This window comes from Cornus florida, unplaced genomic scaffold (genome assembly GCF_030987335.1).
Source record: "Cornus florida cultivar Cherokee Brave unplaced genomic scaffold, ASM3098733v1 CherokeeBrave_3.0.0_Hap2_Chr09, whole genome shotgun sequence".
Taxonomy (NCBI): domain Eukaryota; kingdom Viridiplantae; phylum Streptophyta; class Magnoliopsida; order Cornales; family Cornaceae; genus Cornus; species Cornus florida.
Genome location: NW_026775579.1, coordinates 1,634,880 through 1,706,968, shown reverse-complemented (window position 1 = coordinate 1,706,968; position 72,089 = coordinate 1,634,880). Strand labels below are relative to the sequence as shown.

The 72,089-nt window shown below is 37.5% G+C and overlaps 1 long non-coding RNA gene across 1 annotated transcript; it reads left to right on the top strand.

The window, feature by feature from the left end:
- Positions 1-41,233: 41,233 nt before the first annotated feature.
- Positions 41,234-47,346, top strand: LOC132273221 (uncharacterized). The gene is made up of 2 exons (XR_009470052.1): positions 41,234-41,349; positions 47,121-47,346. It is a non-coding gene; the product is annotated as an uncharacterized LOC132273221 (long non-coding RNA).
- Positions 47,347-72,089: the final 24,743 nt, after the last annotated feature.

Below are 72,089 nucleotides of genomic sequence, written 5' to 3'. Positions count from 1 at the left end.
TGTAATCCAATGCTCAAAAGTAATCAAGTGAACATACATCAAATCCGAATCCATGATTTAAATATAGAAACAACTTCCAAAATGCAATTAAATCCATGGAATAATAAAGTAGAATTTAATTAAACATAAATAGTAAAATTCTCTAAATTCCAAGTTAATGCAAATAACCTCAATTTAATATATATTGAAAGACATGTCATGGTCATCATATATATAACATCAAATGACAAGTTAAGTGATTAAAACACTTAAAATAAAATTAATCAAGCTAATTAATTAATTTCCTCTAGATTTTTAAATAATTCCAAATGCCCTCAATTTAATCTATGTTAAACAACATGCCAACACCTATTTAAATACCACATTACAACTTGATTTAATGCTTGATACAACCATGTGAGTTAAACTTTCACTAAAGATAAATATTAAATAAAAGTTGTAATTCTTAATCAAATGATCCAAATTTAATATATGTTAACCAACATATCTAAGCATAATTTCCTAGCATGTTACAATTCAAATCAAAGTTATATATCATCACAAATTTTAAATCTTATACAAAGAAATAAAAATTACTAACTTTCTAGATTTGATACAAGACATACATATATGTCGTATAATCATGGCAAACACACAATACAACACACAAATAATCCTAAAACATTCCCTACCTCAATTGGAATGAAAATCCCAATTACCACCAAAATGAAATCGCCCCAAATTTTCGGTCCGCAAAACAGATTTTTCAGCTTGCTACCTTCAACTTGTAAAATTCATAAAAAATTCAATTCTAACCCAAATTGAATGAATCAAAAGCCCAATGAAAGCTTAAACACTGTAATTTGATAATATCAATTTATTTTAGCAAAATATTTTCCCAATTGAAACAGTTTTGGCCCACAACTTTGAAATAAATTCTGCCCAGAAAACACATCTTCAGCCTGTAGCTTCCAACTTTGAAAATTCATGAAAAATTCATTTGACATCCAAATTGGGCAAACCTAATTTATTTTGGAGGTAAACATATGATAGTGTAAAACTGGAAATTTACGCCATGATCCAATGTCAAAAGGTTAGTGAAATAAATTATCTAAAAATATGTTTTCCAGCTGCAATAAAAACATGGACAGCAGATAGTTTCGGATTTAAAAAAAAAAATTAGAAATGCTCTAAAATCGTTAAAAAATTCCAAGTAGTGTAAAACCCACGGGGAAAGTTTTAGTAAAAATTTCAGCTGAAAAGGAAAAGCTTCAAATTTCCAGCAACTAGCTTGCAACTTCAAAAATTCATAACTAATTCATTTTAAATCCAAATTACATGAAACCAAAACTAAATGAAAGCTAATTGAGTATATTTTCATATTCTATATTTAATTTGACAAGATTAATTTCAAGTTAAAACATTTTAAGGGCAAAATACAAGTCCTTCTCTTTCATGCATGTAAAACACTCAATAATGACATAAAAATACTTCAAAATAATAGATCAATACATCATTAGAGAATTGAATCTCTAGATACCAAAGCAAAACTAGGAGTTAGGCTAGATCCTTCAAGGATTTTGAAGAGGAGGATGAGGGGAACAAAAAGTATTCCAAGCTTTTTGGTCTAAAGTAAGTGAAAGTGCCTCAAAGATCAAGGTCAATGCCTAAGGCTTCAAGCTTCATCCATGGAGCCTAGGGTTTTCTTGTAAGGAAGAGAATGAAATAATGTGGTTAAGTGTGAGTGAAGGAAATAGAAATCCTCCACTCACTATGTGCTCTTACACCATGGTCAACACACACATCTATGGTCAATTGCACAAAAACCCTCCTTTAAAACCATAATCCTAAAGTGGCCCAAAAATATTTGCAAGACTAAATTGTGAACCTACACTTGTCACCAATCCATGGCTCCTTCTTAGGCTTAATCCCACACCTACACTTGTCAACCATCCAAGCCAACAAGTGCACCAATCCTAGGCCAACAATTGGGTGAATCCTCACCCTCCAAATGTCATCATCCAATGTATTAAAGTGTTTCCACACAAATGTCAACAAGTGGACCAATGAGAGCACTTTTCAAAAATTACAAAAAGATCCTTTTTGAAAATATCCTCCAAATTTAATTACAAAATGGTCTCCAAGATGAAAAATAATTACTTTATTTAATTACACTAAAGCCCCACAAGTTAAGAATAATTACACTACAGTATGCATTAATGTCCCTATATGAATGAAGTAAGCAATCAACATGCTTTTCTAGAAAAGTAAAAATACCACTATCATGGAAATCAAATATCATGAATGCATGCAAAAATCGGAATCAAATCCGAGCATAAAAAGTGAGGTTGTGCAAGGAAAAAGGATAAACGAGAAAAAGACAAAATGTGAATAGTGTTCAGAAAAATAAAATATGGAAATGACACAATCCCCAAAGGAAGTTGCTAATCTAAGGAAAAGAGTCTCGGAAATCAGTCCAGAGCATTCGAGACAACATCAAGTGATGAAAAATCGAGCCCAAAAAGGAAAAGACAACGGAAAAAAAATATCCATTAAAATCTGAGAAAAAGAAAAGGAAGAAAAATGACTAGGTCATTACAACCTTCCTACCATAAAGTTATTTTGTCCTCGAAATCTAGCCCCAATAAAACAAAAAGGCGAAACCAGGATAACTACGGAGGACATCTCTGAGTATCCCTCACAACATGCTACGAAAGCAATCCCAAAACTGAAGACAACGTACAAACCCATGTCATTTGCACCCACGTGCTCACGACAGGACAACCCCTCAAAAGAAAAGTGATCACATGGCCACACCACAAGTTAAAACTCACACACAGAACTTAAGGCCAGACGAGGGAACGGAAGACAACAATCGAAAGCACCCTTCCTGATGAACCATCATAAGGAACCAAAAACAACCACCAACAAAACTCCAAGATATCCATGAATCAAATCAAAGTACTAAACAAAGACGACATGGTAGTATGAATAGCGACTAAAACCCGCCCACGACGTACTCAAATGTGTGGTAGCAATGACAATTCCTAGTAACCGCCCACACTTACTCGTCATTAAGGTAGCATCGACGGCAACTAGAACCCGCCCATAGCACACAACTTGTACGGTAGCATGACAGTATAAGGCACCAATTCATAACCTGCCCTACAAGGTCTACCCATGAAACCTCTCGATACAAATGACTTTAATGTCAAAAATGATCATTACCAAAAGCACTACAGAAACCAACATTTTGTGAGAGTTGAGATATGGTCCAAAGATGTCCGGCCGGACCATCCTGGCCAATCCCAAAACTTTGACAACAATTCTATAGGTACCGCTATGCTTAAAGCCTTAAATCCTCAATACAAAAGGACCAACAATTTTAAAATCTCAAAACACTACTATCAACAACATTAATTACAAATCCAAAGTCTGACAAGCAAAACAACATCTCCAAAATCCCAAATATCATCCTATAATAGATCAACTATAAGACTACTCACCGTAATCAAACATCGTATCAAAATCCCTATCACGGATAACTAGATCCTCGAAATACAAGTCCACAAAGTGGCACACACATCAAAATCTTGACAACCAAGGTCATAGAACAAGTCTTTCAAAATCGTACTTGACAACACCAAGCTAAATCAAAATTCCTCAATTTCGATCCATCTATAAACAACCACTAGAACTACGATTCCTTAAGGCCATGCCTAGTCATAACTAGGACGAGAAAACTCCACAAGCAAGCCATATCCAACAACGATCCTCCAAAACTCCTCCTAAGAGTCAACCACATCCAGGCCTCCAAAACTGGAACAAGTCTCCAAAAGACATTCTCAAAAGAGCATCGAGCTCACCTCATGAATCAAACAATCCTCAAAGATATGGACATAAGTGTTCGTAAAATGATCTCACACCAATCAACTAACTTGAGCACCACAACCGTCAACAACCACGGCAGGAACTCCCCAAGGGAAGACACAAAAGAAAGGGGACCACCAGTCCTAAAAAGGACAACACCACGACTCCATCTCTGAAATGAAAGGCAACAAAGTCAACGACTTCACCCCTTACATGGAAGTAAGTCGATCAAAATCTATCAAATCCTCACCAAGGACTCAAGACAACAACGATGATCCTCATGAACCCACCAACCCCAAAACAGTGCACAACACAACGGAGGGAAGAGACTCACTCCTTGTGAAATCCCTAACACGAACAAGCAAAAAACCATTGTAGAAACCCGCATACAGACTACGTGCGACCAAGGGAAACGAATGGGAAAACCAAACCTGAAAGTCATGCATATGACAAGGAATGCAACTACCAAAAAGAAAATCTACTTACATAGATGAAAATCAAAAGCACATGTTGCACGTCTCCACATAGACAAAAAAGCATGTCATTAAAGCGCAGTAACAACATGGCATCTCGAAGCATATAAGAAAGGCATGCTATTGCCACATAACAAGAAGGCAAATGTGGATAGACCTCCACCTACTCATGCATCACAATATCATAAATCATACTACTAACATGGTAGTAAATGAAACTGCAGAAAATAAAAGTGATGCAACAATGAACCCTATGGATATTGTGTCCTAGAGTGCCTAGGTAAAAAAGAAGGACCAGTCCTAGCCATACATTGACTCCAAAAACCAATGCAATAATAACCTGTCTCAAAACAAACGTGAGCCCTTACCACAATGGTAAGACTCTTACAATCTATCTCTGAATCTAAGGGTGACACTACAAGTGACACTAACAATGCAATACTCTCTCTACCCGAAGTATCTATCAATTGACTTGACCCTAAAAACATCATCGCGCAAGGAGAACTCAAAGGAAATGGCAACTCTATCCATACAATCAGACAACCAAATCGATCACTACGACTGATCCCCAAAACAACCATCATCATTATCGATCAAAAGGACTACACTTGTCAGAACAAAACCCAACGCTGATTCCATCCGAACTGCACTCGTAGCTTGCCAGTACGGTAGCATGACAGTGCCATGCACCCGCCCACAACGTACCCGCCTACGAAAATTGCAATCTCAGAGGAACCTTCCAAAACAACTAAGGATCCCAAAAGGTCCAAAACCTAACCATGGCATAAAATCAAAAAATCCAATACTACAGTTGTGCTTAATGGCTCACCCTACGAGAGCCTAAACAAAAGGTGTCTCTCCACCTACCTCAAAACCAACTTTAGGTCAACAACAACCTAAACTACAGTACAACCTTGACTACAATCACCATCAACGTCAACTCGAGCCTCAATGAACAATCTCGTGTCATGCCAAATATACAACACAATTATGCATATACAAATCTGATCTAGAATACATCATATGTCATGCTCTTTACATAATAATTAAATCATGCTAAACAAACGACATACCACATGTAGCACGTAAACACATAAACATGTTATCAAACCAAAACATATTATCATGAAGCATATAAACACATAGAGCATGGCAACATAAGCATGATATGCACCCAAAACCCGTCGTCCAAGGTATTCAAACCTAGGAGCTTGGATACCACCTGTAACAACCTGGATTTCTCAACCCGGTGCGTTAGTGATGAACCGGAAGTTGACCCGATAACGGACTCGAAATGCGAAAGCGAAAGAAGCCAAATGACCTCAAGAGATGTACATTATCCCTAAGGCCCCAAAATGACTCTCCATGAAGCCACCAAACTCAAATAAGCTAAGCAAATGAAGCAAGAATGCCTAACCCGAAAAGAGATAAACTAAGGGCAAAATGGTCATTTTCACTGAAAAGGGTGCCACCATGCACACCATTGGAAGGACAACGAAAAATGAACAAAATTAGACTCAAGAATCGTCTGATTCTGAGTCCGGGCAGAAAAGATATGAAATTCCAACACCCGATGCGAAAGTTATGAAGCAATGACTTAACATTTTCCAATATTTTCATAATAAACTTTGAAAACAAAAGTGCATAGAAAATGAGATACATGTCATTGGCCTCCGGCCTCATCTCATACATGTTAAATACATTGAAAAGAGTGCACTTACGTACACTTTACATATAAGAATCAATGAATACAAGTTTAAACAAATAGGGCTACAAAGAGGCATCTTATGCTAACACTTGCATAAAATAGAAACTTAGAAACTGTAAGCCATCCAAGGAGCAATGGAATCTTCAAATCCTGCGTCCTGTACCTGAAATATGCCCCAGTATCGTAGGGGTGAGTAACATAACGCTAATCGTAAGAGATGAGCATGCATCGACCTAGCATTTTACAATTTTATCACCTTATGGTGAAGCATGTTAAAGGGGCTCATGCCACCTAACGTCTATGTCAAGATGAGTCCCAGGGAGTATCTTAAGCTACCTAGATCATTTATATCATAATCACATTGTTCATTGTAACGACTCGGATTTCTCAACCCGGTGCGTTAGTGATGAACCAGAAGTTGACCCGATAACGGACCCGAAATACGGAAGCGAAAGAAGCCAAATGACCTCAGGAGATGTACGTCATCCCTAAGGCCCTAAAGTGACTCTCCATGAAACCATGGAACTCAAATGAGCCAAGCAAATAAAGCAAGAATGCCTAACCCGAAAAGAGATGAACTAAGGGTAAAATGGTCATTTCTCACTGAAAAGGGTGCCACCGTGCACACCATTGGAAGGACAATGAAAAATAAACAAAATTAGACTCAAGAATCGTCTGATTCTGAGTCCGGGCAGAAAAGATATGAAATTTCAATACCCGATGCGAAAGTTATGAAGCATGACTTAACATTTTTCAATATTTTCATAATAAACTTTGAAAACAAAAGTGCATAGAAAATGAGATACATGTTATTGGCCTCCGGCCACATCTCATACATGTTAAATACATTGAAAATAGTGCACTTACGTACACTTTACATATACGAATCAACGAATACAAGTTTAAACAAATAGGGCTACAAAGAGGCATCTTATGCTAACACTTGCATAAAATAGAAACTTAGAAACTATAAGCCATCCAAGGAGCAATGGAATCTTCAAATCCTTAGTCCTGTACCTGAAATATGCCCCAGTTTTGTAGGGGTGAGTAACATAAAGCTACTCGTAGGAGATAAGCATGCATCGACCTAGCATTTTACAATTTTATCACCTTATGGTGAAACATATTACAGGGGCTCATGCCACCTAACGTCTATGTCAAGATGAGACCCATGGAGCATCCTAAGATACCTAGATCATTTCTATCATATCACATTGTTCATGCAATTCAAACAACATGGAAACATGTTATACAAGGCAACAAGATATAGATTCTCAAAGTCTTCAACTTGAAATCCAAAATTACGAAAACAACAAGTGTGGGTCATGCCACCTAACGTCTATGTTCAAAATGAATCTATATGGTCATTCCAAAACTACATTTGAACATCAAAACACAAATTATAATATCGATGCAATTTAACCAACAATAGAACTTCTAATACAACGCATGAAGCATGCTTTCACAAAGCTACATCTTAAGCTCAAAATAGGAAATCAAATAAGGAACAACAAGTTATGATATCATCTAGTTATCAACTTGAAATGAAATACGAAATCAAACAAAGTAGATACTCGGACGTAACGCCAGATCAGACCGACAATATAGTCATTTTAGGGTTACTAGCCCATGGGTAACCTCCCTATGTGCGCACTAGACTATATAGAGGGACAATCCCCCGTACTAGAACCAAGTCCTAGCCATAGCCAAACATCGACATCCCCAAGTTTCCAAAATCAACAAATTGTGCAACAACGTATATATATATCAACATGTATATACAAGATATCAACTATTTACCAAGCAGAATCCAAATTTTGGAAACTTATACAATACATGCTCAAAATTCACAACTACTGTGGCATGTAAGATGTCAAATAGAAAATGTGCAATTCCTTACACATAGCAACAATATATTCAATAAGGAAAAACATATTCTCATTAATATAAAAGTAACAACTATGTTATCCAATGCTCAAAACAAATCAAGTGAACATACATCAAATCCAAATCCATGATTTAAATATAGAAACAACCTCCAAAATGCAATTAAATTCATGGAGTAATAAAGTAGAATTTAATTAAACATAAATAGTAAAATTCTCTAAATTCCAAGTTAATCCAAATAACCTCAATTTAATATATATTGAAAGACATGTCATAGTCATCATATATATAACATCAAATGACAAGTTAAGTGATTAAAACACTTAAAACAAAATTAATCAAGCTAATTAATTAATTTGCTCTAGATTTTTAAACAATTTCAAATGCCCTCAATTTAATCTATGTTAGAGAACATGCCAAGGCCTATTTAAATACCACATTACAACTTGATTTAATGCTTGATACAACCATGTGAATTAAACTTTCACTAAAGTTAAATATTAAATAAAGTTGTAATTCTTAATCAAATGATCGAAATTTAATATATGTTAAACAACATATCTAAGGATAATTTCCTAGCATGTTACAATTCAAATCAAAGTTATGCATCATCATAAATTTTAAATCTTATACAAAGAAATAAAAATTCCTAACTTTCTAGATTTGATACAAGACATACATATATGTTGTATAATCATGGCAAACACACAATACAACACACAAATAATCCTAAAACATTCCCTACCTCTATTGGAATGAAAATCCCAATTACCACCAAAATGAAATCGCCCCAAATTTTTGGTCCGCAAAACAGAATTTTCAGCTTGCTACCTTCAACTTGTAAAATTCATAAAAAATTCAATTCTAAACCAAATTGAATGAATCTAAAGCCCAATGAAAGCTTAAACACTGTAATTTGATAATATCAATTTAGTTTAACAAAATATTTTCCCAATTGAAACAGTTTTGACCCACAACTTTGAAACAAATTCTGCCCAGAAAATACATTTTCAGCATATAGCTTCCAACTTTGAAAATTCATGAAAAATTCATTTGACATCCAAATTGGGCAAACCTAATTTATTTTGGAAGTAAACATATGAGAGTGTAAAACTAAAAATTTAAACCATGATCCAATGTCAAAAGGTTAGTGAAATAAATCATCTAAAAATATGTTTTCTAGCTGGAATAAAAACATGGACAGCAGATAGTTTCGGATTTTAAAAAACTTTTAGAAATGCTCTAAAATCATGAAAAAATTCTGAGTAATGTAAAACCCATGGGGGAAGTTTCAGTAAAAATTTAAAGGCAATTGAAGCACCAAAGCTCCATATAAAAATTCATTTCCGGACCGAAAAGGAAATGCTTCAAATTTCCAACAACTAGCTTGCAACTTCAAAAATTCATAACTAATTCATTTTAAATCCAAATTGCAGGAAACCAAAACTAAATGAAAGCTAATTGAGTTTATTTTCATATTCTATATTTAATTTGACAAGATTAATTTCAAGTTAAAACAGTTTAAGGGCAAAATACAAGTCCTTCTCTTCCATGCATGTAAAACACTCAATAATGACATAAAAATACTTCAAAATAATAGATCAATACCTCACTAGAGAATTGAATCTCTAGATACCAAAGCAAAACTAGGAGTTAGGCTAGATCCTTCAAAGGTTTTGAAGAGGAGGATGAGGGGAACAAAAAGTATTCCAAGCTTTATAGTCTTAAGTAAGTGGAAGGGCCTCAAAGATCGAGGTCAATGCCTAAGGCTTCAAGCTCCATCCATGGAGGCTAGGGTTTTCTTGTAAGGAAGAGAATGAAATAATGTGGTTAAGTGTGAGTGGAGGAAATAGAAATCCTTCACTCACTATGTGCTCTTACACCATGGTCAACACACACATCTATGGTCAATTGCACAAAAACCCTCCTTTAAAACCATAATCCCAAAGTGGCCCAAAAATATTTGCAAGACTAAATTGTGAACCTACACTTGTCACCAATCCATGGCTCCTTCCTAGGCTTAATCCCACACCTACACTTGTCAATCATCCAAGCCAACAAGTGCACCAATCCTAGGCCAACAAGTGGGTGAATCCTCACCCTCCAAATATCATCATCCAATGTATTAAAGTGTTTCCACACAAATGTCAACAAGTGGACCAATGAGAGCACTTTTCAAAAATTGCAAAAAGGTCATTTTTGAAAATATTCTCCAAATTTAATTGCAAAATAGTCCTCAAGATGAAAAATAATTACTTTATTTAATTACACTAAAACCCTACAAGTTATGAATAATTACACTAAAATATGCATTAATGCCCCTTTATGAAAGAAGTAAGCAATCAACATACTTTTCTAGAAAAGTAAAAATAACACTATCATGGAAATCAAATATCATGACTGCATGCAAAACCGGAATTAAATCCGAGCACAAAAAGTGAGGTTGTGCAAGGAAAAAGGATAAACGAGAAAAAGACAAAATGTGAATAGTGTTCGGAAAAATAAAATATGGAAATGACACAATCCCCAAAAGAAGTTGTCAATCTAAGGAAAAGAGTCTCGGAAATCATTCCAGAGCACTTGAGACGACATCAAGTGATGAAAAACCGAACCCAAAAAGGAAAAGACAATGGAAAAAAAAATATCCGTTAAAATCTGAGGAAAAGAAAAGGAAGAAAAATGACTAGGTTATTACCACCATCCCACCTTAAAGGGATTTCGTCCCCGAAATCTAGTCCCAATAAAACAAAAGGGCGAAACCAGGATTAGTACGAAGTACATCTCTAAGTATCCCTCACAACATGCTACGAAAGCAATCCCAAAATTGAAGACAACGTACAACCCCATGTCATTCGCACCCATGTGCTCACGACAGGACAACCCCTCAAAAGAAAAGTGATCACATGGCCACACCACAAGTTGAAACTCACACACAAAACTTAAGGCCAGACGAGGAAATGGAAGACAACAATCGAAAGCACCCCTCCTGACGAACCATCATAAGGAACCAAAAACAACCACCAACATAACTCCAAGATATCCATGAATCAAATCAAAGTACTAAACAAAGACAACATGGCAGTACGAATAGCGACCAGAACCCGCCCACGACGTTCTCAAATGTGTGGTAGCAATGACAATTCCTAGTGCCCGCCCACACTTACTCGTCAGTAAGGTAGCATCGACGGCAACTAGCACCCGCCCACAGCACACAACTTGTACGGTAGCATGATAGTATAAGGCACCAATTCATAACCTGCACCCACTAGGTCTACCCATGAAATCTCTTGATACAAATGACTTCAATGTCAAAAATGATCATTACCGAAAACACTATGGAAACCAACATTTTGTGAAAGTTGAGATATGGTCCAAAGATGTCCTGCCGGACCATCCTGGCCAATCCCAAAACTCTGATAACAATGCCATAGGTACCGTTACGCTTAAGGCCTTAAATCCTCCATACAAAAAGACCAACAATTTTAACATCTCAAAACACTACTATCAACAACATCAATTACGAATCCAAAGTCTGACAAGCAAAACAGCATCTCCAAAATCCCAAATATCATCCTAAAATAGATCAACTATAAGACTACTCACCGTAATCAAACATCGGATCAAAATCCCTATCACGGATAACTAGATCCTCGGAATATAAGTCCACGAAGTGGCACACACATCAAAATCTTGACAACCAAGGTCATAAAACGAGTCTCTCAAAATCGTACTTGACAACACCGAGTGTGATACCCCTCGGATCCGAGACACGAGTTGATCAGGCCCAGGCCCAAACCCGAGGGAATATCAAACAATTAATATTTTATAATGAACACGGAATACAAAATAAATTAAGAAATGAAATTAAAGCTGGAAGGAACTAAAAATAGAATCCGCAAAATATTATAATTATTAAAATCCATCAAACCCAAACGCCAAAACTCAATCAGTTTACAACTTGGGAATCCATCTCTAGTGGACCCCTATTAAACATCCAAACGGAAGATAGAATAACTATAATAAACGTCCAGAAATAAAACTATAGAGAGAGCCCTACATCGTCGGAAGAGTGAATAGAGCCCTCTGCTCAGCACGAACACGTCTAAGCCTGGAACTGTCGTGTACCTGAAAAAATAGAAGTAGGTCAGGCCCACGCGCAAGTTCTATACTACTACAATCCAAATAGAGGCCCGATACGCATGTACATCCTAAACAATTCAACAATAGCTGATAGTCCGTAAATATATATATAGTCACACTAAAGGACTCTCACTGGACTACAGGCCGGTCTCAACCTGAATAGAGGTAACATGCTAAAATGCACACGAAGTGGGCATATGTACCTATACCTAAACAGGGTACACCTCCAACCATCGTAGCCAGCTACATATCCTGATGCATATACGCTCCCTAGTCATCAGTCCTGAGGCTCAAGCTCATACCGAGGCACCATAACAATACATATATAAAATCCATCCAAAATCCCTGGTATTGCCGCTCAACAAGTAGTTGCCATGACAATACAAATCCACGGGACTTAACTTTTAGTTAATCCCATCCTTATTCCAAGTAGGTGGGTAATGGTATTATTTTAAAAACCGGTGCCTACTTTCCAATCCTCCAGTAGTCAATAATACCAATAAATCAAGTATATATCAACTAAATTCCAACATCCAAGATTCAATGTTAGCAGTGATAAAATAAGCATTGATAAACAGGGTCACAACAACAACATATACATGCCCAATTTAAGTTGTTCCCTTTAGTCTGATATAAAGACAGAATTAATTAAAACTTCCATTTAACACCTTACAAATGACATACAGATATGTAGGGTATGTATCACAAAATCCTAACCTCCACAGTTGATACTAACTGTGATAATGTAAGCAACAAAACAGTATTCACAGTATGTATGTAGACATGCTCAAATTATAGTGTTCCACAAAACCGATCTAGTGTTAAACTCAAATCCTCCTAGTATTTAAGTTCCAACAGTTGCTATTACAGAAGTTAAGATAGCTATCATCTAGACCCATCCTTCCAATAATTTATACTAGCAGTGGTAAGGAAAAACGTGAACCATAGAACCACAATGCATCCACAAACATGCTTAGTCTAGGTTGAACAAGCATACAACACTACTGTAACTACCAGTTTCATAACAAAACAGATATCATTTTAGTTTGGTTTAATCTTCATTAATCCTGGAATCATTTAAGAGTGCAAAGAGTATGAAGCCTAAGGGAAAGAGTAAGGATAGAATCTTGCCTCAGAAACTTTTGTTCAAAGTTTCAACGTCATCTTCTTAAAAAATCCCGGCGAGTTCCAAAACCCGGTTACTGTTCACGGGTACGAAACACTATTCCTGAACTCAAAATCTGATCTTCACCGTTCAGATTGTGCGACACTGAGTCATGAACCTATCTTCCAAATTTTACCTCGATCGGACCATGAACGAAGCGGGATCGGATGTTTGATGAAATCTGGGCAGAATGGAAAAAAACCTGTGCTACCCAGTTACTGTTCATGAGTACGAATCACTATTCCCAAGGTCAAACTCTGATCTCCACCGTTCAGATTGTGCATCACTGAGTCGTGAACCTCTCCTCCAAAATTCAGCTCGATCGGACCACGGACGAAGCAGGATCGGAGCTTTGATCAAACCTTGGCAGAATGTGAAAAACTGTGTTTTTCCTTCTCCACTTCCACAAAACGTGTGCTTTGTTTAAAAAACCCCTACACAGATGTCTACCTTATACTTATAGAGTTTTCCTAAACCCTAGGTTCATTTAAGTCCAACTCACAATCCTAACCGGCCCATCCAATTAACGTAGAAACCTACCACGGCTATAATATAAAACCCTAATTTATACTGTAATTAAAACCCTAGTTAGATGTATTTACCTAATTACCCTATTCACCATTAAATACTTAACAAATAATCTAATTGAACAAAATAATAATTAGTAAACCCAATTAAACCAAATAAGAGACACATAAAATAAGACACACATAAAATAATTAAACCAATTACACTTAAACCATTAATGCCAATTAAATAATTAAAACACTAACAAGTAATTCCAATCAAATAACTAAATCAATTACACTTAAACCATTAATGCGAATTAAATAATTAAAACACTAACAAGTAATTCCAATCAAATAACTAAACCAATTACACTTAAACCATTAATGCCAATTAAATAATTAAAACACTAACAAGTAATTCCAATCAAATAACTAAAAATAAATATCATTTAAATAAATTAAATCACCACAAAAGAAAACAATTAAGCACCTAATAAAAAAAAATAATGACACATAATCAAATAAAATGCACTTAAATAATAAATTAAATACCATTAAATACCAGGAATATCCTTTTTAAAATTAGGGGCATTACACCAAGCTAAATGAAAATTCCTTAATTTCGATCCATCTATAAACTACCACTGGAACTACGATTCCTCAAGGCCATGCCTAGTCATAACTAGGACGAGAAAACTCCACAAGCAAGCCATATCCAACAATGATCGTCCAAAACTCCTCCTAAGAGTCAACCACATCCAGGCCTCCAAAACTGGAACAAAACTCCAAAAGACATTCTCAAAAGAGCATCGAGCTCACCTCACGAATCAAACAATCCTCAAATATATGGACATAAGTCTCCGTAAAATGATCTCACACCAATCAACTCACTTGAGCACCACAACCATCAACAACCACGGCAGGAACTCCCCAAGGGAAGACACGAAAGAAAAAGGGACCACCAGTCCTAAAAAGGACAATACCACGACTCCATCTTTAAATTGAAAGACAACAAAGTCAACGACTTCACCCCCTACATGGAAGTAAGTCGACCAAAATCTATCAAATCCTCACCAAGGACTTAAGACAAAAACGATGATCCTCATGGACCAACCAACCCCAAAATAGTGCACAACGCAACGGAGGGAAGAGACTCACTCCTTGTGAAGTCCCTAACACGAACCAGCACAAAACCATTGTGGAAACCCGCATACAGACTACGTGCGACCAAGGGAAACGAATTGGAAAACCAAACCTGAAAGTCTTGCATATGACAAGGAATGCAACTACCAGAAATAAAATCTACTTACATAGATGAAAATCAAAAGCACATACTGCACGTCTCCACATAAACACAGAAGCATGTCATTAAAGCACAGTAACAACATGGCATCTCGAAGCATATAAGAAAGGCATGCTATTGCCACACAACAAGAAGGCAAACGTGGATAGACCTCCACCTACTCATGCATCACAATATCATAAATCATACTACTAACATGGTAGTAAATGAAACTGCAGAAAACAAAAGTGATGCAACAATGAACCCTATGGACATCGTGTCCTAGAGTGCCTAGGTAAAAAGGAAGGACCAGTCCTAGCCATATACTGACTTCAAAAACCAATGCAACAACAACTTGTCTTAAAACAAACGTGAGCCCTTACCACAATGGTAAGACTATTAGAATCCATCCCTGAATCTAAGGGTAACACTACAAGTGACACTAACAATGCAATGCTCTCTTTACCCCAAGCATCTATCAATCGACTTAACCCCAAAAGCGTCATCGCGCAAGGAGAACTTAAAGAAAATGGCAACTCTAGCCATACAATCAGACAACAAAATCGATCACTATGACTGATCCCTAAAACAATCATCATCATTATCGATCGAAAGGACCGCACCTGTCGGACCAAAACCCAACGCTGATTCCATCCGAACTGCACTCGTAGCTTGCCAGTATGGTAGCATGACAGTGCCATGCACCCGCCCACAATGTACCCACCCACGAAAATTGCAATCTCAGAGGAACCTTCCAAAACAACCAAAGATCCCAAAAGGTCCAAAACCTAACCATGGCCTAAAATCAACAAATCCAGTACTACGGTTGTGTCTAATGGCTCACCCCACGAGAGCCTAAACAAAAGGTGTCTCTCCGCCTACCTCAAAACCAACTCGAGGTCAACAACAACCTAAACTACAATACAACAGTGACTACAATCACCATCAACCTCAACTCGAGCCTCAATGACCAATCTCTTGTCATGCCAAATATACAACACAGTTATGTATATACAAATCTGATCTAGAATACATCATATGTCATGCTCTTTACATAATAAATAAATCATGCTAAACAAACGGCATACCACATATAGCACGTAAGCACATAAACATGTTATTAAACCAAAACATATTATCATGAAGCATATAAACAGATAGAGCATGGCAACATAAGCATGATATCCACCCAAAACCTGTCATCCAAGGTATTCAAACCTAGGAGCTCTAATACCACCAGTAACGACCCGGATTTCTCAACCTAGTGCGTTAGTGATGAACCGGAAGTTGACCCGATAACGGACCCGAAATGCGAAAGTGAAAGAAGCCAAATGACCTCAAGAGATGTACGTCATCCCTAAGGCCCCAAAATGACTCTCCATGAAGCCACGAAACTCAAATGAGCTAAGCAAATGAAGCAAGAATGCCTAACCCAAAAAGAGATGAACTAAGGGCAAAATGGTCATTTCTCACTAAAAAGGGTACCATCGTGCACACCATTGGAAGGACAACCAAAAATGAACAAAATTAGACTTAAGAATCGTCTGATTCTGAGTCCGGGGAGAAAAAATATGAAATTCCAACACCCGATGCGAAAGTTATGAAGCAATGACTTAACATTTTTCATAATAAACTTTGAAAACAAAAGTGCATAGAAAACGAGATACATGTCATTGGCCTCCGGCCTCTTCTCATACATGTTAAATACATTAAAAAGAGTGCACTTATGTACACTTTACATATATGAATCAATGAATACAAGTTAAAACAAATAGGGCTACAAAGAGGCATTTTATGCTAACACTTGCATAAAATAGAAACTTATAAACTGTAAGCCATCCAAGGAGCAATGGAATCTTCAAATCCTGAGTCCTGTACCTGAAATATGCCCCAGTATCGTAGGGGTGAGTAACATAAAGCTACTCGTAGAAGATGAGCATGCATCGACCTAGCCTTTTACAATTTTATCACCTTATGATGAAACATGTTAAAGGGGCTCATGCCACCGAATGTCTATGTCAAGATGAGACCCAGGGGGCATCCTAAGCTACCTAGATCATTTCTATCATATCACATTGTTCATGCAATTCAAACAACATGGAAACATGTTATACAAGGCAACAAGATATAGATTCTCAAAGTCTTCGACTTGAAATCCAAAATTACGAAAACAACACGTGTGGGTCATGCCACCTAACGTCTATGTTCAAAATGAATCTATAAGGTGATTCCTAAACTACATTTGAACATCAAAACACAAATTATGATATCGATGCAATTTAACCAATAATGGAGCTTCCAATAAAACGCATGAAGCATGCTTTCACAAAGCTACATCTTAAGCTCAAAATAGGAAATCAAATAAGGAACAACAAGTTACGATATCATCTAGTTATCAATTTGAAATGAAATACGCAATCAAAGAAAGTGGATACTCGAACGTCACGCCGGATCAGACCGACAACATAGTTTCTTTAGGGTTACTAGCCCATGGGTAACCTCCCTATGTGCGCACTAGACTATATAGAGGGACAATCCTCCGTACTAGAACCAAGTCCTAGCCGTAGCCAAACAACGACATCCCCAAGTTTCCAAAATCAATAAATTGTGCAACAACGTATATATATCAACATATATATACAAGATATCAACTATTTACCAAGCACAATCCAAATTTTGGAACTTATACAATACATGCTCAAAATTCACAACTACTATGGCATGTAAGATGTCAAATACAAAGTGTGCAATTCCTTACACATAGCAACAATATATTCAATAAGGAAAAACATATTCTCATTAATATAAAAGTAACAACTATGTTATCCAATACTCAAAATTAATCAAGTGAACATACATCAAATCTAAATCCATGATTTAAATATAAAAACAATTTTGAAAATGCAATTAAATCCATGGAGTAATAAAGTAGAATTTAATTAAACATAAATAATAAAATTCTCTAAATTCCAAGTTAATCCAAATAACCTTAATTTAATATATATTGAACGAGATGTCATGGTCATCATATATATAACATCAAATGACAAGTTAAGTGATTAAAACACTTAAAACAAAATTAATCAAGCTAATTAATTAATTTCCTCTAAATTTTTAAATAATTCCAAATGCCCTCAATTTAATCTATGTTAGAGAACATGCCAAGGCCTATTTAAATACCACATTACAACTAGATTTAATGCTTGATACAACCATGTGAATTAAACTTTCACTAAAGATAAATATTAAATAAAAGTTGTAATTCTTAATCAAATGATCCAAATTTAATATATGTTAACCAACATATCTAAGCATAATAACCTAACATGTTACAATTCAAATCAAAGTTATACATCATCATAAATTTTAAATCTTATACAAAGAAATAAAAATTACTAACTTTCTAGATTTGATACAAGGCATACATATATGTTGTATAATCATGGCAAACACACAATACAACACACAAATAATCTTAAAACATTCCCTAACTTAATTGGAATGAAAATCCCAATTACCACCGAAATGAAATCGCTCCAAATTTTCGGTCCGCAAAACAGATTTTTCAGCTTGTTATCTTCAACTTGTAAAATTGATAAAAAATTCAATTTTAAACCCAATTGAATGAATCCAAAGCCCAATGAAAACTTAAACACTGTAATTTGATAATATCAATTTAGTTTAACAAAATATTTTCCCAATTGAAACAGTTTTGACCAACAACTTTGAAACAAATTTTGCCCAGAAAACACATTTTCAGCTTGTAGCTTCTTACTTTGAAAATTCATGAAAAATTCATTTGACATCCAAATTGGGCAAACCTAATTTATTTTGGAAGTAAGCATATGAGAGTATAAATCTGAAAATTTAAATCATGATCCAATGTCAAATGGTTAGTGAAATAAATCATCTAAAAATATGTTTTCTAGCTGCAATAAAAACATGGATAGCAGATAGTTTTGGATTTTTAAAAACTTTTAGAAATGCTCTAAAATCGTGAAAAAAATCTTAGTAGTGTAAAACCCATGGGGGAAGTTCTATTCAAAATTTCAAGGCAATTAGAGCACCACAGCTCCATATAAAATTTCATTTCTGGACCAAAAAGGAAAAGCTTCAAATTTCCAGCAACTAGCTTGCAACTTCAAAAATTCATAACTAATTCATTTTAAATCCAAATTACATAAAACTAAAACTAAATGAAAGCTAATTGAGTATATTTTCATATTCTATATTTAATTTGACAAGATTAATTTCAAGTTAAAACAATTTATGGGTAAAATACAAGTCCTTCTCTTCCATGCATGTAAAACACTCAATAATGACATAAAAATACTTCAAAATAATAGATCAATACCTCACTAGAGAATTGAATCTCTATATACCAAAGCAAAATTAGGAGTTAGGCTAGATCCTTCAAGGGTTTTGAAGAGGAGGATGAGGGGAACAAAATGTATTCCAAGCTTTATAGTCTAAAGTAAGTGAAAGGGCCTCAAAGATCAAGGTCAATGCCTAAGACTTCAAGCTCCATCCATGGAGGCTAGGGTTTTCTTGTAAGGAAAAGAATGAAATAATGTGGTTAAGTGTGAGTGGAGAAAATAGAAATTCTCCACTCACTATGTGCTCTTACACCATGGTCAACACACACATTTATGGTCAATTGCACAAAAACCCTCCTTTAAAACCATAATCCTAAAGTGGCCCAAAAATATTTGCACGACTAAATTGTGAACCTACACTTGTCACTAATCCATGGCTCCTTCCTAGGCTTAATCCCACACCTACACTTGTCAACCATCCAAGCCAACAAGTGCACCAATCGTAGGCCAACAAGTGGGTGAATCCTCACCCTCCAAATGTCATCATCCAATGCATTAAAGTGTTTCCACACAAATGTCAACAAGTGGACCAATGAGAGTGTGACACTTGTCACACTTTTCAAAAATTACAAAAAGGTCCTTTTTGAAAATATCTTCCAAATTTAATTGCAAAATAGTCCCCAAGATGAAAAATAATTACTTTATTTAATTACACTAAAACCCCACAAGTTAAGAATAATTACACTAAAGTATGCATTAATGCCCATTTATGAAAGAAGTAAGCAATCAACATGCTTTTCTAGAAAAGTAAAAATACCACTATCATGGAAATCAAATATCATGAATGCATGTCAAACCGGAATCAAATCCAAGCACAAAAAGTGAGGTTGTGAAAGGAAAAAGGATAAACGAGAAAAAGACAAAATGTGAATAGTGTTCGGAAAAATAAAATATGGAAATGATAAAATCTCCAAAGGAAGTTGTCAATCCAAGGAAAAGAGTCTCGGAAATCATTCCAGAGCACTCGAGACGACATTAAGTGATGAAAAACCGAACCCAAAAAGGAAAAGACAACGGAAAAAAAATATCTGTTAAAATCTGAGAAAAAGAAAAGGAAGAAAAATGACCGGGTCATTACAAATACCACCCTAGTGCGCACTATAAAATAGGGAGAACTCATACCTCCCGTACTAGAGCCAAACTCTAGCCATGTCCCTGTAACAATGTCCCAAGTAACTCCAAAATAAATAAGTTAACAACTTATATACGAAATATATATAAAGCACGAAACTACATTCCATAGATAAGTAAGTTGTAAACACACAGCTCATGCTCTAAATCCACAACTACTATAGGATGACAAATGTCGAATCTTCAGAGCGTAATTCGTTACGCGTTATAATAACATCACATATCGAATCTTCAGTTTCATTACACGCTATAACAATATAATTCAATATTAAAAACATAAACTGAAGAATCTAATACAAGTCCAAAATCATGATTTAAATATACAATCAATGTCAAACACATGATTAAATCATTAACGCAATAGAAATGAAAATTAATTACATAACCTAATTAATTTCTCTAAGTTTCAAATCTCAATTAAATGATCCCTAATTAACACATGTTATACAATATAGCATGGTCATTACATATACCACATCAAAACTTAATTAAGTCATTGAAACAATAAAAATGGAATTTAATTAAATCATGATAATCAAATCCCTAATTTCTAAAACAACATCAAATGGTTCCAAATTAACATACGCTAGTATACAAGTCCTAGTCATCACAATTATCAAATTAAAAACTTGATTAAGCCAATGGAACCTTTAAAGCAGATTTTAATTAATCCTTTGAATTAAAATCTCTAGAATTTCATACTCATCCAAATTCTCTAAAATTAAAGTATGTTAAAGAGCATGCCAAGACTTAATTTAATAGCCTATCACAAGTTAATTTCATGCAAGGTACGGCCATGGGAATTAATTTTTCACAAAAGAAAAATATTAAATAAAAGTTGCAATTCTTATTCAAATGAGCCAAATTTAATATATGTTAACAAACATATTAAGGCCTAATTTATCATCATGCCACAATTCAATTTTAAGCTATATACATCCTTGTAAATTAAATCTTATATAAAGAAATAAATATTACTAATTTTCTAGATTTGATACAAGGCATGCAAACAAGTTGTATAATCATGAAAAACACTCAATACAACACATACATAATCCTAAAATATCCCCTACCTCAATTTGAGATGGAAATCTCAAAATCCACCGAAATGAAACGGCTTCGAAACCGACAATACTTTAGAGTTTTGTGTAGACAACGCCGTGAACATTAAAATCCAAAGAGGACCTACCAAAATCCTAACTTGACCTCAAACTCGAACTCAAAAATTGGCCAAAAACGGGTTATAATAAGGGGGAAAGATGTGCGTAGTCAAGACAAATACAAAATGTAAAGGCACTATGACTTTCTAACAAAGGGAAGAAGGTTTAATTGAGAAAAGAAGGGTGGCAGCCCCCTTTGGGCTGCCATGGCAGCTTCTGGTCGAGCATGAAGAGAGGGGAAGATAATTTTTTAATTTTATAACCTCTTATATATAGGAAACCCTAAAAGTGCCCCGAACGGGCCTCGTCGGGTCCGAAAAAGTGAAATTTGAGCAGACGTGCTCAAAAAGCAAAACTTCGTGAACAAAAAAGAACCGAAATGAGAAAATATGAACAAAGAAAGAAATGGCGTTAAAAACTGAATCCCGAGCAGAGAGATATGCCCCGAACAATTTCGGCGGTAACCGTAGCCAAAAACCCTAAAACTGGAGAAAAATGACCAGAAGGGAATTCTAAGAGTACACGACTTGAAGAAAAGTGAAAATGAATCCCGTACAATGATCTAGGCTCAAAATAAGGCATTTAGCAATAATTTTCATTAATTGCACAATGGCCCCTCCAAAAAGTGAAAACTGCACTAATAGCCCATAATGAAAATATCTTCCAAAAATATTTTCTTAAAAACCCCTGAAATAAAATATCTTCAAAATATATTTATGAAAAACAACCCAAGAAAAGAAAAAGATTATGAAAAAGTATGCATCCATGCCCCTATGGACACCGGGAGTAACCAGAGTACTTTACTATAAAAGTAAAGATACCTATTCCGTGGAAACCACTTAAAATGAAAATATGTGAAATCAAAAACCAACTCTGAACACAAAAAGTGAGGTTATGCCAACAAAGTGGCAAACGGGGAAAAGACAAAATAGGGAAAAGGACGAAAAATGAAAAATGTCGAAAAACGAAAAATGTGGAAATGACTCGGTCCTTAAAGGAAGTTGTCAATCCAGGGGAAAGAGTCTCAGAAACCATTTCCGAACACTCGAGACGACACTAAGTGATGAGAAACCAAACACCGAAAGGAAAAGACAACGGAAAAAATTTATCCGTAAAATTTGAGGAAAAATGAAAGGAAGAAAATGATCAGGTCATTAAAAATACCTTATTATGTGCATAGATAATTTCGGGTATGACCATGTTTTGTAAGCAAGGAAGACATAGGAGGATCACTGTCAAATTGGATAGACTGTTTGTTCAGAAATATTAATGTAACTCAAGCTACTTAAAGTATACAAAATGTACCAATGAAACACTGAGACCAACAATGGACTTTTGGCTTAGGTGTTGGCAAATGTTGATCCTTTGTCCTGGGTTCGAGTCCCAATATCAAGTTTTGTACAATAAGGTATTCTAAAATACCTCTTTTTTCTTCTTTTTATTTTAAATTAAATCGTACATTAAATCGCAACACATATGTACATAAAATCACAACACATACAAACATAAAATCAATATAATATGTAAATATAATCCCAACAGAATAATAAATTTGTACTTGGGTAGTTGAAGGTTAATTAAACTATGGATTAGAATCACAAATGGCTTCAACATCCACAGCAACAACACTTTTGCTATAAATATATGTCATGACTAGTGTTAGAAGCACCCACAAGAAAATGTCTTCTTCTAGGCCAAGCAGCAATGGGGCACTACCAAACCATAGAAGATGCACAGGCAGCCCTAGTTACCCCACCTTCAGTCCCTTCTATGTTCGTTAAGCACCCTCTATTCCAGATCCTCCCCCTGCCCTGCAATACCTTATTATGCACATAAATAATTTTGGAAGTGACCTGACTCGCCTGTCGAGTTTGGTGAGGAGTATGGATCGACGCATGAAGAGGCTTAAAGCGCTGTGGAATGATGAGTTTGACGACCAGGTTTTGGAAATTCTCAACTCCTCTGACGCCACAAGCGACGATGGAACCTGAGGAAGGACGGTTGTTTTGGAGGCGAGTGGTTGTGAATGACCCGTTATTGATATGCGGAAGTTTGGTGTGAAGGAATATTTGGAAGGTTCTCTATTTTGCTGATAAGCGCCGAATAATGTATATTCAAGCGCCCTAAATTACATTAACAAAGTCCAGTTATTAATTATTTTATGTAGATTAACTCCAATTCTATGTTTTTATGCATTTTCAGGTTCATTGGCCAAAATGGAACAAGAATAAGGCCTTGTGGAGTCTTGAGCAACAAAAGGGTGCCAATGCTGAATTCTGGCAGCAGTAGAGCCTGGTCTTTGCTTGCCATTTTGACCTTCCAAACTCGAGAACTGGACTTCCCTCATAACATGAAAGATTTAGAGATCTGAATCAGCTTTCCAAATCTTCAAGTGGTTCATCATTCGGAGTTCGGAGCAGAGAGTTATGATCTTCACAACAGAGGTGCGCAGAACTGCCTGGCAGCACTGATGTACTGCCTTTCTCCCCATTTTCGACCAACCAGACTTGAGATTTGGGTCTTCATCAAAACATGAAGTTTTTAAAGCACTGAATCAGCTCTCCAAAGCTTCAAACAGATCGTCATTCGGAGTTCGGGGCACAAAGTTATAGCAGTTTTCCCAAAATAGGTCAGCACTGAGCAAAAGGAGCATGTTGCACATTGCACTAAGTTAGAGTGCTCGAAGTCACCAAGCGTGCGCTCGAAAATCAGGCAGAATGCCCTTCGGAAATGGCTCATTTCAGCCCACTTGCACATTGGTTTCCTCAATGCCATCTTCCCTCTTTATGAAGTGGTTGGAGGTGTTCCTTGGAGGAGAGAGGGTATGGTTGGAGCATAAAAGGCTACCCAAAGGCCACATATATCATTAAGCTTTATCTTGAGCAAGAGAAAGGAGAGAGAAGAGAGCAAGGAGAGGGTGTTCTTGAGTGCTACAGTAGGAGCTCGAAAATGGAGATGAGGATGATGCTTCTTCCTTCTTCTAGCTCACCAATGGGTAACTAAACCTCATCTAGGGAGGTGATGAAACCCCTCCCTTGTAAGCATGTGTTAGTATAGTTTATTTTTGGGGATTACAATGTATTTTTGATAGTCTTTCCATGGTCAAGAGCCTCATTTTTGTTGTAATGAATGTTGAATGTTTTAAATGATTATTGTGAGTTATTCATCTTGTCTTGGATGGTTGCCTTTCTTAATCATATTGCTTGCACTTCCATGGTGACAATGGAAGTTAGATCATGGAATGGTTTTAATGGCATGGAGTTGGAGAACCTAGATAGTTCATGGCTTAGGGTTTCCCTTTGATGGGCTATACTTGATTCTTAGCTTTATGTGCATTCACCATTTAAATTAGGGCTTGATAATCCTTGGCTTAGTAAGCATGTTCTAAGCTACATTTTAGTTTAGGTAGTTGATCATGTGAACCTTTGATGGTTTATTCTTGCCTTTCTAATTAAATGAACTTCTTAAGGATATTATAGCAACCTAGTATTGTTATGTATCATGACTATCATATATGTTGTTTTCCCCTTAAATTAATCTTAACCTAGCATGTGTAGAGGGATGGAGGTGGATTCATTTCCCTAGCCTTCTTTACTTGTACTCACTCCCTTGAATTCTTGCAATTTACTGTTTTATGCACTTTTAATTTCCTAGCTTAAGTGACATCCAACAAAACCTCTATACACCCTTCATCATTCTAAGAATGATTCTAGACATTTAGGTTGTATTAGACTAGCGTAGTCCCTGTGGTTCGACTTACCCGACCAATAGCCCTATTTTACAATGATTCGTGCTATTGCGAAGGTTGATGTTAATTGACCAACCGATCAATTTTTGGCGCCGTTGCCGGGGACTGCAAACGGTTTAGCAACCGAAGTTTCTAGGGTTAAATTTAGTTTGATTGTGAATATTGTGTCTTGTGAATATTCCTTGTGTGTTTTGACCACCTTTGTGTTTTAAGTGTTGTAAGATTCTAGGGACTCGAAGCTCGCCGTGGGAATGCTAGCAAATTGTAAGTCTAGAGGACCCCAGGTAAGTCTCGTGACTTCTAGTTTCGAGTTGTGAATATTGTGCATGTGTTAAATTTAGTTTTAGTTTAGTTGTGAAGCCCTTGTTGAGGCTCTTATCCTGTTTAAATTTTGTGTTAAAGCATCGGTCCTTGTCGTGGCCATTTACATTTTCCGTCTTGATAATTGAGGAGAAAGGGAACATCGTATGTGGAGTTGTGGTTGATGAATTGCTTTGTTGAGTATATGCTTTATTGTTGATGTTCGGTCGTAGGTCACTTTCCTTACCCACAATCGATTCGCCCATTGATATCAATTCTCTTGAAAGAACTCTTAGACGGAACCTTAGGGAACCCACTCTTACAAGGGACCTTGAAACTGAATTCAATATAATGGGGGATAACGTAGGAAATCCGGGGAATGAAAGGGCTGAAATTCCTAATATCGAGCCAATGACTCTTAGAGATCATTTCATCCCTACCACCTATGCTTCTCCATCTTGCATAGTGATGCCAAACATCGATGCAGCTCAATATGAGATCAAGTCTAGTACCATTCAAATGCTTCCATCATTTCATGGCTTTGATAATGAAGATCCATACAAGCATCTTGATGAGTTCCTGGAAATCTGTTCAACCATCCGGTTGAGAGGTTTTCCGGACAATGCACTCCATCTCCATCTCTTCCCATTCTCCCTAAAGGATAGGGCAAAATATTGGTTGAACTCCCTCGCTCCCAACTCTATTACTTCTTGGGCTCAATTGCAACAAGAATTTCTTAAGAAGTATTATCCGGTGAGTAAAACCAACCAAATGAGGCGTTCCATTCTAAGCTTTTCTCAAGTTGATGGAGAACAACTCCACGAGACTTGGGAAAGGTTACAAGATCTTCTTCGGAAGTGTCCTCATCATTTGATCCCAAAATGGCAATTAGTGCAAGCTTTCTATGCCGGCTTGACCGAAACCCATAGATTCATGGTTGATTCTTCTTGTGGTGGGATGTTCATGTCCAAGAATGCGGATGAGGCTTGGACCTTACTTGAGAATTTGAGTGAAAATTCACTTCAACACAATTCTCGTAGGGCTCCGACCGCAACCACTCCAAGCAACACCAACCCTTGTCAACCAAAGTCAATAAGGGAGGAATCATCTCAAGTGGATGCCATCGCTCATAAATTCTATCAATTGATGGCACCACATCTTCCTCCTTCATTGTCTCAAAATTCGGCAAGTTCAGTTTGTGCTTCATGTACTAGTCCATTCCATCTCTCGGAAGATTGCCCCACATCGGAGCAATTTCCTAGTCCCAACCAAGAGCAAGCTAATGCCATGTTTTCGCGGCCCGGGAACAATCCATATTCCAACACCTACAATCCGGGTTGGCGTGATCATCCGAATTTCTCATGGCGGCAACAAGCCCCACAGAATTCCCAATTCCAAAACCAAGGGCGGCAAAATCAGCCCTCTTCTCAATATCAAGGTAGACCTTTCCAAGCCTCTTCAAGCTACCGTCCTCCTTACAATCCAAATGTCTCCAATCAACCTCCTGTGTGTCCAACTGACGAGATAGTAGCTGCAAACAAGCAAATGATGGAATCATTAAATAAGCAAATAATGGATGCCAACAAGCAACTCTTGACATCCTTGCAGCCTACTCTCCAAATGGTTCACTCTCATACTCAATCCATAGCTAATCTCGAAAATCAAGTGGGCCAAATAGCTAACTCGGTGAATCAATTGCTTCAAAAGGACAAGGGCAAGCTTCCCTCTCAACCTTTTGAAAATCCTAGAGGAATGCATGTGATTGACGAAACCCCTCCTCCGAGTGGGCCGACTCATGAACAAGTTCAAGCTATCACCACCCTTCGGAGTGGTAGAGTGGTGGACAACAAGGTCGATGGAGACAAAAGTGAAGAAGTTTCGCCGTTGAAAAATCCAAATTCAAGCTCTTCTAATCCAAATTCTTGTCCCAATACCATTCACGGATATCCCACACATGTCTCCCCAAATGTGGAAACTACTTATGAGCCAAAAGCTCCGTTTCCTCAACGTCTTCAAGAGTCGACACACTTTGGGAACAAGAATTGTAAAATTCAAGACATGTGGGAAGTCTTCAAGCAAGTGAAGATTAACTTGCCCCTGTTGGATGCTATCAAGCAAATCCCTCCCTATGCAAAATTTCTCAAAGATTTGTGCACTCAAAAGCGCACTTCTAAAAATCATTTGCCAAAAAAAGTGAGGTTGACTGAAAATGTTAGTGCTATTATTCAGCACAGCACTCCCCCGAAGTATAAGGATCCGGGTGCCCCCACAATCTCGTGCGTCATTGGTGACAGCAAAATCGAGAGGGCCCTCCTTGACTTAGGAGCTAGTGTGAATTTAATTCCATACTCGGTCTACCTACAACTTGGTTTGGGCGATCTTAAGCCGACTTCCGTGGTTTTGCAACTTGCCGATAGATCGGTCAAGCATCCACGAGGTATTCTTGAGGACGTCATCATCAAAGTGGACAAATTCTACTTCCCGGTAGATTTTGTGGTTCTTGATACGGAACCAGTCCATGACCCAAAAAAGCACATTCCCGTGATCCTTGGTAGACCATTTTTGGCTACGGCTAATGCATCAATTAATTGCCGAACCGGGGTGATGGACATTGCTTTTGGAAACATGCAAGTCAAACTCCACATCTTTCATGCAACTCAACATCCCTCCAATGAGGATGATTGTTTTCTTGTGGATGTCATTGATGAAGTGGTCGAAGAATCTCTCCCCTTCATCCTAAGCAAAGATCCCCTTGAAACTTGCATGTCTCATTTTGACTTCTCAAACTTTGATGTTGATCAAGCCATTCAAGAAGTCAATTCCTTGCTTGATATTAATGCTATCATGGATGTACCTCCTTGGAAAATTCCAAAAGAACCACTTCCCCAACTTTCCACCACTCCTCCGGTCCCATCATTGTTATATCCGCCACAACTTGAGCTTAAGCCGCTCCCGGCCCATCTCAAGTATGTGTTCCTTGGTCCAAAGCAAACCCTTCCGGTCATTATTGCCTCGGACCTTCAAAAAGACCAAGAGACCAACCTTTTAGCGGTGCTCCAAGAGCATAAAGAAGCTATTGGTTGGACAGTGGCAGATTTGAAAGGAATTGACCCCTCCATTTGTATGCACCGCATTCATATGGAGGATGACGCAAAGCCTACTAGAGAGGTCCAGCGCCGGTTAAATCCAAACATGAAGGAAGTGGTCATGAAAGAGGTGATCAAATTGCTAGATGCGGGAATCATCTATCCTATCTCTGATAGCAAGTGGGTGAGCCCCACACAAGTTGTCCCCAAGAAATCCGGGCTCACCGTTGTTGAAAATTCAGCGGGCGAGCTCGTGCCACAACGAACCACCACCGGGTGGCGTGTGTGCATTGACTATCGTAAACTCAACTCATCAACTAGGAAGGATCATTTCCCACTCCCATTTATTGATCAAATCCTAGAAAGGTTAGCCGGCCAAAGCTTCTATTGTTTTCTTGATGGTTATTCCGGCTATAACCAAGTGGCCATCGCCCCCCAAGATCAAGAGAAAACAACATTCACATGTCCCTTTGGTACTTTTGCCTATCGACGCATGCCTTTTGGTCTATGCAATGCACCGGCAACGTTCCAAAGGTGCATGATGTCCATATTCTCCGATATGGTTGAAAGGTTCTTGGAAGTTTTCATGGATGACTTTTCCGTATTTGGCTCCTCCTTTGACTCGTGTCTCAAAAATTTATCTCTTGTGCTCCAAAGATGCAAAGAGACGAATCTCATTCTAAGTTGGGAGAAAAGCCACTTTATGGTCCAAGAAGGCATTGTTTTAGGACATGTCATTTCTAAGCGGGGAATCGAGGTAGACAAGGCAAAAGTTGAGTTAATCTCTAATCTTCCTCCTCCGAATTCCGTCCGTCAAATCCGTTCTTTTCTTGGCCATGCCGGATTCTATCGTCGCTTCATCAAAGATTTTAGCAAAATCTCACGGCCCTTGTGTAATCTCTTAGCCAAGGATGTTCCGTTCAATTTTGATGACGCTTGCATGGAAGCTTTCATCAAACTTCGCATTCTCCTCTCCTCTGCCCCGATCATGAAACCCCCTAATTGGTCTCTTCCCTTTGAGATCATGTGTGATGCATCCGATTATGCATTAGGGGCGGTTTTGGGCCAACGTGTGGATAAACTTCCGCATGTCATTTATTATGCTAGCAAAACTCTCTGCGATGCCCAATTGAACTACACCACCACTGAAAAAGAATTGCTAGCTGTGGTGTACGCCTTGGATAAATTTCGCTCCTATCTTCTTGGCTCCAAGGTCATCGTCTTTTCAGATCATGCCGCTCTTAGGCATTTGTTAGCGAAAAAAGAGACAAAACCCCGCTTAATTCGATGGATCCTCTTACTTCAAGAGTTTGACATTGACATCCGGGACAAAAAAGGGACCGACAATGTTGTCGCCGATCATCTCTCTCGCTTACTTATTGAGAAATCTTCAGAATTTGCAGCCATCCGTGATTCCTTTCCGGATGAGCAACTTCTTCAAGTTTCACATTCTACTCTTCCGTGGTTTGCGGATATTGTCAATTATCTTGCGGTTGGCAAAATTCCAGCTCATTGGTCCAAACAAGAGAGGGACCGGTTTTTCTCCCAAGTCAAGCATTTCTTTTGGGAAGATCCGGAATTATTCAAGTATTGCCCGGACCAAATCATCCGGCGATGTATTCCTGAAACCGAGGCCACAAGCATTTTAAATTTTTGCCATACTCTTGCTTGTGGAGGCCATTTCAGTGCCAAAAAGACCGCTAACAAAATCCTTCAAAGCGGATTCTTTTGGCCTACCTTGTTCCGGGATGCATACAATTTTTGCAAATCGTGTGAACGATGTCAAAAACTTGGATCCATGTCCCGAAGAGACATGATGCCCCTCACCAACATTTTAATTGTTGAAATTTTTGATGTGTGGGGGATTGACTTCATGGGACCATTTCCATCTTCTTATGGCTATGAGTACATCCTTGTAGCGGTGGATTATGTGTCTAAATGGGTTGAAGCCGCGGCTACCAAAACCGATGATCATAAAGTCGTGATCCATTTCATTCAATCTCACATCTTTAGTCGTTTTGGTACACCCCGAGCAATCATTAGTGATGGCAGATCTCATTTCCGAAATCGTTATCTCAAATCCGTCCTTGCTAAGTATTCAGTCATTCATAAGGTTGCTACACCTTACCACCCTCAAACGAGTGGTCAAGTAGAGATTTCTAACCGGGAGATTAAGCACATTCTAGAAAAAAACGGTTAGACCGGATCGCAAAGATTGGTCATTACGGCTAAACGATGCACTTTGGGCTTACCGGACAGCTTATAAGACACCCATTGGCATGTCACCATATCGACTTGTCTTTGGCAAAGCATGTCATCTCCCGGTAGAATTAGAGCACCGTGCTTATTGGGCCGTAAAAAGGTTCAATTTTGATCTCAAACAAGCCGGCTCTAATCGTGCGTTGCAATTAAATGAACTTGAGGAATTGCGTAATGACGCGTATGAAAATGCAAAAATTTACAAGGCAAAGACTAAAGCTTTTCATGACAAACACATCGTCAAAAAGTCTTTTGCCCCGGGACAAAAGGTCTGGCTTTTCAATTCCCGCTTGAAGCTCTTTCCCGGTAAACTCCGGTCAAGATGGGATGGTCCATACATTGTCACTACCGTCTTTCCTCATGGAGCAATCGAACTTCATGATCCTGCAAGTGGATCACTCTTCAAGGTAAATGGCCAAAGGCTTAAGCCTTGCATTGACAGCACAATTCTAACCCGAAAAGTTGAGGAAGTCCCCTTGACGGATCCCATTTATGAGGAATAGTGCCTGCTCTAACTTCGTCTAGCTATCGACATTAAATTTAGCAAAGCAAGGGAATAAATTCTTTCGATGTTCCAAGCTTCTCTACCTTCTTAAATTGCTCGTGCCTTGAAATTTTCTGGGAAATGGTTTCGATAAGCCAAAAATTTGATTTTTCTAAAATGGTCTTCAGTTGTGTTTCACAATTTTAGACTGGCCTCTTAGACCTTCTTAGCTCTAATTTTCATTCCCGGAAATTTCTATCGCTTTTGAGCAATTTCATAGGATCTTTGGCATGCAACTCATGTGCACAACCTCTCCTTTTCAATGCATTGTTGAATCATGGTTCCTCAAAAATTTTCATGCATTAGAGAGAAGCTGCAAGGTTTGAAAATTTTCTCAAAACTTTCCAGGCATTGGAAATGAAATGCAAAGTTTGAAAAATTTTCATCCAGGCATTAGAAATGTTGAGCAATTTGACAATTTTTCCAAAAATTTTCTATCCATGCATTGGAGAGGTGTTACATTTTGAAAAAATTTCCAATTTGATCCATGCATTAGAAAGAAGTTGAAAAGTTTTCCAAATTTTTCTAAAAATCCATCCATGCATTGGATTGGAATAATGTGTCAAGTTTCAAATTTTCCATGCATGGCTTGAATTTAGGACTGACATGCAAATTTTCAAAAATTCTCTATGCTTAAAATTTTCATTTTTGAGAATTCTATCCATTTTACATCATGTTGCAAAAAGCTTGAAAATTTTCTTAAACTCATCCATGCATTGTGTGCAGTGCAAAGTTTAAAAAAAAAAAAATTTCATCCATGCATTGGAATGGAATGAATTTGCAACGTTTAAAAATTTTCTTCAGAAATTTCATTCATGCTTTGTGTGATGTTGTAAAAGTTGTAAATTTTTCCATGCAATTTAAATTCATGCATGCATCATTAAAGAAAAAAATTTTCATGAAAAGTTTCCATGAAAAAAATTTCATTTCCTATGAAAAATTTCAATTTTTTCCATCCATGCAAAATTTCAATCCATTTCATCCATGCACTCATTGAAAACAAAAAAAAAAAAAAAAAATTTACACAATTTCAAAATTTTTCTAAATTTTCCATGCTGTAAAAAAAATTTGCACAGTTTGAAGCATTTTCCAAATTTTCCATGCATTGCATGAAGTTGCCAAGTTCTTGATTTCCATCCATGCATTGGTTTGGAAAAATGCATGCAAGGTCTGAAAATCCATCTATGTATTACTTGGCCTCAGGTGCAGCAGTTGCAAAAATTTTTCCATCTAGTTTGCATAATGTTGCTCACATTGCCAATTCCATCTCCATGTTGCCTAATGAGCTCACTGCCTCATTTTCGAGCCCTCTCAAGTTCCTTTGGAGTGCTCGCAGCCACCTCCCAGCAAACCCGAACTCTTTGGCTTCATTTCGAGCAATCTAAACTCCAATTTAGAGTGCTCGACCTTGTTTGATTTTTAAACCCCAAAGCTGCTGAGGCTACTGGTCCCAATTCGAGCACTCTACTTCCATGCTTAGAGTGCTCGACCACTTCTCCCAACACAACTTCATGACCTGCATCAACCCTCACCATCTCTCTCTCTCTCGGCAACTTCAAGCTCCCTCAACTCACCACCATTCAAAACCCACCAACCATGTTCAGCTTTCAGCTCACTCAATCCCAAGCCCTCGCAGCCATCCCATGCAATCCACACCCTGTATGCAAGCTTCGCAACTCATCATCCACACCATCCTATCTCTCTCCTCAACCCAACGCACCCAACCAACCTTCCAACCTTCTCTCTTTCTCGGCCTCTACAAACCAAACATCACCACCTCTTGCAACACAACAGCAACCCACTTCAAACCAAACTCCCCAAACCACCCTCCAACTCAAGCTCACCACACATGCATGCATGCCAAACCCACCACTCAGCAATCACCTTCCATCTATCAACCCTCCTCCCATGCATGCATGAATGCCCATGCATACATGCACACCCTCAACTCTATCTCACACCATGCACACCAACCTTCCTCTCTCTTTCTTCCCAAACCAAACCATACATCACCACCCTGCATGCATGCATGCACGTCCATGCATGCATGCCACCTCTCAAACCCACATTCTCTTTCTCTCGGCAACACACCAACAACACACCCTCCAACACCATGCACCACTACCACCTCTCGGCCTCCACCCCTCACCACCCAGCTAACCACCTTCCTGCATCCACCCTCTCGGCCATGCATGCATGCAGGCCCATGCATGCATGCCACCCCTCCCATCCCTCACCACTCAGCTCACCACCCTCCTACCAACCATCACAACCAACCATCACAACCAACCTCACCACCCCTCCACCCACTGCTCAAATTTCGAGCACTCGAAGACCCAGCTTCGAGTGCTCGAACTCCCCTTCCCACACCCTAGCCCCTCACCCAACTCTCTGCCCCCATTTCGAGCACTCGAAGTGGGCCTTCGAGTGCTCGAACCAAGCTCTCACTCTCCCTCTTTTAAACCCCGAAGCTACCATCACCCCACTTTTCATCTCTCTCTCTCTCTCGACCTTCCCCAACCACCTGCTCGACCCTCTCACACACCACACCAGCTTTTCTCTCTCTCCCACTCACAACCAAGTGCACAACCACCAGCATGCACCACACCTTGCATGCATGAACATCCAACACCCATCACCCTCTCGGCACTCCTCCACCCACCACCTTCAGCATCCACTTGCATAACCAACCCACCTCCATACCTCACCACCCCATCCTCTCACCTCCCTCTTCCTGCCTTCCTTCTTGCTCTCGGATACCCTGACATTCAGGTTTGTGTCCTCTTCCTTAGTTTTTCTTTTCCTTTGTTCATTCATGGTGTTTTACACGGAGGATGGGCTAGTAATGTTGGAGTTTGGTTTTGTTGGTGATTTGTTGTTGCTTTGTCAATGCTAGAGCTTGTTTCTTTGTTAAAAATTTTGGGTTTGCTCCTCCATCCCACTCACTTTCCTCTTCTCCTTTTTGTGGTGCACGCCAGGTGTTCGCTGAAATTCCTCAACCAAGTCCACCTCTCTAAATGTCTCGTGCCGGTCCTTCTCGCCCTCCTCGACCCTCTTCAGGTGCCCGTGCTGTCACTCGTGAGCGACCACGTGATCCTTGGGATCGCAAACACCTCAACTACGAACTCTCATTTCCGCTCACGGATGCCTTTGACATTCTACCCACAACTTCGTGGGCTGTGGCCGAATTGACTAACCGGCGTCTGCAACACATTTGCGCACCCCTTGCCAGGGTTGCCTACCCCCGTGTAGTGCGCCTCTTCTACCAGAATCTCCAGTGCCCTGAAGAGCCACCCATTTCTCTCACTACATCCATTGACGGCACCGCCTATGCTTTCACTATGACCGACATCATTCAGGTTTCTGGTTGCCCCATTGAGTGCCCCGATGACATTGTCAATCGTGAGAATCTCCCTTTATATGAGGAGCCGGATACATTAACTGTGGCGCAGATTGCCGCTGCCATTTGCCCTATTGACGATCCTACTCGGCCCCGGTCTTTTATCCGCAAGACCAATCTTCCGGAACGCCTATGGTTCATTGACACTGCCTTCAAGCACAATGTTTGCCCTTTGGTGCACAGCACCGAGCGTCGGGGCCTCTTTCTGCAAGCCTTATATGCCATGGACCAAGGCCAATGGTTCTCCATCCCAGAGCTCATTTGGTCCACCTTTATGAAGTTTTGGCATGATGCTCATAATGCACGGGCTCCGCGAGTTGAAAATCAGAAATTGCCTTTGCCGTTTTTCATCACTCGACTCCTTCAGCACAAGGGTTTCGTTGTTCCTCCCCACGAACCAAGAGGCGACAAAATTAAAATTTTTACCCAGCGCCGGTGGATCAATGTTCTGAGCCATTCTAGTACCCCTCCGCCTCCTGCCCCCCTGTTCATCCACGCTCCACCTCCTCCTCCTTCTGAGGCAGTTTCCACCGCCGCAGCCACTGCGAGGATAGAGCCTTCGGTCGACTCTCACCAGGACCAGGCTTTCATCCGGGCTTCCATTGCCGGTATTCATGCGCGACTAGATCGTTTTGAGCATTCTTTGTCCGCGTGCACTCAGGCTCTGTGTGAGTCTTCTTCACGTGCTGAGGAAGATCGTCGTCTTGCTGCTGAAGACCGCCGTGTCGCTGCTGAGGACCGTCGTTTGGCTTCCGCTGAACGGCGTAAGACTCAATCTCTCCTCCATTCCATCCTCGCCTGTTTACCTTCTGGCCAGTAGCTTGTTGCGCGTGTGGACCTTCTCTTTTGTTTCATCTGTAACTATTTCTCTTGTATATTTTGTTTTCCTTTTAAACTGTAAGAATTTGCTATGTATAGGTTGCTCTGGTCGACATGATCCCTGTACAGTTCTTTTTGTCATCATGTAAACTCTTTTTGCAATGCAAGTTCTTTATGTTCTGTTAACTTTCGATACATTCGTTTTCTGTCTTTATGCTTGTGCTATTAATGTGTTTGTGGTTGTTTCTTTTGGTTCTTCATATTGCTTTCCAGGTTGCGCAGTCCGGTTCAAGTTTGGGGGTTTTTGTCTCAAAATGCCATTCCCTCCCCCTGGGTATTGTTGTTCCTTTTATACTCGTTGTCATTTTTGTCTCTCACTTGCATCCATGTCCACATTGAGGACACTGTGTCGTTTAAGTTTGGGGGTGCATCAAGCATTCTTGGCATATTTTTGGTTCCATAATTTTTGCTAAGCAATGATAGTATAACTTGACACTTGTCGGAGATGAAACATATGTTTAATACCTTGTGTATAGAAGCAATTGAAAAATTTTGAAAATAAAGAAAAATTTGAGTTGAAATGATCATGTAAATACAATGTAGTCTGTATAAATGCCTCAATTAGATTCTTGCTGGATTTACACTCTTATAAGCTTCACAATGCACAGATGCACATTGGAAACTTAACTGTGAGGCATGCAACTTGATTGACCTTGACCTTGGCCTAGTTAATCTGATTTGATGAACCTGATAGATGGATACCTTTGGCATGTTTATTCAAAAAAAAAAAAAAAAAAAAAAAAAAAATGTGAAAAAAAAAAAAATGACCAGTTGACGTTCGTAGCCTTTCCAGCTCGAGCTATTAAGCCCTAGGAGTGTCTCTACACTTAGCACCCTAAAGCCATCTGGTTTGGGAGTTGTTGGCCTAACGCTTGCTACAAGGGTTGGTTAGAAAGCTTAAGGGACTTAAACATTGCACGGTCATTCAAAAAAAAATTAAACTAGTAATAAACATGGTTCGTTGGAGTTCGTAGCCTTTCCAACTTGAGCTATTAAGCCCTATGGAGTGTCTCTACACTTAGCACCCTAAAGCCATCTGGTTTGGGAGTTGTTGGCCTAACGCTTGCTACAAGGGTTGGTTAGAAAGCTTAAGGGACTTCAGCATTGCACAACCATTCTATGTTTCGCTTATGTGTTGAAATAAATTGTTAACAAGCAACAAAAGTTGTCTTGAAAATAAAATCATGCCTTAGGGACTTCATGTAAAAGGGAATTCATTGACTTGAAAACTTGTACCTTGGAATTGGAAAAGAAAGTAAAAGCCGCATGTTGAGAATCCAATTCACTTTCACTGAAGCGAGAGTTGATTTCCATTCAAGAGATGATAATTGAGTTATTTATATAGACTTTGATGTTGATGCATGAATGTAGAAATGTATGTAGCCAATTTTTGTATCAATGCTTCATATATGCAAGGTAGTTTTCCCAATGACCCCATCTCCAGTTTTTGTCTGTTTCAAGTTGTATTTGAGCTATGTTTCTATCTCATTTTACCATGGAGGATATTTTTGTAGTAGCATGCCCATGGTTGTCTTTTCTTTATGTTTTTCATTGTAGTTTTGCTAAGGGACTAGCAAAATGTAAGTTTGGGGGTGTGATAAGCGCCGAATAATGTATATTCAAGCGCCCTAAATTACATTAACAAAGTCCAGTTATTAATTATTTTATGTAGATTAACTCCAATTCTATGTTTTTATGCATTTTCAGGTTCATTGGCCAAAATGGAACAAGAATAAGGCCTTGTGGAGTCTTGAGCAACAAAAGGGTGCCAATGCTGAATTCTGGCAGCAGTAGAGCCTGGTCTTTGCTTGCCATTTTGACCTTCCAAACTCGAGAACTGGACTTCCCTCATAACATGAAAGATTTAGAACTCTGAATTAGCTTTCCAAATCTTCAAGTGGTTCATCATTCGGAGTTCGGAGCAGAGAGTTATGATCTTCACAACAGAGGTGCGCAGAACTGCCTGGCAGCACTGATGTACTGCCTTTCTCCCCATTTTCGACCAACCAGACTTGAGATTTGGGTCTTCATCAAAACATGAAGTTTTTAAAGCACTGAATCAGATCTCCAAAGCTTCAAACAGATCGTCATTCGGAGTTCGGGGCACAAAGTTATAGCAGTTTTCCCAAAATAGGTCAGCACTGAGCAAGAGGAGCATGTTGCACATTGCACTAAGTTAGAGTGCTCGAAGTCACCAAGCGTGCGCTCGAAAATCAGGCAGAATGCCCTTCGGAAATGGCTCATTTCAGCCCACTTGCACATTGGTTTCCTCAATGCCATCTTCCCTCTTTATGAAGTGGTTGGAGGTGTTCCTTGGAGGAGAGAGGGTATGGTTGGAGCATAAAAGGCTACCCAAAGGCCACATATATCATTAAGCTTTATCTTGAGCAAGAGAAAGGAGAGAGAAGAGAGCAAGGAGAGGGTGTTCTTGAGTGCTACAGTAGGAGCTCGAAAATGGAGATGAGGATGATGCTTCTTCCTTCTTCTAGCTCACCAATGGGTAACTAAACCTCATCTAGGGAGGTGATGAAACCCCTCCCTTGTAAGCATGTGTTAGTATAGTTTATTTTTGGGGATTACAATGTATTTTTGATAGTCTTTCCATGGTCAAGAGCCTCATTTTTGTTGTAATGAATGTTGAATGTTTTAAATGATTATTGTGAGTTATTCATCTTGTCTTGGATGGTTGCCTTTCTTAATCATATTGCTTGCACTTCCATGGTGACAATGGAAGTTAGATCATGGAATGGTTTTAATGGCATGGAGTTGGAGAACCTAGATAGTTCATGGCTTAGGGTTTCCCTTTGATGGGCTATACTTGATTCTTAGCTTTATGTGCATTCACCATTTAAATTAGGGCTTGATAATCCTTGGCTTAGTAAGCATGTTCTAAGCTACATTTTAGTTTAGGTAGTTGATCATGTGAACCTTTGATGGTTTATTCTTGCCTTTCTAATTAAATGAACTTCTTAAGGATATTATAGCAACCTAGTATTGTTATGTATCATGACTATCATATATGTTGTTTTCCCCTTAAATTAATCTTAACCTAGCATGTGTAGAGGGATGGAGGTGGATTCATTTCCCTAGCCTTCTTTACTTGTACTCACTCCCTTGAATTCTTGCAATTTACTGTTTTATGCACTTTTAATTTCCTAGCTTAAGTGACATCCAACAAAACCTCTATACACCCTTCATCATTCTAAGAATGATTCTAGACATTTAGGTTGTATTAGACTAGCGTAGTCCCTGTGGTTCGACTTACCCGACCAATAGCCCTATTTTACAATGATTCGTGCTATTGCGAAGGTTGATGTTAATTGACCAACCGATCATTTGCTATATTGGGTTTAGACCTACTATGTATGTTTATATGATGGTGTTTTTTTGTATGTTTTTTGTGTAAGAATTATGTGTATGATGATGTATGATATTAAATGATATATGAAGCCATATATATTTAGAAATGAACGTTACTAGTTTTGCAGTGTGAACATTACTACATGAAGCCATATATATGTAATAACCCGGATTTTCACGGATAATTTTTTCCGTTGTCTTTTCCTTTTTGGGTTCAGTTTTTCATCACTTGATGTCGTCTCGAGTGCTCTGGAATGATTTCCGAGACTCTTTTCCCTGGATTGACAACTTCCTTTGGGGATTGTGTTATTTCCATAATTTATTTTTCCGAACACTATTCACATTTTGTCTTTTTCTCGTTTATCCTTTTTCCTTTCACAACCTCACTTTTTGTGCTCGGATTTGATTCCGGTTTTTTATGCATTCATGATATTTGATTTCCATGATAGTGGTATTTTTACTTTTCTAGAAAAGCATGTTGATTGCTTACTTCCTTCATAAAGGGGCATTAATACATACTTTAGTGTAATTCTTCTTAACTTGTGGGGTTTTAGTGTAATTAAATAAAGTAATAATTTTTCATCTTGGGAACCATTTTGCAATTAAATTTGGAAGATATTTTCAAAAAGGACCTTTTTGTAATTTTTAAAAAGTGTGATAAGTGTCACACTCTCATTGGTCCACTTGTTGACATTTGTGTGGAAACACTTTGATGCATTGGATGATGACATTTGGAGGGTGAGGATTCACCCACTTGTTAGCCTAGGATTGGTGCACTTGTTGGCTTGGATGGTTGACAAGTGTAGGTGTGCGATTAAGCCTAGGAAGGAGCCATGGATTGGTGACAAGTGTAGGTTCACAATTTAGTCTTGCAAATATCTTTGGGCCACTTTGGGATTATGGTTTTAAAGGAGGGTTTTTGTGCAATTAACCATAGATGTGTGTGTTGACCATGGTGTAGGATCACATAGTGAGTAGAGGATTTCTATTTCCTCCACTCACACATTTTCACATTTCATCTCTTTCTTCCTCACCACAAAACCCTAGCCTCCATGGATGAAGCTTGAAGCTTTAGGCATTGACCTTGATCTTTGAGGCCCTTCCACTTTCTTTAGACCATAAAGCTTGGAATACTTTTTGTTCCCCTTATCCTCCTCTTCAAAACCCTTGAAGGATCTAGCCTAACTCCTAGTTTTGCTTTGGTATCTAGGGATTCAATTCTCTAGTTAGGTATTGATCTATTATTTTGAAGTATTTTTATGTCATTATTGAGTGTTTTACATGCATAGAAGAGAATGACTTGTATTATGCCCTTAAACTATTTTAACTTGAAATAAATCTTGTCAAATTAAATATATAATATGAAAATATAATTAATTAGCTTCCGTTTCGTTTTTGTTTCACGTAATTTGGATTTAAAATGAATTAGTTATGAATTTTTGAAGTTGCAAGCTAGTTGTTGGAAATTTAAATCTTTTCTTATCCGGTCCGGAAATGAATTTTTATATGGAGCTGTGGTGCTTCAATTACCTTGACATTTTTACTGGAACTTTCCCCATGGATTTTACACTACTCAGAATGTTTTCATGATTTTAGAGCATTTCTAAATTTTTTTAAAAATCTGAGACTATCTGTTGTCCATGTGTTTATTGCAGCTGGAAAACATATTTTTAGATAATTTATTTCACTAACCTTTTGACATTGGATCATGGCTTAAATTTTCAGTTTTACACTCTCATATGTTTACTTCTAAAATAAATTAGGTTTGCCTAATTTGGATGTCAAATGAATTTTTCATGAATTTTCAAAGTTGGAAGCTACAGGCTGAAAATGTGTTTTCTGGGCAGAATTTGTTTCAAAGTTGTGGGTCAAAACTGTTTCAATTGAGAAAATATTTTGTTGAAATAAATTGATATTATCAAATTACAGTGTTTAAGCTTTCATTGGGCTTTGGATTCATTCAATTTGGATTAGAATTGAATTTTTTATGAATTTCCCAAGTTGAAGGTAACAAGCTGAAATATCTGTCTTGCGGATCAAAAATTTAAGGCGATTTCATTTCGGTGGTAATTGGGATTTTCATTCCAATTGAGGTAGGAAATGTTTTAGGATTTATATGTGTTGTATTGAGTGTTTTTCATGATTATACAACTTATATGTATGCCTTGTATCAAATTTAGAAAGTTGGTAATTTTTATTTCTTTGTATAAGATTTAAAATTCATGATGATATATAACTTTGATTTGAATTGTGGCATGCTAGAAAATTATGTTTTAATATATTTGTTAACATACATTAAATTGGTATTGATTGAATAAAAATTACATATTTTATTTAATATTTATCTTTTGTGAAAGATTAAATCCCATGGCCGTACCTTGCATGAAATTGACTTGTGATATGCTTTTAAATTATGTTTTGGCATGTTGTTTAACATACTTTAATTTGACAGCATTTGGATAAGTATGAAAATCTAGAGATTTTAATTAAAATGATTAATTAAAATCTAATTAAGGGTTCCATTGGCCTAATTAAGTGTTTAACTTGATATTTGTGATAACTATAGCCTATGTTCTAGCATATGTTAATTTGGAACCATTTGATGTTGTTTTAGAAGTTAGGGATTTGATTATCATGATTTAATTAAATTCCACTTTGTTGTTCTTATGGCCTAATCGAGTTTTGATGTGGTGTATGTAATGACCATGCTATATTGTTTATCATGTATTAATTAGAGACCATTTGATTGAGATTTGAAACCTAGGGAATGTAATTAGTTTATAGATTAAATTCCGTTTCTATGGTATTATTAATTAACTCATGTATTTGACATTGATAGTATGTTTAAAGCATGATTTTTGACTTATAATGAATTTATGAGTTTATGTTTTCAATATTGGATTATATTGTTATAGCGTGTAACGAATCACACTTTGAAGATTCGACATTGTCATCCTATAGTAGTTGTGAATTTAGAGCATGTGTTGTGTGGATACAATTTACTTGTGCATGGAAGGTGACTTAGTGCATTATATAAATTACGTATAAGTTGTGAACTTATTTGATTATTTTGGAGTCTTGGGACATTGTTACTGTGATATGGCTAAAGTTCGGTTTTAGTGCGGGAGGTATGAGTTCTCCCCAATTGAGATAGTACGCACTAGGGTGGTCTTCCCAACGGGTTAATGCCTGAAATAACCAATTTGTTCTTGGTTTAGTCCGAGACGTGATGTCCAAGTCTTCCACTATTTGTTTTCGCATTCAATTCCAAGTTATCAATCATGTTTATATTGTGACTGTGGTTTTGGCTATTGGCGATTTGATGTTGTTAAGTACATCCATACTAAATTGCTATATTTAGTTTATTTAGCATTTAGATTTCAAGTTTATAACTTTGAGAATCTATATCTAGTTGCTTTGTGTAAGTATGTTTCTATCTAGTTGCTTTGTGTAAGGATGTTTCTAACTAGTTGCTTTGTGTAAGCATGTTATATCTTATTGCTATGTGTAGTATGCTCTTGTGTTGTTGAAATTGCATAAAAGATGTGTTTTATGCTAGAAATGATCTTAGGTAGTTAGGATGCTCCCTGAGTCTCACCTTTGACATAGACGTTAGGTGGAATGAACTACAATGATTAAATCATGTACACTTGTAAAATGTAGGTCGATGCATGCTCATTTCCTACGAGTAGCTTTATGTTACTCACCTTTACGATACTGGGGCATATTTCAGGTACAGGATACAAGATTGGAGATTGCAATTGCTTGGGTATTTGCTGAGTTAAGCTTCTTTAGAAACATTCTTGTTCACATGCAAGTATTAGCATGTTCATGATTTGTCTATGAAATGTAATTTTTCTAACTTGGAGGTCTGACATGTCAAATGTTGTAAATGAGTTGTAATAAGGCCATGGGCCATTGTAGCATATTTAAAATACCATTTTACACTTGCGTGTATGTTCACATCATCACACAATAGCATATATTGCAATTTGATCATGCCATGGGGAGTCATTTTGATGCCTTAGGGATGACGTACATCTCTAGTGGCCACTTAGTTTACTTCGTTTCCGCATTTCGGATCCGTTATCTGGTCATTCTTTTAGTTCATCACAGGACACATTGGGTTGAAAAATCTAGGGTCGTCACAATATATGTATAAAATCACATTACTATATATATGCATGGGGGTAGTGTGAATAAAAAATTATGAATAAGAATAATATTAGACGAGTGATGAGAAAAAAGGAAAGAAAAATTCGCAGTCACTCTAAAAACTCTACCATTAAACTTATCATAATTGTAGTCTCTCTCAATAAGCAATAAATATGAAGCCATATATATGATCGACCAAATTTAAACACTCCCCTTTGCACAACAGTCTGTATGTTACTTAAAGGATAAAATATGTATCAATCGAACACTAAGAGCAACAATGGACTCTTCGCTTAGGTGTTGGCAAATGTTGACCCTTTGTCCTGGGTTCGACTCTCAGTACCGTCAAGTGACTCCAAATCGGAAAAAAGGTATTCTAAAATACGTCCTTTTTATTTTTATTTTTTTGGTTTTTTTTGTAGAAAACATGACAAGGTAGGACAAAAATAAACTAATGTGTAGAAAACATTCCTGCATTGTTTTACCTACATGGATGAAAGACATGAATCATTGACCCTTTGCCCTGGGTTCCAGTCTCAGTATCCTTGGCTGGCAACCTCTAAAAAGAGGTATTTAATACCTCCTTTTTGTTTTATTTTTTTGGTAAATGAAAGGCAAGAATATAAGTTCATAAACATATATAACTTATATCAATTCAAAAAACATATGTCCAAAATTATTTTCTTCAAATTTAGATATAAAATTTTATGAAATATAAAATTAAGAATATATATTTAGGATATGAGACTAACAAGACAACTACTTCATTCTGCCTGAAAATACGCATATGTATTGTACACAACATCCCAATAATTACGTAAGAAAATAGAAGAAGTACGTACATAAAATCTCAACTACTATAAACATAAAATCAATTTAATTTGTATTATCAATCCTAAGAACTGGGGTAGTTAAATATTTATTGATGGATTGGCTTATAAACATAAATCGGTTCAACCACCAGTCCCACCCACAGTGCCACGACTTGTGCTATAAATATATGTGCTGAGTATTGTTCCAAGCACCCATAAACATCATGTCTTCCTCTAAGCCAAGCAGCAGTGGCGCACTACCAAATCACAGACCAAGCAGACCTAGCCCCAATTACCCCACTTTCACTCCTTTCTCTGGTCGTCAAGCACCCTCTGGTCCAGATCCTCCCCCTACGCTGCAAGACCTGATCATGCAAATTGACAATTATGGGATTGACCTCACTCGCCTCTAGAGATTGGTGATGAGGATGGAACGGCACTTGAGGAGGCTTTAAGAGCCATGCAACTCCAAGTCTGACGACGACATCATCGAAGTTCTCAACTTTTCTGACGCCATAAGTGACGATGGAACTTAAGGAACCACGAAGGATTTGGGAGGACCCTTTCTGCCTGGTTGTGAAGGAATGTTTTGGAGGGGGGTGGGTGTCCTTTTGTATGTGCGGAAGTTAGGTGTGACACAGTTTTTGGAAGGTTTGCAACCTGTGTTGCTGGGTTTGGTTTGGACCTTGTATGTCTGTTTATATTATGGTGTTTCTTTTGTCTGTAAGAAATATGTGTGTATGATGTCTGATGTTGAACGAAATATGAAGCCATATATATTTTATTTTGACCTAAAAATATATATATATGCATGGGGCAGTGTTCAGAAAAATAAAACAAATAATTAAATTCTGTTGTCCAAGTGGAAAAAGGAAAGAGAAATGACACATACGACTTAAATTCTGACGAAACTACCATAAATGGGGAGTTAAATGACGACTACTTCCCAAGAAAAAGGATAAAAAATGGGTGTCAATTCGCAGTGACTCCAAATCCCATCCCATTAGGGTACAACAGTTGAGAAGGACATTTGACAATTTATTGAAGTATGAATTTGGATTACTACAAATTAGGTAATCTTTTGTGGATTGATTGATTAGGTCTAGCTCTTTATTTTGGACTATTAATTCCTATTAAATATGATAAACAATATATATATAATTCATAAACAATATATATAAGTCATTTTTATGATACGGGACCAACAAGGCAACTATATAAATCTTCCTTAGAATATATATTATGCATTACATCCCAATAAATATGTACTTTAATTAATATAATTCGTAGTAAGTATCCCAACATAATCCCAGACCAAATCCCTTGAAGGTAATCAATATAGATTTGCAACAGATATAGATCAGTCTGAAATAAAAACTTTAGACATATAGTAGTCTACTTAATACATCATAATTCCCAACAACCCCAACAAAATTTCACTTTCTTTTGGAAGCACCACTCCTTGGTGGTGGAATTTGAAAGTCATCATCTCTAGAGTCAAAAAAATCTGACAAATCTGAATCCGATTTTAGGTTCGGCTCAATCATAATTTAATTCACATGGTTGTATCAAGCATTAAATCAAGTTGTAATATGGTATTTAAATAGGCCTTAACATGTACTCTAATATAGATTAAATTGAGGGCATTTGGAATTGTTTAAAAATCTAGAGAAAATTAATTAATTAGCTTGATTAATTTTGTTTTAGGTGTTTTAATCACTTAACTTGTCATTTGATGTTATATATATAATACAATGACATGTCTTTCAATATATATTAAATTGAGGTTATCTGGATTAACTTGGAATTTAGAGAATTTAACTATTTATGTTTAATTAAATTATATTTTATTACTCCATGGATTTAATTGCATTTTGGAAGTTGTTTCTATATTTAAATCATGGATTTGGATTTGATGTATGTTTACTTGATTACTTTTGAATATTGGATAACATAGTTGTTACTTTTATATTCATGAGAATATGTTTTTCCTTATTGAATATATTGTTGCTATGTGTAAAGATTTGCACACTTTGTATTTGACATCTTACATGCCATAGTAGTTGTGAATTTTGAGCATGTATTGTATAAGTTTCCAAATTTTGGATTGTGCTTGGTAAATAGTTGATATCTTGTATATACATGTTAATATATATACATTGTTGCACAATTTGTTGATTTTGGAAACTTGGGGATGTCGTTGTTTGGCTACGGCTAGGACTTGGTTCTAGTACGGTGGATTGTCCCTCTATATAGTCTAGTGTGCACATAGGGAGGTTACCTATGGGCTAGTAACCCTAAAGTAACTATGTTGTCGGTCTGATCCGGCGTGACATCCTAGTATTCACTTTGTTTGATTTCATATTTCATTTCAAGTTGATAACTTGATGATATCGTAACTTGTTGTTCCTTATTTGATTTCCTATTTTGAGCTTAAGATGTAGCTTTGTGAAAGCATGCTTCATGCATTGTATTGGAAGTTCCATTATTGGTTAAATTGCATCGATATCATAATTTGTGTTTTGATGTTCAAATGTAGTTTAGGAATGACCTTATAGATTCATTTTGAACATAGACGTTAGTTAGCATGACCCACACTTGTTGTTTTTGTATTTTGGATTTCAAGTTGAAGACTTTGAGAATCTATATCTTATTGCCTTGTATAACATGTTTCCATGTTGTTTGAATTGCATGAACAATGTGATTATGATATAAATGATCTAGGTAGCTTAGGATGCTCCCTGGGTCTCATCTTGACATAGACATTAGGTGGCATAAGCCCCTTTAACATGTTTCACCAAAAGGTAATAAAATTGTAAAATGCTAGGTCGATGCATGCTCATCTCCTACGAGTAGCTTTATGTTACTCACCCCTACGATACTGGGGCATATTTCAGGTACATGACTCAGGATTTGAAGATTCCATTGCTCCTTGGATGGCTTACAGTTTCTAAGTTTCTATTTTATGCAAGTGTTAGCATAAGATGCCTCTTTGTAGCCCTTTTTGTTTAAACTTGTATTCGTTGATTCGTATATGTAAAGTGTACGTAAGTGCACTCTTTTCAATATATTTAACATGTATGAGATGAGGCCGGAGGCCAATGACATGTATCTCATTTTCTATGCACTTTTGTTTTCAAAGTTTATTATGAAAATTTTGGAAAATGTTAAGTCATTGCTTTATAACTTTCGCATCGGGTGTTGGAATTTCATATCTTTTCTGCCCGAACTCAGAATTAGACGATTCTTGAGTCTAATTTTGTTTTTTTTTTTTTGTTGTCCTTCCAATGGTTTGCACGGTGGCACCCTTTTTAGTGAGAAATGACCATTTTGCCCTTAGTTCATCTCTTTTCGGGTTAGGCATTCTTGCTTCATTTACTTAGCTCATTTGAGTTCCGTGGCTTCATGGAGAGTCATTTTGGGGCCTTAGGGATGACGTACATCTCTTGAGGTCATTTGGCTTCTTTCGCTTCTGCATTTTGGGTCCGTTATCGGGTCAACTTCTGATTCATCACTAACGTACCGGGTTGAGAAATCTGGGTCGTTACAGGTGGTATCAGAGCTCCTAGGTTTGAATACCTTGGACGACAGGTTTTGGGTGCATATCATGCTTATGTTGCCATGCTCTATATGTTTATATGCTTCATGATAACTTGTTTTGCTTTGATAACATGTTTATGTGCTTACGTGCTACATGTGGTATGCTGTTTGTTTAGCATGATTTAATTATTATGTAAAGAGCATGACATATGATGTATTCTAGATCAGATTTGTATATGCATAACTATATTGCATATTTGGCATGACACGAGATTAGTCATTGAGGCTTGAGTTGAGGTTGATGGTGATTGTAGTCACGGTTGCATTGCAGTTTAGGTTGTTGTTGACTTAGAGTTGGTTTTGAGGTAGGTGGAGAGACATCTTTTGTTTAGGCTTTCGTGGGGTGAGACATTAGGCACAACCGTAGTACTGGATTTGTTGATTTTAGGCCATGGTTAGGTTTTGGACCTTTTGGGATCCTTGGTTATTTTGGAAGGTTCCTTTAAGATTGTAATTTTCATGGGCGGGTACGTTATGGGCGGGTGCATGGCACTGTCATGCTACCGTACTGGCAAGCTACGAGTGTAGTTCAGATGGAATCAAGGTTGGTTTTCGTTTTGATAGGCGTTGTCCTTTTGATAGATGATGATGATGGTTATTTTGGAGATCATTCGTGGTGATTGATTTGGTTGTTGTTGGTATGGTTATAGTTGCCATTTTCTTTGAGTTCTCCTTGCGCGATGACGCTTTTGGGGTTAAATCGATTAATAGATGCTTCAGGTAGAGAGAGCATTGCATTGTTAGTGTCACTTATAGTGTCACCCTTAGATTCAGAGATGGATTGTAGGAGTCTTACCATTGTGGTAAGGGCTCACGTTTGTTTTGAGACAGGTTGTTGTTGCATTAGTTTTTGGAGTCAGTGTATGGCTAGGACTGGTCCTTCCTTTTTACCTAGGCACTCTAGGACACGATGTCCATAAGATTCATTGTTGCATCACTTTTATTTTCTGTAATTTCATTTACTACCATGTTAGTAGTATAATTTATGATATTATGATGCATGAGTAGGTGGAGGTCTATCCACGTTTGCCTTCTTGTTGTGTGGCAATAGCATGCATTTCTTATATACTTCGAGATGCCATGTTGTTACTGCGCTTTAATGACATGCTTTTGTGTTTATGTGGAGACGTGCAGCATGTGCTTTTGATTTTCATCTATGTAAGTGGATTTTCTTTCTGGTAGTTGCATTCCTTGTCATATGCATGACTTTCAGGTTTGGTTTTCCCATTCGTTTCCCTTGGTCGCACGTAGTCTGTATGCGGGTTTCCACAATGGTTTTGTGCTGGTTCATGTTAGGGACTTCACAAGGAGTGAGTCTCTTCCCTCCGTTTCGTTGTGCACTGTTTTGGGGTTGGTTGGTCCATGAGGATCATCGTTGTTGTCTTGAGTCCTTGGTGAGGATTTGATAGATTTTGGTCGACTTACTTCCATGTAGGGGGTGAAGTCGTTGACTTTGTTGTCTTTCATTTCAGACATATTTGTTTTAATTTAATTGTTTGTTATAATTGTCGTTGACTTTGTTGTCCTTTTAAGGACTGGTGGTCCCCTTTCTTTCGTGTCTTCCCTTGGGGAGTTCCTGCCATGGTTATTGATGGTTGTGGTGCTCAAGTGAGTTAATTGGTGTGACATCATTTTACGGAGACTTATATCCATATCTTTGAGGATTGTTTGATTCGTGAGGTGAGCTCGATGCTCTTTTGAGAATGTCTTTTGGAGACTTGTTCCAGTTTTGGAGGCGTGGATGTGGTTGACTCTTAGGAGGAGTTTTGGAGGATCGTTGTTGGATATGGCTTCCTTATGCAGTTTTCTCGTCCTAGTTATGGCTAGACATAGTTTTGAGGAATTGTAGTTCCAGTGATTGATTGTGAATTGAAATTAAAGGATTTTGATTTAGCTTGGTGATGCCAAGTACGTTTTTGAGAGATTCGTTTTGTGACTTTAGTTGTCAGGACTTGATGTGTGTACCACTTAGTGGACTTGTATTTCGAGGATTTGGTCACCCGTAGTAGGGATTGTGATCCGATGTTTGATTTCGGTGTGGTTTCGTAGTTGATCTATTTCAGGATGATATCTGGGATTTCGGAGATGATGTTTTGTTTGTCAGGCTTTGGATTCGTGATTTAGGTTGTTAACAGGAGTATTTTGAAGCATTGGAGTTGTTGGTTTTGTTGTATTAAGGACTTAGGACCTTAAGCTTAGCGGTGCCTGTGACATTATTGTCAGAGTTTCGGGATTAGCTACCCCAACTCTCACAAGATGCCTGGTTCCCGTAGTGCTTTTGGTAATGATGATTCACGACATTGATGTCATTTGTATCGAGAGGTTTCATGGGGAGACCTAGTAGGGGGCAGGTTATCAATTAGTGCCTTATACTGTCATGCTACCTTACTGACGAGTAAGTGTGGGCGGGTTCTAGTAGCTATTCGTACTGCCACGTTGTCCATGTTTTGTACTTTGATTTGATCTATGATGATATTAAGTTCTTTTTGGATTGTTTTTGGATCGGTATGATGGTTCATTAGGAGGAATGCTTATGGTTGTTGTCTTCCGTTCCTTTGTCCAACCTTGGATTCTATGTATGTGACTTTTGACTACGTGTGGTCAATTTCCTTTTGAGAGGTTGTCCTGTCGTAAGCACGTGGGTGCGAATGACCTTGGTTTGTACGTTGTCTTTCAGCTTTGGGATTGCTTTTGTAGCACGTTGTGTGGGGTACAAAGAGATGTACTCCGTAGTTATCCTGGTTTCACCTTTAGTTTCTTAGGGCTGGATCTCGGGGACGAAATCCCTTTAAGGTGGGAAGGTTGTAATAACCCGGTCATTTTCATTTCTTTCCCTTTCTTCAAATTTTGCCGATAAATTTTTTTTTTCATTGTCTTTTCCTTTTCGGGTTCGATTTCCCGCCTCTTAGTATTGTCTCGAGTGCTCGGAAATGGTTTCTAAGACTCTTTCCTTTGGATTGACAACTTCCTTTGAGAACCGAGTCATTTCCATATTTTTCATTTTTTTGACACTATTCATTTTTTCGTCTTTTCCCTTTTTCGTCCTTTAGTCGTTTTTCATTTTTCCGTGCTTAACCTCACTTTTTGTGCTCGGATTTGATTCCGGCTTGGCATACGTCCATGATATTTAAATTCCATGACATCTACATTTTTACTTTGGTAGAAATGCATATTAAATGTTTACTTTCTTTGTAAAAGCCATGAAAACAAGAATTTTTGTAATTATCCATAACTTGAGTGGTTTTTGGGTAATTAAGTAAAGTAACTATTTTTTTTTCTTAGGGACCATTTTGCAAATTAAATTGGAAGATATTTTCAAAAAGGACCTTTTTGCAATTTCTGAAAAATATGACAAGTGTCACATTCCTATGGTGCCACTTGTTGATTTTATGGTGGAACCACTTGGAGGCTTAATCTCATGACACATGGAGGGTGGAGATTCACCCACTTGTTGTCTTAGGATTGGTGCACTTGTTGGCATGGATGGTTGACAAGTGTAGGGTTAATATTCAATCTTGGAAGCTTACTTGGATTCATGACAAGTGTAGGACTCACCTTTAGTCTTGCATTAGTGTGTGTGTGAGAGGTAGTGCAAGAGCACCTAGTGAGTGGAGAAGCCCACCAATTTAGCTTAGGGTTTACACATTTTAATTCATTCATCACTTTCCTCTCAAGAACCCTAAGGAAGCCACCATTGGATAAAAGCTTGACTAGTATCTTTGACTTCATTTTTGGTGCCCTTTCACTCACCTTAGAACTTTGAACTTGGAATACTTTAGGTTCCTCCCACTCTTCTCTTTAAAACCCTTGAAGGATCTAAACTAACTCCTAGTTTTGCTTTGGTATCTAGAGATTCAATTCTCTAGTGAGGTATTGATCTATTATTTTGAAGTATTTTTATGTCATTATTGAGTGTTTTACATGCATGGAAGAGAAGGTCTTGTATTTTGCCCTTAAACTGTTTTAACTTGAAATTAATCTTGTCAAATTAAATATACAATATGAAAATATACTCAATTAGCTTTCACTTAGTTTTGGTTTCATGTAATTTGGATTTAAAATGAATTAGTTATGAAGTTTTGAAGTTGCAAGCTAGTTGCTGGAAATTTGAAGCTTTTCCTTTTCGGTCTGTAAATGAATTTTTAGATAGAGTTGTGGTACTTTAATTGCCTTGAAATTTTTACTAAAACTTTCTCCATAGGTTCTACACTACTCAAAATTTTTTCACGATTTTAGAGCATTTCTAAATTTTTTTAAAAATCCAAAACTATCTGTTGTCCATGTTTTTATTGCAGCTGGAAAACATATTTTTAGATGATTTATTTCACTAACCTTTTGACATTGGATCATGGCTTAAATTTCCAGTTTTACACTCTCATATGTTTACTTCCAAAGTAAATTAGGTTTGCCCAATTTGGATGCCAAATGAATTTTTCATGAATTTTCAAAGTTGGAAGCTACAGGCTGAAAATGTGTTTTCTGGGCAGAATTTGTTTCAAAGTTGTGGGGCAAAACTGTTTCAATTGGGAAAATATTTTATTAAACTAAATTGATATTATCAAATTAAAATGTTTAAGCTTTCATTGGGCTTTGGATTCATTCAATTTGGGTTAGAATTGAATTTTTTATGAATTTTACAAGTTGAAGGCATCAAGCTGAAAAATCTGTTTTGCGGACCAAAAATTTGGGGCAATTTCATTTCGGTGGTAATTGGGATTTTCATTCCAATTGAGGTAGGGAATGTTTTAGGATTATTTGTGTGTTGTATTGTGTGTTTTCCATGATTATACAACATATATGTATGCCTTGTATCAAATCTAGAAAGTTAGTAATTTTTATTTCTTTGTATAAGATTTAAAATTTATAATGATGTATAACTTTAATTTGAATTGTAACATATTAGGAAATTATACTTAGATATGTTGGTTAATATATATTAAATTTGGATCATTTGATTAAGAATTACAACTTTTATTTAATATTTATCTTTAGTGAAAGTTTAATTCACATGGTTGTATCAAGCATTAAATCAAGTTGTAATATGGTATTTAAATAGGCCTTAGCATGTTCTCTAATATAGATTAAATTGAGGGCGTTTGGAATTGTTTAAAAATCTAGAGAAAATTGATTAATTAGCTTGATTAATTTTGTTTTAAGTGTTTTAATCACTTAACTTGTCATTTGATGTTATATATATAATGACAATGACATATCTTTCAATATATATTAAATTGAGGTTATCTGGATTAATTTGGAATTTAGAGAATTTAACTATTTATGTTTAATTAAATTCTACTTTATTACTCCATGGATTTAATTGCATTTTGGAAGTTGTTTCTATATTTAAATCATGGATTTGGATTTGATGTATGTTCACTTGATTACTTTTGAATATTGGATAACATAGTTGTTACTTTTATATTCATGAGAATATGTTTTTCCTTATTAAATATATTGTTGCTATGTGTAAGGATTTGCAGACTTTGTATTTGACATCTTACATGCCATAGTAGTTGTGAATTTTGAGCATGCATTGTATAAGTTTCCAAAATTTGGATTGTGCTTGATAAATAGTTGATATCTTGTATATACATGTTGATATATATACGTTGTTGCACAATTTGTTGATTTTGGAAACTTGGGGATGTCGTTGTTTGGCTACGGCTAAGACTTGGTTCTAGTACGAGGGATTGTCCCTCTATATAGTCTAGTGCGCACATAAGGAGGTTACCCATGGGCTAGTAATCCTAAAGTAACTATGTTATCGGTCTGATCCGGCATGACGTCCGAGTATCCACTTTGTTTGATTTTGTATTTCATTTCAAGTTGATAACTAGATGATATCATAACTTGTTGTTCCTTATTTGATTTCCTATTTTGAGCTTAAGATGTAGCTTTGTGAAAGCATGCTTCATGCATTGTATTGGAAGTTCCATTGTTGGTTAAATTGCATCGATATCATAATTTGTGTTTTGATGTTCAAATGTAGTTTAGGAATGACCTTATAGATTCATTTTGAACATAGATGTTAGGTAGCATGACCCACACTTGTTGTTTTTGTATTTTGGATTTCAAGTTGAAGACTTTGAGAATCTATATCTTGTTGCCCTGTATAACATGTTTCCATGTTGTTTGAATTGCATAAACAATGTGATTATGATATAAATGATCTAGGTAGCTTAGGATGCTCCTTGGGTCTCATCTTGACATAGACGTTAGGTGGCATAAGCCCCTTTAACATATTTCACCATAAGGTGATAAAATTGTAAAATGCTAGGTCGATGCATGCTCATCTCCTACGAGTAGCTTTATGTTACTCACTCCTACGATACTGGGGCATATTTCAGGTACATGACTCAGAATTTGAAGATTCCATTGCTCCTTGGATGGCTTACACTTTCTAAGTTTCTATTTTATGCAAGTGTTAGCATAAGATGCCTCTTTGTAGCCCTATTTATTTAAACTTGTATTCGTTGATTCGTATATGTAAAGTGTATGTAAGTGCACTCTTTTCAATGTATTTAACATGTATGAGATGAGGCCGGAGGCCAATGACATGTATCTTATTTTCTATGCACTTTTGTTTTCAAAGTTTATTATGAAAATTTTGGAAAATGTTTAAGTCATTGCTTCATAACTTTCGCATCGGGTGTTGGAATTTCATATCTTTTCTGCCCGGACTCAGAATCAGATGATTCTTGAGTCTAATTTTGTTCATTTTTTGTTGTCCTTCCAATGGTGTGCACGATGGCACCCTTTTTAGTGAGAAATGACCATTTTGCTCTTAGTTCATCTCTTTTCGGGTTAGGCATTCTTGCTTTATTTACTTGGCTCATTTGAGTTCCGTGGCTTCATGGAGAGTCATTTTGGGGCTTTAAGGATGACGTACATCTCTTGAGGTCATTTGGCTTCTTTCGCTTCCGCATTTCAGGTCCGTTATCGGGTCAACTTCTGGTTCTTCACTAACGCACTGGGTTGAGAAATCTGAGACGGATTATGTGGGCTGGTGAACATCCTATAGTGTGTACTTATATCTATATGGACTACTTTAGCTATTGTTGAGCTATCTAGGATGTATCTGCGTATCGGGTTTATGTATGGATTGTAGTAGTATGGAACTTATATGTGGGCCTGACCCTCCCTTATTTTTCAGGTGTTTGACAGTACCAGGTGTAGAGCTTGTTCGTGGGGATGCAGATACAGTCACTCACTCTTCCGACTAAATAGAATTTTATTTCTGACTTTAGTTTTGGATTTTAATTCTGTAAAGTTTTATCATTTGGGATTATTAGGGGTCCACTAGTTGGATTCCCGAGTTGTACAGAATTAAAGGTTTAAATTTTATTAAACTTTTATTTGGAGGTTTTTCGTATTTAGATTTCTACTCAGCTTATTATTTATTTTCTTTTATTTCGTTTTGTATTCTTGCTTGTTTACATATTGACAGTTGGCGTCCCTCGGATCTATGCTCGGACTTGATCACCCGTGGCTCTAGAATCGAGGGGTATCACAGTTGGTATCAGAGCACTCCAGGTTCTAGTGTCCTTAGGAGTGTCTTTCGTTAGAAGTCTTCCGCGTTGCGTCTCTTAAAAACTTAAAGCCATATTAGGATTCGTTGTACTCTTTTGCGGTTCGTTAGGAGGAGCAGTTGATGTCAATTATATTCCATAATTATGGAATGGTTGACACTAAAAGAAGGATAAGGTTCGCAGCGAAAGCGAATTAGACCCGATGGAGTAGAGCAGTACGTTATCGAGTTCTCTATCAGAAGCAGAACTTGGGATCAAAAGTTTAGTTCTGGTTGGCGCTACTTTTAAAAGTATAAGCCAAGGAAGAATTTAGGAGTGTGTTTTAAGTCACCGCATAAAGGGACCAACACGATTTCAGTTGTTCTCTTAAAGGAAACAACCGAGGAATAGGAGTTCGAAGAGGATTCTGGGGGAGGAGAATTCAAGATACCCAGCAAAGAGGGTATTGAATCTTGGCAATCAAGGATCACGCAAAGGTGATCTTGTGAGCTGATAGTACAGTGAACGATGCTGGTAGTGTTGGTGTGGATCGACCTATATATAGTTAATCTTTTGTATTACCTTTACACGAGGTCGAGAAAGAGAACTCTTCAGGAGTTAAGATCGGATGGAGTTTTTATCAGAACACAGCAAAGATTATATAGCACGTTTCGAGGAGTAGGGGGATTAGGTTGTGACAATCTAAGTTGTTTTATACAGATACATTGACGGGTTGCATTTCGTGTATAAGGAGGATGACGGTTAAGCCTTTGGAATTTGCTGCGGCAAAAGAATGTTGTTTTGAGCTATGGTTTGAGCTTAGGTTTCAAGGTTGGATGATTACCTCTGGAAATGGAAAAGGAGATTGTGAACCAATCAGGTACAGTTGATTTCCAAAAGAAATTTTCTTTACCAGGAGGAACGATGTTTTATGTAAATTTTTATTTTGTTTTTATTATATGTGTATTATGTGTTTCTTTTTTGTTAATTGGTCAGGATTGGAAAAACGGTTTAGTTAGGGACACAAGTGAGTGGTCAGTCAACTACCATTTTGGAGAAATAGCGTTAATTACGCTAGGATTTTGGGCATGTGGTCATGGGATTTGGTAGGTATACCAACTTTTAGCCAATCTGATGAACCAAGTCATGTGAGGTTATAGTACGCTTTCAGGATGGGGTAAGTAGACCAGCAATTCGAGTCAAATGATATAAAATAATTTGATAAACTGTAAAGCCACGATGATTTATCAGAGGAACTGACTTTGCTGAATAGCTTCTCGGGAATTTTAAAAGGTATTCCCAAGTCAGCAGGAGGATCTTGTAATGGTTTACGTATTTATTGGAACGCCACTGACTGAGGATAGCAGATGGATTAACTACTCATCAGTTTATCCTTAATCAAGAATTTTAGTTCATAAGGGGGTGTCATTAGGAGGAGTTGTTGGAGTTGCATATCAAGGAGGAAGCAAGGTCTTTTCATTTGCACAAATAATATGGAAATTTTTTTTTTTCTTTCTTTCTTTTAGGTCACAGTTCGCAACAAATAGTTGTTGCTGGGAATTGTTGACTTTTTGGGATGATGAAAAGATTCCATATTCCTTGAAGTTAGACAAGAAGTCTAATAGACACTTACTTGTGTTAAGGAAGTAGGATGTCAAAAACTTGAAGGTCAGATTAAACATCTAAATATAGAAGCTGGTGTTACCAGACTAATGATATGGTTGTTAGACAAATTGGAAGGAGGATGTGAGAACTGAGGTTCACAACTCTAAGTTCCTTGTTTATCATGGAAGAAACATGATGCTTCACGGCTTGAAGTAGCTGTTTGGAGGACAGGCAGGAGGAGGGACACAGTGAGTTTGTCTCAAAGTCTGATATCTATTCGATAGATTCAGATGGACCATCAGAGATCGCTAGATCCTTGTAGCCATTTCTCTTACTAGAGAAGGAATGATAGAGTCATTTCCATGGATTTGGTTGAGACATTACTGATTCTACACAAGGGTTAGGATTCTGGTTGGGATATTGCTTAACTGATAAAATTATATCAGCTTCGTTTTGTCTATTTTGGAACTGGTAAGATATCCGTTCCTATGAATAACACGGATCATGAGACGGCTTAAATGAATAGATGTGGTGATTCACACTTTGCGTTAAGTTCATCTGGTGAAAGTAATATGAAGGAGGATGATTGTATCAACCGATATGGTAATAGAACCTTCGGTGATTTTTGGTGAAGTCAGTAGCATTTTTACATGTGGAAATGCTAACACTTGCTCTTACTGGGGGTATGGAGGTGGTCAACTTCGACTATTGGAGCTGACCCCACAGGAGGTCGTACCTTATTCAGATGTGGTTAGAGTACCGAAGGAGGATTGGTAGTTATCTTTCTAGTTCTAGGAAAGTCTAACTGACTGAGATGTAAAATTCATAAATTTTACGGTGCAGTCAAATGGATATGAGTTACAGTACGACTTATCAGGTTCATCTTGGTGAGCCAGTACGGATAGGGTCATGTATATCACTGTCTCCAAGTGTCACCTATTAACAAGGTGGCAAGTTGATACTTGGATATCATTGGAGGTCTTAGTCACTTCCTATATCAACAGGGAAGTAGGACTAATCAGGAGGTGGATGGTCGGTAGACAATACCGACATTGGTTGGAATTTTAATTCCATATGGATTACGAGTCGTGGATCACACAAGTTCGACTGTGGACATCATTGTTAGTCGGGTTTGTGTTGGCGTGTCGTGTCAGTTCTATATTGCACTGATAACGGAGTTATAGTATGTGGTCAGCTCTTATAGGAGTAAAACACTCCTATGTCAAAGGAGTTTTTGACGGTGTTAAAGCAACAAGTATGCTTTGCATTTCTGGACAGGAAATTTGATCAAAATATTATATTTGATCATGGAGAATATGCTTCGGATATTGATCATAAGTTGCATGGGTAATTGAAAGCATTAATTAGCTTTTCGGTTATTATCTGTGCTAATGTTGGATAGTATGTTGTACAGATCTCTCACTGGTTGGTCTGGCATGGAAGTGAGGTTATGTATTAGGACTTTGTCTTCTTTAAGGATACATCGGAGGAAAAAAAAAAACTCTCTTTTGGTAATGATTGTGCAAGGGTTGGAGGCGACAGTCGGAGGTTGTAGATAGTTGAACTTGTACATAGGAGTTTTCTATCAGGAAATGGTTGTTTGGGATGCCTTCTGTATTTGAAAGCAATATTTTTGGAGGAAGGTCAGTTTCTTGTATTACACTGACTTTTCCAGGCTTTTATTTGTCGATTTAGGTAGTAGCCTATAGTTCAGTGTTCCCAACTTGTTAAGCGTTGCATGCATCGACAATTTTGTTTGTGCTATCTTCTATGGCACTTAGAGGACTATGGACTTGGATGCTTAGCTGTGCAATACAACTTATGTGTAGAGTTGGTATTTCTTAACTAACGGTACCATAAAATTTTTGATAAGGATTTGGAATTTGGTGGAGCCCGTATATAGCGGCGGAATCCACTACGGAATGGAACTGAATTTAAAATAAAAGAATTCAGAGATTCATGAATTCCGAGGACGGAATTCCTTTTGTTAGGGGGGAAGAATGTAATATCCCTAATATTTAAAAAGGATATAGTTGGAATTTAAATTAAATTTTCTTTGAATTTTATTTCATTTTTATTTAATGATGTGGATTATTTGGTTTATGTACATTTAAATGTGATTATTTGGTTTTGTGCTTAATTGTAATTGTCTATTTGTTTTAATTTAATTGTTTGTTATAATGTGATTATTTGGTTTTGTGCTTAATTGTAATTGTCTATTTGTTTTGATTTAATTATTTGTTTTTTTTTTTTTTGTGTCTTATATTTAATTTAAAGTTAGGGTTTTATTTTAGGAGGTTGTGGTAGCCGACTTATAGTTAGCTGGGAATTAAAAATTAGTTTTTAGTAAGTGCCTATATATATATAATCTTTTACGTTTGCTAGGGTTAGGAAAAACAAAACCCTATTCACGTATTGTGAGATATAGAGATACAGAGGCATGTAATGGTGTTTGAGGGAAAAACAGAGTGGAGCTTGAGACTGAGAGAACCACTAGATGGGATTTAAGCCATGGACTGTGGGTTGAACCAAGGAAGGATAGGAGGAGTGTTGTTCGTGTGAGGAACCAAGGAGGAAACAGAGAAGTTAGAACAGTGCGTGATCGCCAGAATATCTAGAAAGACGGTGTAGAGATTTTAAATTCAAAAATCTCGAAGACAAGTTTCATTCCATCTCTTTCCTATAAACTTGTGTTCTGTGCATTCTATATAGCCTCTAGGAATATAATTTAATTTAAAACTGAGATTTATGCATGATAGATAGGCTGAAAACTGTCTGACGAGATTGTAACTGTTAATTTGTTTTGTTTTGCATAAACTGTTTTGGTTAGGATTTAAACTTCTGAAAATTAATTTGTAATGGAATTTAAGGAGTTTCTTGGATGGTTAGGACATAAATTGAACTCCTAAAATCTTTAATAAACTTAGAACAGACAGTTGGAACTTCTGTAACTGAAACTGTCTTATGTTTTGTAACTGTAACTTGTTTTGGCATAAATTGTTCTGTTCTTGTTTTTAGTTTTTGACAAATAATTGGTAGTGGAAATGAAGGAGTTTTTAGGAGTATTAGGGCTTAAAGTGAACCCTTAAAATCCTTAAGAAACTTAGAACAGACAGTTGGAGTTTTCGCCGGAAGCAAAGACGAAGAACAGAAGAAGTAGAGAAGGAAAAACGGAGGCTAGGGAAGTGGAGGCGGCTCCACCCTTCAATGGAGGCGGCTCCATTGAAGTGGAGCTGGCTCCATAAGATGTTGAGGTGGCTCTAATATGGGTGGAGCCGGCTCAATCTAAAATTCGAGGCGGCTCCAATTTTATAAAGTGCCCAGTATGTGGAATTTTGAGATTTTTGTTACTCTAGGGGTTAAAAGGCAAGCCTGAACTTGGATGGGGGTTCTTAAATGATGTTTATAACACCTTAAGGACCTAGAATTATTGGTGTAGGCTATGGGAATGGACATCATGAAATATATAAAAATATGCATGCTGTTAAAGAAGGAGGAAGATTTAATTTGCTAGTTATTTTAACAAATTTGGTAGACTGAATGGAAAGGTAATTATGGGATTTTATATCAATAACTTATATAACATTATTAAGTCCGAAGAATGTTGGTTCCTACTATAGTAATAGACCTCATGAAATTTAGATACTAAATTATATGTTGTCAGGAGGAGTGGAAGTTGTAATTCCGAGTTTCGCTTTAGAAAACTAAACGGACTAGTATGGAGATGGTTTTGGCATTCAAATATAATGTGTTCAGTTTATACTTCTGTGTATCAATATATTATCCTCTAGAGTTATATTTTAGGATTAAATGACGTCATGAGATTTAAATATTAACATACATGCCGTCAAGGAGATAGGAGGGTGTGTTTACTAGCCTTTGTTTCGGTAATTCAAATGGGCTAGTATGGAAATATCGGTTGGAAATTTTAATATAATGTGGTTAGTTTAGAATTCTAAAAATCATTATATTATGTTATGGATGTTAATTGCTGAACTAATATACTTCCTATTCTGTCAATTATATGGGGAATGGATGGTTTAAACTGTTTATCATTACTGTAGCAATTTGAACGAATGTTTGTGATATTAATCATATACTGGATGTATAATAGAATCATGCAAATATTTGATTTCTATTTTGTTTGTCTTTGGATGTATTTGATGTTCAATTGAGTGTGCATCATTTATAGATCATTTGCATTATATGTACCGGTATGGGACGGTGACATATCAGGGATGGATTAGATCAAAAAGCTAAGTCCTACCCCTTCATACATATGGAATGGATTAACTAAAATAGTTAACTCCTACATAGATGCATGTCCTGTCAATTAAAATAGTTGAACGACATAATGGATGGTTGCTTTATTTTTATTTATTTTTTGTATTAGGAAGGATTTAAATATATACTTATGGTGCTGTGATATGAGCTTTAGTCTCCTGATCACGGTTAGGGTGCGTATATCGCCTAGGATTGATAACCAGGCCTAATGATGCTTCCCTGGTTGTTCTACTCGGGTTGAGATGGATTATGTAGGTTGGTGAACGTCCTATAGTGTGTACTTATATCTATGTGGGCTACTTTAGCTATTGTTGAGCTATCTAGGATGTATCTGCGTATCGGGTTTATGTATAGATTGTAGTAGTATGGAACTTGCATGTGGGCCTAACCCACCCTTATTTTTCAGGTGTTTGACAGTACCAGGTTTAGAGCTTGTTCTTGGGGATGCAGATACAGTCACTCACTCTTCCGACTAAATAGGATTTTCTTTCTGACTTTAGTTTTGGATTTTAATTCTGTAAAGTTTTATTAGGGGTCCACTAGTTGGATTCTCGAGTTGTATAGAATTAAAGGTTTAAATTTTATTAAACTTTTATTTGGAGGTTTTTCATATTTAGATTTCTACTCAGCTTATTATTTATTTTCTTTTATTTCATTTTGTATTCCTGCTTGTTTACATATTGACAGTTGGTATTCCTCGGATCTGTGCTCAAACTTGATCACCCGTGGCTCTAGAATCAAGGGGTATCACAGGTAGCCTCATCTATGCCGTGATGTCTCCACAAGACTTTGACCAATGGAATGGTCTTGGTCCGCAAGACCTGCTCCCTTGAATCAAGAATTTGGACCGGACCTTCCTCGTAGGTCACGTCCTCATCAAGTCCAGTTCGTACTTCCACAGCATAGAAACATGAAAGACGTCGTGAACTTTATCCAGGTCTGGTGGCAACACCAAATGATAAGCAACCTCACCGACATGCTCCAAAATCTCAAATGGACCAATGAACCTAGGAGACAACTTACCCATCTGTCAGAATCTCAAAAGCCCCTTGCGTGGAGAAATCTTAAGAAAGACATGGTCCCCTACCTCAAAAGACAAAGATCACCTCCTCCTATGAGCATAACTCTTTTGTCTGCTCTGTGCGGTAGCCAGCCGTAGCCAAATCAACTTGACTTTCTCTGTAGTCTCAATGACAATGACCGGACCCAAGGCAACAATATCACCGACCTCGGTCTAACAAACTGGAGATCTACAAGGCCTGCCATACAATGCTTTAAAATGTGCTATGCCAATACTGGTTTGGTAGCTGTTGTTGTAAGTAAACTTCACCAAAGGCAAGTAGTCCTCCCAACTACCCCTGAAATCCAAGATGCAAACCCGTAACATATCCTTTAATATTTGAATGGTACGCTCTAACTGACCATCAGTCTAAGGATAGAATGTCGTGTTGAAATGAAGCCCCGTATCAAAAGCCTCTTGAAAACTCTGCCAAAGTGGGATGTGAATCTGGGATCCCTATCTGAAACAATGGATACCGGAACCCCATAAAGCCTGACAATCTGCCTCACATACAGCCCACTCAATCTCTTTGCACCATCTGTCATCGCCATGGGCAAAAAGTGTGTCGTCTTAGTCAACCTGTCAACTATGACCCAAATGGCATCATTCCATGCCTAGGACCTCATAAGTCCTGACATAAAATCCATAGTGATGTGCTCCCATTTCCACTCAACAGTCGGCAATGGTTGCAACAATCCAACCGGTCTCTGATGCTCTTCCTTCACTTGCTGAAAAGTAAGGCATCGAGCCACGAGCTATGAAACATCCCATTTCATGCCTTTCCACCAAAATTGTTGCCGCAAATTGTGATACATCTTCGTACCACCAGGATGAACTGTATGCCGTGAGTGGTGAAAATCTTAAAGAACATCATCATGACAAGACAAGAGAACAAACATCGTCCCCCTGTACTTGAGACCATTGTCTAAATGCAAGATTCAACCCTCAACATTCTCGCCACCAAAAATCTAAGTGTGGATGGACTTCATTTCCCCATCCATCTGCCCATCCATCTGCTCTGCCTTAATAAATCTACTAACTAGAGCTGGATGAGCCATAAGGCTAAATTAGATAGCCAATGAAACATCCTCAAACATCTACAAACCCAAATCTACAAGCTTATCTAGCATCTTCCATCTATGAATGGAAATGCTAGCTAGAGTTCCCCGTGACTTTCTACTCAGCGCATCGGCCACCACATTGGCCTTACCCAAATGGTGCTGCAATTCAAAGTCGTAGTCCTCTATGAACTCAACCCATCTGCCCTATCTTAAATTCAAATCCTTCTAAGAGAAGAGATACTTGAGACTCTTATGATCAGAAGAAAACCTCAAACTTCTCCCCGTACAATAGAGTTTCAAGGCAAACATAACTACTGCCAACTCCAAATCATGTGTCGGGTAGTTCAACTCGTGAGTCTTCAACTGTCATGACCCATAAGCAACCACTCGCTCTGTCTACATCAAGACACAACCCAAACCTTCCCGCGAAGCATCGCAAAAGATTACATAACCTAAACCACGTTTAGGAATGATCAAAACTGGAGCCAATGTCAACCTGACCTTCAGCTCCTAAAAAGAAAACTCACAGGTCTCATTCCATACGAACTTGACCCCCTTGTGGGTAAATCGAGTCATAGGTGCCGCTAAACGAGAGAAATCTCGAACAAATCTCCAGTAGTAACTGACTAGGCCAAGGAAACTCTGAATCTCAAACATTATTTTCGGATGCTCCCAATCCATCACAGACTCAATCTTTGACGAATCCAGTGCAACACCACCCCCTGACACAACATGTCCAAGGAACTTCACTTTCGGTAGCCAAAATTTGCATTTCTCGAACTTGGCGTACAACCGATTATCCCTAAGGATCTACAACACTGTCCTCAGATGATACTCATGTTCCTCCATCAAAGCTGAGTATACGAGAATGTCGTTGGCAAAAGTCATAACAAACTGATCAAGATGGACACTGAATACGCGGTTCATCAAGTCTATAAAAGCTGCTGGAGCATTGGTCAAACCAAATGGTATCACCAGAAACTCATAATGGCCATACATGTGCGGAAAGTGGTCTTGGATATATCCTCATCCTTAACCCTTAACTGATAGTAACCTGACCTCAAATTAATCTTCAAAAAACATGTAGCTCCTTTTAACTGATCAAACAAGTCATCAATCCTAGGCAAAGGATACCTGTTCTTGATTGTAATGTGGTTCAGCTTGCGATAATCGATGCAAAGTCTTAAAGACCCATCATTCTTCTTTACAAAAAGAATCGGTGCTCCCCAGGGTGAAGCACTAGGATGAATAAAGCCCTTAGCTTTCAAATCGTCCAACTAAGCTTTCAGTTCATCCAGCTCTTCCGGTGCCATATGGTACGGTGCCATAGAGATCGACGCAGTGCCGGGAATGATGTTAATGACAAAGACAACTTCTCAAAGATGTGGAAGCTCTGTCAACTCCTCCGAAAAGACATCTAGAAACTTCACAACAACTGCCGAAAAAACACGGCCCAAACTGCTATCCTCGTCGGCTAACAGGCTAGCCAAGTAGGACCTGTGGCGACTCCAGTCACCGATACTAAAAATCATCATTGAGTGGGAATCACTCCGATCTCCCACGAAGTGAAAACAATCTCCTGTTGGAGTTCAAATAGACAATTGCCTGTGGAAGTAATCGATCATTGCGTGGAAGAAAGATAATCAGTCCATCCCGAGAATGACGTCAAAAACTATCATGTCAAGAACAATGAAATCAAACTCTAAGGTCTGCCCTGCTATCTCGATTGCACAACCCCAACAAACATGGTCCAAAGACAGTGGACCCTTGACTGGCGTATCAACACGAAGACAACTGTCCCGCTGTGTGACCTCCAGACCCAATGAGTGTGCAAATGAAGCAGATATGAAAGAATGAGATGCACCCGTATCTACAAGGACTATAGCCCATGAACTGAAGATTGGAAAAATACCTCAAACTGTGGATGGTCTTGCTGAGGTGTCAAACTGTGGCAAGGCATAGACTCACCCATAAGTCCCAAAATGTTGCGTGCTGTCTTGCTGGCCTGATTGATGTGTAGAAGCAGAAGGCGTAGAGCTTCTTGCCGGATAAGAACTAACTGGCATTGCTGGCTGTGGTGCCTAAGGTACCCTGAACCCAGACTGAGCAACAGCTGACTGTACTGGAGTGGCCTGTGAACCTGTGCCACTCTATGCCCTGCTCCGTGGATTAGGGCAATCCTTCCTCATGTGACTTGGCTGCTTATAATAATTGCAAGTCCCCTGAAACCCTTTCCCTGTAGCTGAAGAGCTACTAGCCTAGGAATGATTGCCCTGAGGATGCAAAGAGGCTTGATACGCTTTGGCTACTGACAGTGGTGACAAATCATATAACGACCCGGTTATTTGCCTCCCTTTCCTTTTTCTTGAAATTTTACGAATGAATTTTTTTCGTTTAATTTTCTTTTCTGAGCTCTGTTTCGTATCGCTTAGTGTCATCTCGAGTGCTCGGAAGTGGTTCCTGAGACTCTTTTCCGTGGATTGACAACTTCCTTTGAAGACCGAGTCATTTTCACATTTATCGTTTTTCGACACTATGCGTTATTTCATCCTTTTCCCTATTCTATCTTATCTCCGTTTGTCAGTTTTTGGCACAACCTCACTTCTCATACTCGGAGTTGGTTTTTGACTTCACGTACCTTCATCTTGAGTGGTTTCCTCGAAATACATATTTTTACTTTTGCAAGAAAGTACTCTGTTTGCTCCCGGTGTCCACAGGGGCATGGATGCACAATTCTTTAGAATCTTTTTCATTTCTTGGGGTGTTTTTCATAAATATCTTTTGAAGATATTTTATTTCAGGGGTTTTTAAGAAAATATTTTTGGAAGATATTTTCATTCTGGGCCATAAGTGCAGTTTTCACTTTTTGGAGGGGCCATTGTGCAATTAATGAAAGTTATTGCAAAATCCCTTGTTTTGAGCCTGGATCCTTGTACGGGATTCATTTTCACATTTCGTTGAGTTGTGTACTCTTGGAATTTCCTCCTGGTCGATGTTTTCCAGTTTTAGGGTTTTTGGCCCCAGTTTTTGCCAAACTTGTTTTGGGCATAACTTTCTGTTCGGGACTCAGTTTTTGACGCTGTCTTTTCTGTTGTTTATATTTTATCATTTTAAATCTTTTTCGTTCACAAAGTTTTTCCATTTGAGCGCGTCTGGTCAAAATTTACTTTTTCGGACCCGGCGGGGCCCGTTCGGGGCACTTTTTGAGATTTCTATAAAAGGGGGGTGAGATATTTCATTTTTCATCTTCTCCCCTCTTCATGCACGATCTGGAGCTCCCATGGCAGCCCAAGGGGTGCTGCCATCTTCTCTCTCCTCTTTTGGTTCACTTTTCCTTGATGGAAAGTCTTTGGCCTTAACATTTGTTGTTCCCCTCGCCGTGCTCTACCTTTCCCCCTTATTAGAATTCAGTTTTGATCATTTCTTGAGTTTGGTTTTGAGGTCAAGTTATGATTTTGATGGGGCTTTCATTGGGGTTATGTTCACGGCGTTGTCCCCGACAAAACCTAGTAGTTTCGTCGGATTCGGAGCCGTTCCATTTTGATGGCATTTGAGATTTTCATCTCAAATTGAGGAAGGAGATGTTTTAGGTTTAAATTCTTGTTATATAGCATGCTTGTGATGCTTATACTACTCGTTTGCATGATTAAATATAAAAATCTAGAGATTTTATTATTTATTTTTCTTATACGGGATCTAATTTTCCCGGTTGGTCATGACTTGGTTTAAACATGTAGCATTATTTTATATTGCCCCTTGATATGCTCATTGTCTTGTATTAAAATTGGAACATTTGAATAAGTATTAAAGATTTTATTTAATATTTATCTTAGGTGAAAGATTAATTCACATGGCCTTAACTAGCTTGAAATTAATATGTGTTAGCATATTATATTAGGCCTTAGCATGCTCTTCAACATAGTTGAATTTGAAAGTAATTGGAGGTGTTTTGAAAATTAGTAATTATTAATTAATTTAATTAATTAATTTGCCCCGAATGCACTATTCACTCCATTTGAATTCCGACTTGATATTCTTGATCTACATGCCATATAGCTTCACATATATTTGATTTAGAATATTCGGTGAGGTTTTGAAACCTTTCATTTAATTAAATTTCATGTTTAAGATTTAATCTTCATGGTGATATACAACTTGGAATTGTATTGTGGCATGCTAGAAAATTAAACTTTGGTGTGGTTGTTCACATATATTAAATTGGGATTAATTGCATGAGAATTACAACCTTTATTTTATATTTAAATTTAGTGAAATTTTAATTTACATAGGTGTAACTTGCATGAAATAAGCTTGTAATGTGATATTACATTAGTCATTGGCATGTTCTCTAAGATATGTTAAATTGAGAGCATTTGGTTAAGTTTGAAAATCTAGAGATTTTAATTAAAAGAATTAATTAAAATCTATTTTGTGGTCCCATTAGCTTAATTAAGGTTTTAACTTGATGTTTGTATTGGCCATGACTTGTTTCCTAGTATATATTAATTTGGGACTATTTGAAGTTGTTTTAGAACCTTGGGATTTAAATTAGCATGATTTAATTAAAGTTCTACTTTGTTGTTCTAACAACCTAATTGAGTTTTAGAATGGATATAGGTGATGACCTTGCCATGTCCTTTAACATGTGTTAAATTGAGGTTAATTGGAATTGAATCGGAATCTATAGAATTTAATTGTGTTTATCTATTTAAATCCTATCAATTTGCTCCATGATCTAGTTGTGTTTTAGAAGTGGTTTCTAGATTCAAATCATGGACTTAGACTTGTTGTATATTCATTTGGTTATGTTTTGAACATTGCATAACATAGTTGCTATGTTTGTATTCGTGATAATATGTTTTCCTTATTGAATATATTATTGCCTTGTGTAATAATTCGCACACTTCGTGTTTAACATCTTTCATGCATAGCGTGTAATGAATCGCACACTGAAGATTCGACATTCATCATATCAAATTAGTTGTGGATTTAGAGCATGTATTGTATAGGTTTCCAAATTTGGTTGTGCTTTGTAGATAGTTGATTATCTTACATATTCCTGTTGATATATACGTTGTTACACAACTTGTTGATTTTGGAAACTTGGGGATGTCGTTGTTTGACTATGGCTAGGACGTGGTTCTAGTACGGGGGACAGTCCCTCTGCATATGGTCTAGTGCGCACATAGGGAGGTTACCCATGGGCTAGTAACCCTAAAGTAACTATGTTGTCGGTCTGATCCAGCGTGACATCCGAGTATCCACTTTGTTTGATTTCGCATTTCATTTTCAAGTTGATAACTAGATGATGTTGTAACTTGTTGTTTCTTATTTATCGTTCCATTTTAAGTTATAGGATGTTAACTTTGCGAAATTATGCTTTATGCGTTGTATTGGAAGTTCCAATGTTGGTTAAATTGCATCGATATTGAAAATCGTGTTTTAACGTTCTAATAAAGCTTATGATTGATCCTATTGATTCATTTATAATATAGACGTTAGGTGGCATGAACCACTACTGTTATTTTGTGCTTTAGATTCTAAGTTGATGGCTTTGAGAACTTAAACCTTGTTGCATTGTATAACATGCTCTTTTGTTGTTGAATTGCATGAATAATGTGATTCTTATTAACTTGTATTCAAATATGCTTTTGTCATGTTGTATGAATTACTCTAGACCTAGTTCAATTGTATTGAAAATGCAATTCATGTTAATCTATGCTCAAGCATTCTTCTTGTCGTGTTCTTTGGATTATCCCAACCATGATTCGTTTCATACACGTATGTATATCATGATTCTTGTTACTTAGACTCTAAGGTAGCTTAGGATGCTCCCCGAGTCTCACTTGGACATAGACGTTAGGTGGCATGAGCCCTTTTAACATGTTTCACCTTAAGGTGATAAATTTGTAAAATGCTAGGTCGATGCATGCTCATCTCCTACAAGTAGCTTTATGTTACTCACTCCTATGATACTGGGGCATATTTCAGGTACAAAGACTTGGTTCATGAAGCCTAGCATTCCTTGGATGTCGTGTAGCTTTCAAGTTTCCATTTCATGCAAATGTTAGCATGAAATGTCATTTTGTAGACTTATATGTCAAAATATGTATATTTGATTCCATGTATGTAATGTATACTTAAGTACACTCCTTTCAATGTATTTGATATGTATGAGATGAGGCCGGAGGCCAATGACATGTGTATTGTATTTTATATAACTTTTTAACTTCATGAAATATTATGAAAACCTTGAAAAATCGCAAGCCATTGCTTCACCATGGTTGTATCGGGTGTGGGAATTCCATTTTCTTTCTTTCATAGGGTCTTATTAATCTTGTATGAAGTGTGGCCAAGGGCCAAACGGTCATTTGATTCCGTTTTGCATTTTTGGATTCCATGTTTTCCATTCTAAGTCCATTTTTGCCTTTTTGCCCGTTGGGGGGTCGGATTTTGCATTGGCTATATTTTTAAGCCATGGACCATTGTAGCGCATCTAAATAGGTAAGTTATATCGTTTCTGGGCAAAACCTCATCGTTTGTGTTTTAAGCCTCTTGTGAAATCATTTCGCATTTTTTTTGCATATTCTGATCTAGGGGCATTATGGACCTTTCACCTCAGTTTTATTTTCTTCTTTCGATATGGTCACTTAGAAAACGTTATTTTAGGGGGGGTTTCTTTTTCGTGTTTTTTCAGAAAATGTCGTCTTGGTACTAGAAATCCCTCATGAAGTTTTAGCTTCCAGTTTTCATTTAGCAGCTTTATGACCCTCTTGTTTAGTTCTGATCTAGGGGCATTTTGGGGTTTTTACAGTGAGTTTTTTTTTATTCCGTCCATGATGTCAGGTAGAAAACTCGATTTTAGGGGGGGTTTCTTCTTCGTATTTTTCCAGAAAAACTCGTCTTGACCTCCGTTTCAAGCCTCAGTTCTGGGCAGATAAAAAAAAATGTAGCAGCAGCCAAGGGCTGCCACCAGCCATGTCTTTGGGCGCCGACATGCACGCCGGTGGGCTCGCGCATGGGCGCCGTGTGCGCCATGGCCCCTCGTCGGGCCGCCGCGACGTCAATTCTTCTTTTGGGCTTTTCTCCTTCGTCCAAACTCCGATTCAAGTGAATTTTTTTTTTGAACTTGACTAATTTTTCGCTGTCTTTCCAACTATGTGCTCGGTTGCACCCGGTTCTTCCTGGATAATTACTATTTTACCCTTTTTGCCTCAAGTGCTCGTTTTTCTTCGTCATGCCGTTTCTCCTTCGTTCGGACTCCGAATTATGCGATTCTTGAGTCCATCTTGATTAGTTTTTCGTTGTCCTTCCAGTGGTGTGCTCGGTGGCACCCGAATCTACAGTTTTTAGAAATGACTATTTTGCCCCTGGGGGCTTATTTGTCATATTTTTGATCTTTTGCTTCCGCATCAGTTCTTGTTGAGTTCCATGACCTCATGGAAGGTCACTTTGACTTCTTAGAGTCTTGTTTTCTGTTTTCGCTTCCGCATTCGGATCCGTTATGGGATCATCCTTACGGTTCATCACAGGATACGCTGGCCTAAAAACTGGGGTCGTCACAAATCAACTTCCCCGAGGAAACAGGAACTGTGGGTGTAGACCGAGCCTGTTGTGACTGTCCTTGAACACGAGAATTATCCATAACTTTAGCCTTCTTCGACTAACCTCCAACAGATACTAATGAAGCCTCTCCACGAGACTGCTTATATGAACCCTTGATCCTATGCTAATCTTGGTCCTCTGCCTCAACCATCAAAGCCTTCTGGACCACTGATGTGTCTCTCACAATCGAACAATATCGTGTAGGATAGTTCTACGTAGAGAGGATGTCGAACCCATAGGGAGATGAGATTTGTATTCAGTTTTCAATTTTATTTTATTGGTTTACAAGTAACTAGTTGGAAAAATTGTTGGTTGTCACGATTTAGCAAATTAAAATTATAACACAATATTTAAATAGCACAAAATTAACTAATTTCAATGATTAAAGAGAGAGAGTCTTAGGGATTTGACTTCACCGCAACCATCATAATATGGTTAATTATACTAACTCTGGGAATTTAACAATGATATTTTCCAAAAGAATTGAACTCAATAACATTCATTCAATTCGGGTTTTAAAGAAAGATGTTTTACAAGATTAGCTAACTATAATCTATCTGCGGTTAGCGTGAACTATTTGCCTACCTACTCTACCTACTTTAACTACTTTGCGAATGAACCACCTTTCCTGAGCATAGATTATGAAAATGTTCTTTTGTAAAAAAAAAATTAAAGTACCATTACATGACCTCTATTCTTATGTTTGGCAAGGCTTCGCTAGATACCGCACAACAAAAGAGGTTGGGAATAGAGCACAAACCATTACATCTAAGACAAGAGAATAATAGTTTATAATCTATTAAAGCATGAAAACCACTTAAGTTGTCTCAAGTGCTCATAGTCAATCAATTAAGAAAATAAATATATTAAAATTAATCCTAGAGTTAAAACAATCAAACCATAGTATTTAGGTTGGGTTACATCAGTGCCCTAAGAAATGGTTTAGCTACTTATGATGAGACTGGATAGCATCTGTGTTAAGTTCATCTCCATCGTCATGGACTGCACACCTCTTCTTAGGATCTACACTTTCAAGGTTGTAGAAACCCTAAAAGCCACCACACCTTCAGCCTTCTGAATAACACCGTAAAAAGTGATTAAAATTTTGGACCTCTTCTATCAAGGCTTGTGCCTTCTTTTTTA